At 33.1% G+C, this 58,004-nt stretch overlaps 5 protein-coding genes across 10 annotated transcripts; 3 read left to right on the top strand and 2 right to left on the bottom strand.

Moving 5' to 3' along the window:
* Positions 1-2,239: 2,239 nt before the first annotated feature.
* Positions 2,240-17,816, top strand: LOC105320750 (uncharacterized). 4 transcript variants are annotated; one of them, XM_011418813.4, is made up of 8 exons: positions 2,273-2,386; positions 10,887-10,980; positions 11,260-11,398; positions 13,638-13,802; positions 14,179-14,298; positions 14,761-14,893; positions 15,662-15,870; positions 16,898-17,816. In XM_011418813.4, exons 3-8 carry the CDS (start codon positions 11,285-11,287, stop codon positions 17,165-17,167), a joined length of 1,011 nt encoding a protein of 336 aa, XP_011417115.1. In that variant the 5' UTR covers positions 2,273-2,386; positions 10,887-10,980; positions 11,260-11,284; the 3' UTR covers positions 17,168-17,816. The 4 variants fall into 4 exon arrangements, with proteins under 4 accessions (XP_011417113.1, XP_011417115.1, XP_011417116.1 ...); XM_011418814.4 differs by lacking the exon at positions 2,273-2,386 and adding an exon at positions 4,250-4,433; XM_011418811.4 differs by lacking the exon at positions 10,887-10,980 and having other exon boundaries at positions 2,240-2,386.
* A 1,460-nt stretch (positions 17,817-19,276) lies between these two features.
* Positions 19,277-25,416, bottom strand: LOC105320749 (2',5'-phosphodiesterase 12). The gene is made up of 7 exons (XM_020064270.3): positions 24,492-25,416; positions 23,850-23,989; positions 23,125-23,287; positions 22,618-22,747; positions 22,158-22,313; positions 21,781-21,898; positions 19,277-20,634 (listed from the first exon to the last, which is right to left on the bottom strand). The coding sequence occupies exons 1-7, from the start codon at positions 25,292-25,294 to the stop codon at positions 20,378-20,380; spliced, it is 1,767 nt and encodes a 588-aa protein (XP_019919829.3). The 5' UTR covers positions 25,295-25,416; the 3' UTR covers positions 19,277-20,377.
* Positions 25,417-28,539: 3,123 nt separating this feature from the next.
* On the top strand, positions 28,540-34,531 carry LOC105320748 (cell division control protein 6 homolog). The gene is made up of 14 exons (XM_034447194.2): positions 28,540-28,660; positions 28,807-28,957; positions 29,142-29,279; positions 29,478-29,576; positions 29,679-29,762; positions 30,083-30,178; positions 31,696-31,895; positions 31,999-32,162; positions 32,313-32,419; positions 32,634-32,773; positions 33,100-33,271; positions 33,375-33,577; positions 33,950-34,090; positions 34,313-34,531. Exons 2-14 carry the CDS (start codon positions 28,834-28,836, stop codon positions 34,400-34,402), a joined length of 1,758 nt encoding a protein of 585 aa, XP_034303085.2. The 5' UTR covers positions 28,540-28,660; positions 28,807-28,833; the 3' UTR covers positions 34,403-34,531.
* Positions 34,532-36,327: 1,796 nt separating this feature from the next.
* On the top strand, positions 36,328-45,623 carry LOC105320746 (NEDD8-conjugating enzyme UBE2F). Of its 3 annotated transcripts, XM_011418804.4 has the most exons (8): positions 36,341-36,385; positions 38,864-38,939; positions 39,264-39,382; positions 40,064-40,227; positions 40,511-40,613; positions 41,540-41,598; positions 43,573-43,635; positions 44,189-45,623. In XM_011418804.4, exons 3-8 carry the CDS (start codon positions 39,271-39,273, stop codon positions 44,240-44,242), a joined length of 555 nt encoding a protein of 184 aa, XP_011417106.1. In that variant the 5' UTR covers positions 36,341-36,385; positions 38,864-38,939; positions 39,264-39,270; the 3' UTR covers positions 44,243-45,623. The 3 variants fall into 3 exon arrangements, with proteins under 3 accessions (XP_011417105.1, XP_011417106.1, XP_034303083.1); XM_011418803.4 differs by lacking the exon at positions 38,864-38,939 and having other exon boundaries at positions 36,328-36,385; XM_034447192.2 differs by lacking the exons at positions 36,341-36,385; positions 38,864-38,939 and adding an exon at positions 36,495-36,519.
* Positions 45,624-49,659: 4,036 nt separating this feature from the next.
* LOC105320745 (uncharacterized) lies at positions 49,660-54,651 on the bottom strand. The gene is made up of 6 exons (XM_011418802.4): positions 54,559-54,651; positions 54,282-54,335; positions 54,051-54,121; positions 51,907-52,185; positions 51,436-51,546; positions 49,660-49,967 (listed from the first exon to the last, which is right to left on the bottom strand). Exons 1-6 carry the CDS (start codon positions 54,571-54,573, stop codon positions 49,802-49,804), a joined length of 696 nt encoding a protein of 231 aa, XP_011417104.3. The 5' UTR covers positions 54,574-54,651; the 3' UTR covers positions 49,660-49,801.
* Between the last annotated feature and the right edge of the window lie 3,353 nt (positions 54,652-58,004).

Raw genomic sequence — 58,004 nt, 5'->3', positions numbered from 1 at the left:
ATCGGATTAGAAGTTGCAAGTAAATTGTCTTTTGCATGAAAGCCATTTAATTTGAAATGTGTTTATTTTATTGCATTCAAATAAAATAAACACTTAAGGTATCCCACTCCTCAATGTTGTTGTATCAAGATTTTCTTGAGAAGTATATCATTGAAATCTGTAGACAAAACATACTTAAAATATACAAAGATAGTGGGGGGTCAGTATCCATCCCTCTGAGTTATGGCCTATTTAATTTGACCTTTTCGCACCTAAAATGCAATTTCATCCTGATTAGGATTTGTTGTCAGTATTTTTGATTAAGCAAACTTATTTCTTCAAATATTGTTTTTAATTATGCACAATGGTCACACTGAATAGAGGGATTACGCAAAAAATTTGTACGAAGCTGCATAAATTTTTTTGTGACCTTTTTGCACTTAAAATAGACAATTTCTATAATAGTTACAATTTAATTTGAAATAAAAACTTTTTGAATATTAAGAATTTTATAAGATTAATCCAGTTTGCCTAGATATGTATTCAGTATCATTTTGACATAATATAACATGGGGGTCAGTGATGTCAAATTTTAGATATAGGGTTTCAAAGGTAAAATTCTCGCAAAATTTGGCTTAAAAAAATTCAGACATGTTCTATATATTTGCATGATTTTATGCTAAACGGCTATCATATTCTCAAGATTTGATTTTGTACATGCCACACAGAACCTATAAAATATGTTACAAACCTATCAAATGTTAAAAATGTGAATAATGAATAAAGTATAATAAAAAGAAAAGTATATTGAAAATTCATAAAATTGCTTGTTTCTGTCATTTTCGTCTAAAAAACCTTCCGCACGAAAAAATAGTTCCCCAAAAAACTTGTTTGTTTCTTGAATTCAAATGGATTTTCTTTATGAATGTTGTGTAATTATGAAATAATAATATATTTGTGATGATTAAATAAATAAAATCATATTCATTTCAAATATAATGATCATCTGCGCAATGAAATCTAAACATGAGGAGTGAGATACCTTAAGAAACTATAAAAATCACTTTAGAGCGATCGGCGCCAGTAGCAACACCTTCTTTAAGAATGCGAACATATGTTTATAATGTAGCTGTTCTTTTTTTTTATAGTTTCTTAAGTAGTTTAGTAGTAGCTTTAGATTTTGTTTTCTTTGTTTCGTACTCATGTAATTTATTTTTTGGTCCTGAAGAAGGGACTGGTTGTCCCGAAAATTTGGCAATTTCTATTTTTCGTGTCGTTAGCCATTTTTAGTGCTTTATATATATATATATATATATATATATATATATATATATATATATATATATATATATATATATATATATATATATATATATATATATATATATATATATATATATATATATATATATATATATATATATATATCTATATCTATTATATATATACACACACAAAATATTTACACCGGTGTGCACTGGTGTACACCAAGTTAAGTAGATTTATTTCCATTCATTTACCTTAAGAGATGCAAACATACATTAAACACAGTTCGACCTGTTAATTCAAGAATGCACATTTTGTCTCACGCGTAAGAATTTCGATCAAAAGATTAGTTTAGTAATGCAGTTGATCTCGATGAACTGACCTCGATCATAAAAAGATGCTCCATGAACTGACCTCGATCTATTGATGTTGCATAATAGTAGCTAGGAAGACGGCTTGATACGTCATAATGTGACCTCAATAGCAAGTTATGATGGCATTCAATGTTTTTCAGTCGCATTAAATTATTTTAATACAACTCTTTCTTTGTATACGTGTTAATGCTATTTGAAGAGCCCTACCTAGTATTCTGAAGAAGAAGAAGATACATTAACATTTAATAATTACGTTAAAAATATAAAACAAGACAAGGAGTTTACGAACGGCTTTCCCCTTTATTTCAAAATTAAATTTGTTGACGGTTTATAATGATGAAATTAAGGTGTACAGAGTCAGAATATTCTATATTTTGTAAAAATACAGTGAATTATTTTACATCAAACTGATCATGTTGATTGCTTCTAGCTATCTATATATTATTATTGCCGATCATTCCTTTAACATGTTTAAGGTAGTCCTATACTTGGCACTAAATGGGCTCAATCATTAAAAGCTTAGCTTTAAACGATAAATATACATTCTAGCAATACATATACAAAAGAAAATATGCATGTTTACATGCTAGTTTGTTTGTTATCACCTCTCAGACGGGTGTACCCCCTTGCGAAAATTATTGACAATTATGAAATTTGCCAGACGTCCGTTTTTGGATCGGGTTCGTTATTCAGCTTTAACGTGAAAGGAAGAAGGTCTGCAAAACACCAAAGCTAAAGGTGTACAGTAACGTTTCGCAATAGTTTAGGTAAGTGTTCGTTGAATATTGAATGCATTGCCTGCACATGCACTATTTATTTAAGATGGTCATACCTCATAACTTATGCAAAGACGAACATGTATAGACTGATGAAGGTTTAGGAACAGCACTGCATGCATTGTTGGGCGTGATATGGACACAGGCCAAATATCGCGAAAGGGTTGACCCATCTCATATAACTATATATTATTGCTTTTTTCTCATTTAAGATCCTCGTGTATAAAGACAATTTACAAAGTATTCATCTTTTTAAAAGCTATATGCCAGCAACTTGCATAAGAATCATTCATTTCAAACAATACAGTGACCATTTATCTTTTAAGAAGTGGTCAGCACTGACAGTATAAGGGCTAAAGTTGTTGAAGGAAGTACAACATGTATGTCTCTTGACCTCTATTTGAGACAATTTAAGCCATGTACTTATTTGTAATCTAGGACGGATTAGGTTTATATAAGATATTCTGTGTTAATCTGTATACTGCATGATGACAGGGATATTAAATGTACATGTATGTGTTTAATTGAGAAATAAAGTACGAGTTTTCGTGAATGTTGCAGAATAACCTCCGAGGTCGAAAAATGTTGTTTTGAAATATAAAAGCCGAGGCGTTAGCCGAGGCTTTTATTTTTCAAACAACATTTCGAGACCGAGGAGGTTATCCTGCAACATTCACAATATTTTATTTCTATTTTACTAACAGTCCAGTATTTCTACAGATCGTTTCTCCTATAGAGAGATGATCTAGGTCATTTTGGCGGCTGTTCAGTGTGACCCCAATGGTTTTGTTAGTAATGTTTACATGTGTATCCAAAACTATCGATCAAAGGAATCACATGCAGACAACATAATTTTTTTAAAGATTTTTAATACTCTTTACTTATTTATAAAATATCTTTGAATAATGTTCCTAATATTTTAAGGGCAATTTAATACGATTATTACTATTATACGTTATATATTTTAGGTAAAAACATGCAGTGAAAATGTGCTAGGGAGGTGCTAGGAACAGCCACATTGATCTCTTAAAAATAAACAATTGAGGCAATACACATCGTTTTGACATGAACTAACACATGAAATTGACATAGTTTTAAAACTTTTTACGGTTTGACGTTGTACCTTTATGGTCAGTGCGAGACAAATAGGTTTTTCTGATCTGATAATTTACTGATGACGTTTATGTTATATTGGAGAATAATGTCTGTGGCATCTCTTTGATCTTGGCAATAACTGTAGTAGAATGTATGACATATCAATGCACTGGGGAGACAAGGTACTTCGTGAGAATTGGTCGCAGGCCAGTAAGATTTTTCTTTAACTGATTACTGTCTGTAATGTGGCAAACTGTAGGCATATATCAATTTTTATATTTCAAAGTCTACTGTGATCTTTCATGAATGTCTTATTTGTACCAAATAACGGCACCCCAAAATAACGTATATAATATATGATTACAATCATAATCAGTAACTTTTTTGACAAATTTTAAAATATGTAACTTTTGTGTTGACTTTAATTTTATACTTGCACACTAACTAATTCATTAATAAACTTTATCTTGACTGGTTATAGATTTGTATCTATTTGAATTGTGTGTTAAATTAGCAGTAAGAAAAGAGCACTTTCGAATATGTCCTTTTTACGCGTGACAGGACGTATTGGTGTTAAACAAATATTGCTTCTTCTTTTTGTTGATCATTATTTTGTGACTTATTGTAAAACTGTTTGTGTAGCCTTGGCAAATTATTTATGACAGTCTTCAACCCTGTTAAGTGCTTATGATGACTTTAAAACAGAGAGCTGTTAAGTTATACTGGAAATTCCTCCTTGAAACAATAGAGCTGTATTGACACTTATCGGCGTGAGGCTGGGTCGTATCATAAAGAAGACAATTAAATGTCAAAGGACAACGTGCGGGATGAAGTGTTTTTATGCCCCGAAAATTAACGTTATAAGGACGTCCTACCAGGAACGTTTATACTAATGGGATTAGGCAACTTCTTCATTTGCCATGTCTACTCCCCAAACTATCAGGTGAGCCCTGACAAATTTTTAAAACTCTGTTCAATCCCAGTAAAATTATTTGTTATTTATAAGATTATTTGTTTCCTCTTGTTAAAAGGAGTAGGTTTTTCATACATTTTTAACCGGGTTTTCCAACGGAAAAATCCGGTTATTAAAATGGTGAAAATGGCGGGCGAGTGGGCGGCTGCCAAAAGGGTACCCTCATTGTACAGATAACTCCTCCTACAGTTTTCAAGATAGGAAGTTGTTCTTTTGCAGATCAATTGTACATATATCAGAGGTGTGCATATTGCTAGGATTTTGGTTTCTGATAATTTATCGAAAAAATACCAGCTTTTGAACTTTTTAAATGTTTTATAACGATATATCTGGTAACATCATAGAAATATGAAGTTAAAAATGACCTATGAAATCAAGTACCACGCGATTTCGGCGGTACTTGCGAGAATTGCCTATCCCATTAATAATATATTACGTCCCTGGTCCTACCAACCTAAGGACTTACTTTGCTATATTTTAATTCTTTATAACAGATTATATTTTCATTCTTTATATCTGTATAACAAATTCATGACAATAAGTATAGCAAAATTGCTTTTTTGATGTTTTTTTCTACAAGACTACCATTTGTGGCACAATGTGATTATTTGAGGCTTAAAAATAGTTTTAACACCTCCTTGGAAACCTTATATCAAATTACCGGTATTAGATTGTAAATTGAAGGATTGGTGTCAAGTTAATAAGTATGCATTCAAACAATTTTGTCAATTTGTATTGCTAACTTTTAAAACTGTGTAACTGTGTAACAGTTCTTTGTAAAAGAGATAAATTTCATAATTTTACCCCTCTTTGGGACTCAAAATTACCCGGTAGTTTCTATTTTATATCAACTGAGTGTGTTACAGCTATAAAACTTTACATGTATTTGTGAAATATTTTTCAGGGTACTTAATTCTTTTTGCTTTATCTGAGATTTGATATATTTTTAGCTCACCTGAGCTGAAAGCTCAAGTGAGCTATTCTGATCACATTTTGTCTGTCGTCCATCTGTCTGTCCTTCTGTCTGTCTGTGAACTTTTCACATTTTCAACATCTTCTCAAGAACCACTGGGCCAATTTCAACCAAACTTGGCACAAAGCATCCTTAGCCTAAGGGGATTCAAAGTTGTGAAAATTAAGGACCACGCTTTTTGCAAAGGGAGATAATTAGTAATTTATGAAAATTTTCGAGAAATTTTCAAAAATCTTCTTCTCACAAACCCAAAGACCAGGAAAGCTGAAACTTGTGTGGAAGTATCCTCAGGTAGTGTAGATTCAAAGTTGTGAAAATCGTGACCCCGGGGGTAGGGTGGGGCCACAATGGGGGGGGGGGGGGGGGTCAAAGTTTAACAAAGGAATATATAGAGTAAATCTTTAAAATCTTCTTCTCAGAAACTAATCAGCCAGGAAAGCTGAAACTAGTGTGGAAGTATCCTCAGGTGGTGTAGATTCAAAGTTGTGAAAATCATGATCCCCAGGGGTAGGGTGGGGCCACAATGGGGGGTCAAAGTTTAACATAGGAACATATAGAGTAAATCTTTAAAAATCTTCTTCTCAGAAACTAATCAGCCAGGAAAGCTGAAACTTGTGTGGAAGCATTCTCAGTTAGTGTAGATTCAAAGTTGTGAAAATCATGACCCCCGGGGGTAGGGTAGGGCCACAATGGGGGGTCAAAGTTTTACATCGGAATATATAGAGTAAATCTTTAAAAATCTTCTTCTCAAAAACTAATCAGCCAGGAAAGCTGAAACTTGTGTGGAAGCATCCTCAGGTAGTGTAGATTCAAAGTTGTGAAAATAATGACACCCCAGGGAGTAGGGTGGGGCCACAATGGATGGGGGGGTCAAAGTTTTACATAGGAATATGTAGAGTAAATCTTTAAAAATCTTCTTCTCAGAAACTAATAGTGATAGGCCGATTATCGCCGACAATCGAAAGTCAGTCGCTAAATAAATCTCCTGATGTCGATGATCGATTAAGATTTTCATAATCGATTGTTTAAAAAAAAATTAAAAAACCGTAATTTACGAAATTCTTCGTACGATTTGACTTTTTTTCAAACATCAAAACGAAAATAGGTTTAAACAAAATGGCGGCGCCATGTGCAAGCCTCACAAACGAGGCAGATGCCGCAAATCAAGATCCAATTAGTATAGCAGGGGAAATAGTTTATTAAAAAAGAAGACTACATTGTGCAAATGTTGATTTGCTCATTTTCTTGAATAAAAACCTTAAAAGGTACTGGTGAAACACTGAAGTTGTATGTCATGTGACTCGGTCAGTTGTGAACTTTCTAGTTATGATGTTTAAAAACAGTTAAAATTGATTTTGTTTAATGTTTTTGAAATGGGATTTGAACTCTAAATTTCAAATTAATTTGTAATATTTTAAATTGTTTATGTTTATTGTTTGAAGTTTGAACTTGTTCCTAACTTCCTAGTTACTATAAATGGTACAACATATTTTATTTCCTAGATGAAACAAGGACATGTATATTACTGTATATACAACGCAATTCGCAAGTTTTTGTTCAGAGAATTGTTTTATTCAATTAAACATAATTTTAAAACTTTCGATTATTTAATCGATTATACACTTTTGATTATTTCCGATAATCGATTATGAAAATTTTCCGATTTCCCATCACTAGAAACTAATCAGCCAGATGATTCTTTATAATTGTTAAGACTTTGGCCACAGGACAATTCTTCGGCCTCACAAGAAGGTTCAGAGTTTGATGTATGTTTATATCCCATATATAAAAAATTGTTAAGGATCTTTTTGAGAACTGTGATACTCAACTTGTGATATGACTACAAAATCATCCTGTTAGAAAAGGGACTAATGATTATAAACATAAGAATATCCAGGGGGGGAAATGGATTTTATTTATACAGGATCTACATGTATTATTGTACATTGTCCAGATAGTTTGTATTATGACTCCATTAAACTGAATTTATCATACCTATTGTTCCTCAGGTGAGCGATGTGGCCCATGGGCCTCTTGTTTGTTTTTCTACTAAACTTGATTTACTGCATGAGTTTGTTTTAAAAGGATTGAAACATCTAGTGCATACTTGTTACAACACCATTTTTAACAATGATGTGCAAAATACCAGTAATTATTATGAACGGTTTATTCCCACTTAGCCAACATTCTGAAATTCTCAATTCCACATGGCCAAAATTTCAATTTTCTCACCTGAGTGATCAGGGGGCTATAGTCTGTTTTCACATGTAAATGTATTTGTCATCAATTACCTGATAATACAAAAACAAAAAACAATGGCATTTTTAAAATTGATAAAATAGGATGCATAAACTTGTTTAGAGAAATACTTGTAATGCTATAAAGTATATATCATATAATATACTTCTAATAGTAGACTAATACCAATTGAAACATAAATTTACTTTAAATCTGTTTTGTTATTTATTTAAAAAAGCATTTATTTTTCCTATAATCTGGAAAAAAATGAATAAAAATAACAATAGAATATTTTGAAAAAAAAAAAAATACTAGATAAGCAATTTTCTGCAAGATGATTACATAAAACCTTTTATATGTGTTAACCAATACACTTATATTCATGAGAAAAACATTGAAGTAAATAATTATAAACTGTTTAGATTGGATATAAAATTACATAAATGAGATCAATCAGCAGTTTTTAAAAGGGCATGGTCACGATTTTGGCCAAAAATTATTTTTTCGATTTTAATGTTTTCAATGCTTCAGTAAGGCATTTTTAATAGGCAACCAAAATTTGAGTGTCATTTGATGAGTTATAAGCGAGTTACAGAGCTTGCAATTCTTCACTATGTAAACAAAGCGTTTGTTTACATTTTGAATGTTGAAGTGAAAATTCCAGTTTTAGACCTAAAATGAATGTGTTAATAGTTAGGAACTGTTTATTTATGCTTAAAATGAATAATAAGATAGACAAACCAGCTTTAAAAGATTTTTTAATGGTATATTGAACCTATGTAAACAAAAACAGGGCACGAGCCTTGTTTACATGATGAAGAATTGTAAGCCCTGTGTCTTGCTTAAACTCAACGACTGGCACCCAAATTTCATTTGATCATTAGAAATGCATTCCTAAAGCATTGCAAATAATAAAAACAGAAAAATAAAATTTGACCAAAATCGTGACCATGCCCCTTTAAAGAATGTAGACTAGATAAATGAACATAATTATGGGTATCATTTTACAAAATTAAAAGCCTGAAAATTACGAGATCTTAACTGTTTTATGGACTGTTAGTTGAAAGACATCCATGGTAACTAAAGAGAAATTTCAAAATATGATTTTATCTTTTAATTTGAATAATAATTGTAAATCTCTGTTTTTTGGTACACACTATCATGGTTTTTCAATTCAGATTTCAAAAATAAAAATTGAAAACCGTTGCTATGGTAACAAGTTGAAAAATAAAGTATTTTAAAAATAAGGTTACCCAGAGATGTTTTTATGATATTCCATTGAGTCATTCGGTATTAATTAGAAATATGTTTTACAGTAAAACCATTGGGGTGGTTATTAGATTCTATCATTAAAAGTGATTTGGGTACCTTGGGGTTCCTAACTTCCTACAGGTATCCTTGGGGTACCAATAGTTGACCCGTAGACGCCAATGAGTATCCTTGGGTATCAATAGTTATCAATTTTTATCATTGTGGTATCCTTGGGGTTCCTTGAGGTGATCCTTGATATCAATGAGACTCCTGGGGTATCACTTGTTACTAATTTCTATTATTGGGGTTCTTATGAGTATCCTTGGGGTTCCTAGGGGTATCCTTGGGATACTTGGAGGTGACCCTTGGATTCCAGTGAGATCCCTTAGGTATTAATAGTTATTAATTTCTATCATTGGGGTTCCTTAGGGTATCCTTGGGGTTCCTTGGGGTTTCCTTGGGGTTCCTTGGGGTTTCCTTGGGGTTCCTTGGGGTTAAAAGACGCACCCAAAAATTCAAATCAAATCAAAATGGCCTATCTTCAGGTTCAAGTCAACTTTTTACAGAACAGCAGAGGAAAATTTTTATCTTCTTAACTATATATGTATACATCATCATACTATCGATCTTATTAAATGTGAAGTATACAACATTAATAAAACATAAGCACTTTTTTCAAGCATTTTTGTGTTTTGTTAATTTTGAATTCATATATTGTGTAGATTGGAAATACCGGTACTCAATATAACTTTAGAAACCATAGAAAATTGTAGAAAAACTTAATTAACCCATATAGATTCGTAGCTATAATATTTAAACAGAATTTTTAATTACAATATTTTTCAAGGCTAAGTTTAAGTTAACTCAACTTACCGGTATATTAATTAACTCAAAATAATATGAAGATAGACAAACCAAGATAAATGTAGCTCAATTTAAAGCATACGTTGCGGGGGAATATGAAACAGTCAATTGCTTAAAAGTCATAATTATAAAATTACAATTTCATTGGAATTAAGAAGCTCAAATCATATTTATTCTTCTGAAGGCTAACATATTTTATTCCTCCCTAGCCCTATTTATGTGAAAACAAACTATACCTTACCTGTAATTACGGTAAATTCTTTTGTTCTCAACCTGTACCCCATTCCCACTTAGCCAACAAAGAACTACCTGTATTTTTTCAAAATGTTAGCTAAGTGGGAAGACACCATTATGAACATTGATATTTGTGAAAATGGTTTTTTAGAAACCTTGTGCTCTTAATGATTTTTTTTTCATGTTTTTAAGAAACGACAGGAAATTTAAATGGTCACTTTTAGTGAGGTCATAGAAGCATGAGGAATGATGGCTGCAGATCTGTAGCTCTCTGGTTGAAAAAATTTGGATAGACAAACCAGAGTTTGTCTATCCAAATTTTTCCAACCAGTGTACTACAGATATGCAGCTATAGGAATGAACAATGTAGCTACAGATTTGTAGCTCTCTGCTTTGTCTATCCAAATTTTTTCAAGCAGAGTACTAGATTTGCAGCTAGAGGAATGAACAATGTAGCTGCAGATTTGTTGCACTCAGCTCTGCTTTTTCTATCCAATTTTTTTTCAACCAGAAGGCTACATATCTACAGCTATGAAAGATGTTGTCAAATTATTATTTGTTACAGTATAATATTTCATGGAAATATCTATGTGATAATCATAAGATGGCTTTTATTAAATTTGTTTAAAATGGGGGCAGAAATTAAACCTTTTATGATACATCTATTAGTCCTATAAAAAATATTGTTTTGCCTCAGATTAGAATGTTTCGACGTCATTGGATGAAGATGAATCGCGTCAAGTGGTTGCCTTATAAATATCTTTACACGGCAAGCGTCAAAATTTATATGGCAACATGGCGAAGGTAACGTTATTTGAGCTGATTTTTTACACAAACTTTCAACCATACCTTTAATTTTTTAGCCCCAAAATATTTAGAGTGACCCCCCTTTGCCCGTGATGTAATATTATGATCCTACAATAGCATCCGTGTTTGCCCAAACGACTGACGAGGAAGGTAAATAATTAGAGAATTAAGCTATGAATTTAATTGTTGTATATTATTTTTTGTTTGTTAACATATCAAACTGTAGATCCTCAACAAAACAAAACACTTATTAAGTTTGTTACTGACTGTTTACAGAAATTTCTGGTGTCGTTAAGTCCACAAATTTCTGTAAACAGTCAGTAACAAACCTAATGAGTAATAGTATTTCACTTTTATCAACACTGTAACAATTGATAGAAACTCTTATCTGAGTACAGGTATGTTGATTTATACCCTTTTGTTCTGCAGACATTACGTATAGCTGCTTCCAGTGATGGGGTCAGACGAGAGCTGTGTGTGTTTTATCGTAGGGGGAGGTATCGTAGTGGTGGGAGGACTCCTGGTCATACTGTTACCAATGAGCTTCAGTGGACTAGAATATTATGAGGTAGATATTTACTGCTACTCTTTGACGTTTTGATTGTTTGGATTTTTTAGTCGGCTCGCGAAGCAGGCGAGTCCTTCTTATCATAGCTGCAAAAATTTTGCACTAAATTATTAATGCGCTAATAAAAGAAATTAGTGCATGCATTAACAGCTTTTGTTTTGCACAATTCTAATTCGAAAGGGTTTTATCTCATCTTTATTTGCACATATATTTTTAAAGTTTTTCTTAAATTTAAACAAATCAAAGCAATTTTTGTTAAATTGCTGCCCATGAATTCAACAACATACATGGGGCAAACCTTTTTCCGTACTTATGAACCTAACTATTTGAGAAGTTCTGAATGGAGATGTGCGTAAAATGTATTTTTAAAAAACCAAGCATTTGCACTTGATGAAAGTTTTGAGAAGAGGTAATACAATATTGTACCATATAATATGGTACAGTATTATATAATAGTATATAAATAGTGCCTGTTTGGGAAGGTAACTGTTGAAATTGACACCCCGAGAAAGCCATTGTCAACCGATGCATAGCGGAGGTTGACAATGGTTTTTGAGGGGTGTTAATTTCAACAGTTACCCTCCCAAACAGGCACTAATTATATCATTATACTGAATGTCATAATTTTAAAGAAAATTTTACTGCTTTTATTTAGAAATGAAGTGAATTCTATGGCGAACCGTATGCGCGTAATTTACGCGCATGTAACAATTCTTTGTGTAACCCGTTGTCAAGTGTGTTGCTAACGCTGAGGGTAATAGAACGGATTACCAACTGCGTCTAAACCAATCAGATTTCAGTATTTAACAGGAAAGTATAATAAAATAAAATATCTTATTATACCTCAATATGAATATTCTAAGTTTTGGGAGAAGGTCCTCCAATATTGTACCATATAATATGGTACAGTATTATAAAATAAAATAAAATATCTTATTATACCTCAATATTAATATTCTATATAACGCGACATCTGATTGGTTGTAGACAATCACGTGACCAGGCACAAAACGTCGTGTCTCCCGGGGAATGAATATCATGTCTCACCTCTTCGGAAATCTCGGGTTTTTTCATCCCAAAGGTATGAAAAGGCCAATATGAGCAAACGATGTTGACAAATATGATGAAATAATAAATATTTAATCATTTAAATTCTCTTTATGCTACAAAAATCAATTTTTACTATATTTGAATTAATGAAAACAAAGATAGACAATCAGAAAAAACCCCCAAAAATCATGACGTTATTGATTTTGACAAGTCGAAAAATTATTAAATTCGACGTATTTTGTATAATCATTTGTTGTTCGTTATAATCAAAATTTTGTTGCATGAATGTTCAGGATATATGAAGATTTATTCCCCAAGAAAAATCATATTTTCCGAGGGCTTTGCCTGAGGGAAATATAATTTTTCTTGGGGGAATAAATTTTCAAATTTCCCTCATCATCATGTAATAAATGTATAATATCATACATGTATAATACAATATTGTGTCATATAATATTAAATGATTATAGTACCAAATCAACCTACCATATACAATAATTTAATATTAAACATCATTAACTATGATTATCTTTTAATATGATAAAGGTGGTCTTATAAAGGTGGTCTTATAAAGGTGATGTTTGCCATAGTGAGCTCTGTAATCGTTGATTACCTATGTTTAATTTATTTACAAAAGACAAAAAAGAAATTTTACAAAGTACTAACAATGTAATAAAAATTTCCATCAAAATTTTGACAACATGTTGGGAGCAATCGACTCTCAGGCCCTTCAGGCCTTTGATTTATTATAATATTGTTGCTGTTCATTTACAACAAAATTTTTTTGGCTTATTTGATCTTCAAAATTAGCTGGTTCTGTTATTCAGGCATCATTATGATCATAAGCAATCAACTACTGTATAGTTTTGTTTATGAAATTCAAAAATTCAAGCACTATTACATAAAACATGAAACGTAACACAAATATTATAAACAAATGTCAGAGATGTTTTATTTAAACTGATTGACACCTGTCATCCATTACTTCTAGGTGCGATGCTGTTAAAATAAAATTTTACTGGTACTCCCAGTTTTTTTAACTTTGATGCATATTTTGAAAAGTTCAATATAATGCTTACACACTCTCCTTAAAATGAGCTCTTGTCATAATTAATATCTATAGTATACTAAAAACAGATTTTTTCTGATCATCAGTATTAAATTATATGTTATGGTTTCTTCATTGTAGTATGGATTTGTCAAACAGAAAAGCACAGGGAGTGTTAAACTGGATTCTGTCTACTCATTTGGGAAACATTTCATTGGTCCAGACTATGAGTTCAAAGTGTTCCAGGCGGATGCCCATCACTTAACTCTACAAAACATCAAAGCCTTCACTTCAGACCGACTGGAGGTGTGTTATAAGTCATATTCTTACACTGAAACTCTTGTATTGTCTAATTTGTACGAAATAACCAATGAAATGAAAAACAATCTCACAGTATGAATTGAAATGTATTCAACTTTTTTTTACTCTGAAATCATATAAAAATTGATGACAACCAATAAATAAATTAAAGCAAGTATTCTGTTATCAATAATTGAAAGTTGCGAGATAAAATATTAAAGACGGTAAAATTTCACTCTGTAGCATAATGATCGAGTGATTACTACTTCAGAGTTTCACATCACTAAAAGGCATAATTTCTTAAAATTTTAAAACATTTGGTCTTGTACAGTATTCAATCTGCAGATATTGTTTCCTAATAGTGATGTATATATTCTAAAAGGTAAAGGTGACAGTGCATCTACAGTATTACCTGAGGAAAGACGACCTGCCTGCTTTGCACAGAAGATTTGATCTTGACTATGAAAGTGTGATGATTAACAGTGCCATTGATGCTGTCAAAGTAAGCTGGAATGTAACACTAAGTCTATAATAACTTAATAATTCAATATCATTGCATGCTTGTAAGGATATTATGAAGGTAAATTGTCGCCTTTTGAAGAACGACGGCTTAGTTGTTTGGTTTTTTTTAAGGTGGCAATTTTCAAGTTAATCCTATTTCAGCTCTCAGGCTTTTAATTTACTTTCTCTCGGAATAATATGTATGCATATTTAGAAAGCCACTATGCAGAAAAGACTCCACAATGAGGCCTCAATGCAAATATGAGAATTCCAGACAGGTCTATATACTGGCTATGGGACCTTGATGACCAATTTTAGTCAATAACTTATTTATTTGTAATCATCAGAACACATTAAAGATTTATTATTGTTTTGCTATTTCTTCATAGAGGCTTTGTTTCAGAATCTGGAAGTTAATGGACCCTGCAACTAAGACATTAAAATTCTCATTCATTATTGGCAGGGAGCTATTACAATTTACACCACCAGGGAGCTGATTTCGGAGAGGGTTAAGGTGGAGGAGGATTTATTCAAGGCCGTCCGGGAACGTCTGGGGGGCACCTGCTGCCAGGCGGACTGTAAATCCTGGCTGTACGGTGAGAGCAACTCTGTACTCACATGATTGTTTGAAGAATACCTGGGTATTTTTTGTAACTTGGACGTTGAAGATTAGTATCTCTTTATTTTTAAATTCTCGCTGTATCATGAATATAGGAAATTGTGTATCCAAAAATACAGTTGGTTTTAACCAAGAATGTTTAAACTGTTACAATTATTGTGAGCTGAAAATACTACTGGATTAAGTAATCTAGGAAAATATCTACAGAGAGCAGAAACACTTAGAAATTTGTTTGTAATAGATAAATAGATAATACTTTGATGCATTTAGTATGTGTATTGCTACATGTTATGTTGTGTATATATAATGTACTCTTTGTATCTGGTGAGCCATTTTGCTTAAAGAATAAATAAACTGAATGAAACTGTAATAACACTTGTAATAAAAAGTAATTGGTGAATTATTAAACAAAAATTTCATTTTATAAATACCATTAAAAGCTACATTAATCTCTTTTCCAGGATAAAAATCCTTTAGTGAAGCAAGAAATGTCAATATTCTTGTAAAGTTTCATATATTTTACTAGATAAACATCTGAACTATATTATTAGATATTTTAATTATTTAAAGTTTTCAGAGGTGCTTAAATTGGGGTGGGAATTTTTATCCCTGAACTCCTACAAGTTCTTATCTGCGACATTTGTTAATATTCCCATATATTGAATATGCTAATTCAGAACTGTCTGGGATGTTTTCCCTGAAGTTTAATAGTAACCTGTAGTCTAAGTTTGTTGTTTGTCAACAGCCTGCCCCCCAGGGTGTAAGAGTGTGGATCGCTGTACAGAAAATGACAAAGGGGTGTTTGCAGATGTCAAATTCTTCCAGATGGGTCAGGTTTTTATACCAACTGATGTGGAGGAGAGATTCTTGAGACAGCTGACGCTGAAAGAGGACTCTGAGAAAGAGAAACTTCTACAGAAGGCTCAGGTGGAAAGGAAAATCACTTCCTCTCAGGTATGAATCTCAAAGTACAACTTTTATTCCAGACCACTTCACCATTTACCAGTAATAGAAAAGTTTCCTGCAAATTTCTAGCACATAAAGCTTGCAGTAGCTTGTATATAAGATCGCGGAACATTAACTGGCAAGATTGGAAATATACAGCTTACGTCAATTTCACCCGTTACAGTCAAAACATTTGAAATGGGCGGGGAAAAATTGAAGCGGATCGTCGTTTGAGAAAACATTGGATTGAAACTAGTTATAGGAAATGTATTTTTCAATCCACCTCAGTGTTTCTAACTTGCTTAGGTATATGACTCAAAGCGATTGGTAAAAATTAGTATCAGAAAGGTGATGAATAAACATTCTATGTCATCAATAAGAATGTAAGCTTAATAAGCAAATATGAGAAGATCCTAATTGGGGAGATATCATACGCAGGGCAAATTAAAGCTTTGTCCGGTGACTTTAGAAAATCAGTCGTCACAAGTTAGTATTTAGCTAGATAAACAATGGACGCGCATAACGTTATCTATTAGTATACATTAACTTAGCATGAAAATATAATTATCTGGATACAATTTGAAATTATTGAATCGAAGTTTGAATTATTCTCCTCGGGGAATAAACCCCAGTTCAACAATGGCCCCACTTGAATTCAGACATGTTATATATGTCGACTGATTCTCTAAAGCCATCGGACAATGCTTTGCCTTAAGTTTATTATAATCACTCCCGAATTGGGATCTTCCCATATTTGCTGATTATATACTTTTTGATTAAATAAAACGTTTATCAATCACTTTGTTGATACCACATAAGTTTTTTTTTCAATTGCTTTAGAAATACTGAGGTGGATTGAAAATACACTCCCAAAAACTACAGTTTCAATCCAATGTTTTCTCAGACGTCTACATTAATTTGTTCCCGCCCATTTCAAAATGTTTTGACTGTAACAGGTGAAATTGACGTAAGCTGTATAATTTAAATCTTGCAAGTTAATGTTCCACGGTCTTGACTCCCATTGTTGTGTTGGCAGGTTCAGAAAATCAAGAACCAGGCTCTAGAGACGAGGGAAGAGGCCCAGGCTCAGTCAAACCTCATCAAAATCACATCCAGTGCCAACTACACTGTCACTATTGAGCAGGCTCGTGGTCTGGGGCTGACCACTCTGTACCGTGAGCTCAACATCTCCACCCAAGGACACAAAAACAGCTTTGATTATCTCCGCACTCTTAGAGGCCTAGATAATGTCTGGTTAACTGTCGATTTTAACCAAAGGATTGTGGGAGGATTTGGAGGCAACTGATTAGTTTGTACTTTTTAGAAATTAGTTTGTAAATTGTTTACTGTCTAGTTATGAATGCAATTGTTTTTTCTGTTTTGACTTTTATGCTCTTAGAAATTGATTGTGGCTTGGCATTATAATAGGTCAGAAACAGTCATTACTTGTAACTTGTACCTACTTTGCAAAGTCAACCTGCATGATCATTCTTTTCCTCTGGAAAGTTAATACATTTAATTGAAGGACTATTTGCGGCATTATGCATTTTTGCCACAGGGGCCAAGCCGTTTTAACATTAATTTCAATGTAACCATAAATCTTTATTTATGGTTACATTGAAATTAATGTTAAAATGGGTTTGGCCCCTGTGATTTTTGCAAGTTTTATAAAAAGCTTTAAAAATAAAGTGGAAGATATTTGAAGTCATATTGAAAATAAGTATGTAAAAGGTTATCACCACAGTGATGTCATAATGTAGAAACGACTTCATGAAGATTGTCTTATTTTGATAAATTGATGTTTTGTAGCAAAATATTGGTGTTTTCCAATTTTTTTTCCACTGGGAAACATCGAGCGCAGGCTTGCTCAAGTACCCTTTTTTAGTATAATGTGTAAAATTTTATGGAGAATAACGTGTTAAAATCACACTTGTGTAGACCTGCGCTCTATACTATAAAGAAAAATGAGAATATTTTCAAAAATTTTGTTTGCATAATTGTTGGAATTTAGTTACTTAGGTAACATCATAGATAAACAGTGAATGAGCATTGATGACTAAAATCAAGATTAAAGTGATAGGCATCCTCTGTATAATGATTTATGAAGATTTGATATTTATACGATACTACTTAATTGATTAAATTTGGGGGCAGATATTTGACCATACCAAATATAGTCCTTTTTTCAGGTTATGTAAAATGGTCAGTGTTGACATAAGAGGAGTGCATTGAATTTTACAAACTAAGAGTGATCAACAGTGGTGCTGTATACATGTATATGATTAATTTACTTATCATTTCATCAGTAGATAGATGCAATAACCCTCTTTAAAGAAAGATAACTCTAATTGATCAATTATAAATTTCTGTAAACGTTTACCCAACATAGTTATGATGGGCATTTTAATCATAATTCCATCTCCTCTTTCAAAAGCATCAATGATATACAAAACTTAATAGAGGTATGTTACCAGGCACGTAGCATCGTTTTTGAAAGTGGGGGGGCCAGACCCATCCAAAAAATCTTGACAAGCAAAAAAAAAAAAAAAAAAAAAAAAAAAAAAAAAAAAAAAAAAAAAAAAAAAAAAGGAAATTTAAAGTTTTCAAAAATCTTCAAAATCCTAATCCGTGGGGGGGAGGGGGGGGGGACTTCAATTTGACTCCTCATTTCCTTATTTTCATATCAATTTTTTACTTGCTTCCAAAAAAGTGGGGGGGCCAACTCCATTATAAATCATTTTTTTTTATATAAATTTTAAAAAAATTTGTTGCTTCAAGAAAAAGTGGGGGGGCCAGGCCCCCCCTGGCCCCCCCTGATGCTACGTGCCTGGTTACGTATTTTTTACCAACAATGTAAATTTACACTTAAAATGTTGTAATGTTAGTTAATTTTGTACTATATCTTTTTCTATCTCAATATTTTTGTTGTAAATGAAGTCCCAGGGGTTGTTTATGAAAGAACAATATAAAATCTATTCAAAATATTCACATGCTTATTTTGTAACTTAGAAATTTACATATATGTCTACTGTATACAGGGAAATATTAGCCCTTTTATTTTCGCCCCTTTCGCCCTTGGTGTCAGCGGCTGAATTGAAGACTGAGCGAATACCAATGTTTCAATTTATCACCTATTAAACACAACTTTGTAAGGGCGAACTCAAGACGGGGCGAAACCGTTTGCAAGTGAAGAAGGGCGAAAATAACATGGGGCAAAAATTACCTTGTATACAATATTGAGTCCCAAGTCCGAAATTATTCAGGGATTTTTAAATGCATGTATATGTAAATTATTGATGGGCTTTTTCTGCTATGTTAATATTTTTTTTCAATTATTTCTTTTGTACAATTATTTTTTGTAATGATATCTTTTTCTTTATATAAAAAGTTGATGTGATGTAGTTTTTTGTTTACATTTACATCTACACCTACTATATTGTTGGGATTTTTTAGCATTTTTTTTAATAAAACCTTTTCATATTTCTTTTTTGTTTGTAAAAGTATGTATTTTGTGGATGATATAATCTTTTTTGATACAGGGTACATGTCTACTTTTTTACTAAAATTTCCGTGTTTTAAACAGTGCATTCATCAGCAAGTGAGACAAGCTTGGATAAAGTCGGCTAGACATTTATGACTTTATATTACACTTGGCCTTCAATGGTCACTTATGACCTCAACTCATTTGACTTTGATTGGTCACATGTCTATGTAACATGTTACAGTTGATCACTTAAGACTGTTACACTTAGTTTTGATTGGTAACTAATCAAGACCTGAAGAAGGAACTGGTTGTCAAGAGCAAAAAAAAACAGCAACCATATTGTCTTTGTGATAAATTAAAACATTTTATATTATGATTTAATACATGTAGCAATTAAGACTTCATTTTGATTGGTAACACAACATTTTGATTGTATTAACTTGCTACTGTAACAAAAGGTTTTGTTTAGTTACTTTTGGTTGGGTATGTTCTTTTGATCCTTAAACACTGTTTAAGAACGCTATTGTCAACAAATCATCCATCAGATCTGCCTATAAAATGACCACGACCATCAAGCATTCTTACACGATTACCTGTTCTAAAATTTAAATTTCTGTAATCACACTAACTTGTAATTTTGGAGATATTTTTACACTTTTCTATTGCAGTGGCACAGTTAAAATATACTTATAGACCACTATTTACCATTAGCTTTGATGAATTTCAATCCATGTACATGCATACTGCAATACTTGTCATGAGATGTTCTACGTGTATCTATTATTAGTACATGTATTTTGAAGTCATTTTTTCACAATTTTTAATAAAATTTTCTCGGTGTATAAATATTCTGCTTGTTTTTATTCCTTTACCCAGAGAAAAGGTTAGTTAAATAATTTTTGCAGTGTTGACTTAAGGCAAAAATAAACATCAAAGAGTTGGGAAATGTTTCAAAATATTTTTATATCGTAATTATAAAAGATCAGGCTTTAAGAAATAATTTATTCATGAAATAGACAATTTTGTCCTCGTTTACTTCCATTTCATTACACAAATCTGAGCTATATGGTCTGAGGGGAACACAACACTGGGCAGGGCTCTATGCTGGGTCACCAGTTCATGGTCCGGGGTGGGAACCACACTGACTACCTCCAGGGTCTGGTCCACAAACACGTAGTCCAGGTGTCCCTGGAATGCCCCCACATAGTTTGTGTACTCGGGATAACCACAGGCACTGGACAGATTAAAACTGTGAGTGAAATCAAAGCTGGTCACTTCCTCTCCAGTGTCTAGAACAAGAGTTTGTAACATTATTAAAATCTACTACACAAGACTACGTTTCTGAGGTTCAAGAGGAAGAACAATAATTTGTAAAGATGATTTAGCTAATTAAATCATCAAATTGATAGAAAAAAAACAGCAATATGATTTAGCAACAAATTGATACAGACATATCAAATTAAGTGTTGTCAAGCAAAGATTTTAGTTTGAAGCCATAGCCAAACAATTTTAGAAAAGAGATATTTCATTAAACAATCTATTTTTAGTCCAATATGTAGAGAAAATCAAATGTTATATTGACGTCCTAGGTCACTCTTGGGTGAATATAATGTCTGATTTTTCTCTAGATTTATGGATATCAGCTTATCAGAGAGGTAGGAATTAATCATTCATACTAATATACATTATTGGTGTTTTTAGGTCAATACTAGCTACCCGAGAAGTACAATATTGACGACTCGGAGCACAAGGTGAATATTATATTTCGAGGGTAGCTAAATCATCCTACTGATTGAAAAAAACAACTGCAATAATTGTTTTATTATATGGTTCAGTGACAAATTCACACATACATTTCAAATTGAGTGTCACCTCATTGCCTTTACTTAGTTTGTGAATGTCAGGTTAAAGGCGTTGCTGAACATATTGAGAAATGCGAAATTTTATTGTATGACACGACAGGAATGATGATAACCAATCATACGGTGCAATTTAAAAAATTCTCATGTTATATTCACCTCGTAGGTCATGTGCAGGTTAATATTACATACCGGTACCTATTGACTGGCTATGAGGACCACATCAAGTTTATTGTCCCCCGAGACAGCAGCTATTTCTTGGGCAAAGCCAAGGGAAATGGCTGCTTTTGGGGGGAGAATAAACTTGCTTTCCTGCAAATAGTCAGTAAATAGGAGTTTAAAAACGAGGAAAATCAAATGCCGCTGGTGAATATTTTCGATGACTACTCACTATGAGCAGATAGCACGGAAACTATTTCACGGTTAGATAAAATAGCATGTTTATTTGTCGTAATTTTACACAGAAAATAATACAGAGATATAATAACCCATTTTATTTTTTCTAGAATGTTGGATTTAAGTCATTTAGAAAGCTAGGAATCATTTTAAAATGATCAAGATTTGTGTAAAGTGTACCTTTAACTCTGAGTTTGTATTCCCCTGGAATAATTTGACTTTTGGTCAGGAATCCATGTAGAGCACTCTCAGGGCTTGCATTGAAATCCCCACAGAAGACCAAGGAAATGCTGTCTCCCTAATCCAAACAGAAAAAAAAAATAAGATGTTTGAATTCATTTTGAAAAACATGATATACAATGTAAAAGTTCCTTTTTTTTTCATCCAACAGAAAATACTGACTTACAAGAAAACAATTTTCATTAAATCATCACTTGAATGTTATTTATACATTTAAAGTTTAGGTCTGTGTTCAGAAGAGCAGGTGGTCGGAAATGAATGTTAGACAATAAAGCTTCCTGTACTGGTGTTTACTGATAACTAAGAAAAGAGCTGACCTTTTCCTTGTAACTGTTCATCACCATCTCTAGGTGTCTCATGCTGACCACCCCCTGTAGAACCCGGATGTAGCTGTAGTCCCTGTGGAAGAACAGGTGGGTGTTGGCCACACACAGCTTCTTCTGGGGGTCAGCCAGGGATTCCAGCACACATACCTACAGCACAGAACAACAGCTAATCACTGTATTTATATCATATACCGGTAAACACATTGTTGAATGATCACATACTTGGCAATAACAGCTACTAACAGTATTAGTGCAATATGCATTCACTGTAATACATACAGGTATTCAGAATTGGCTAAACAATTGCTCATTTATTTTTTAAAAGAATTGAGATTGCACGGTTTAGTACAAGTACGAGTAAAGATCAATTTCTTCAATACACAAATATAATTATATGAAACTGATGGCTATGGATCATGTTGTTCCATGCATGCACTGTTAGCTATCTTACTTGTAGGATATTCTTTCTTTTTTTGTAAAACTCGTAGACGTCCTGATATTTGACCACTTTCTCCTTGATATCCCTACAGCCATCCTCCTCCAGAGTGTCTGTTAAGTCAATGTTGTGTTCACTGATCATCCTGGAAGGGTTAATCCATGTTTACAAATAAATCATCAACATTTATATCAGATGAATTTTGATGACAGAATCCTTTTCATACAGGAATTTTTTAGTTAAATATAGTTTTTCTTCCAATATAATTTCACACCAAATTTCAATTTATAATCATATAATCAGATCCCTGGTACATGTATCTACTAGTATATTCAATCACAGATGCCACATTTTACAGCCTCTAAAGTTACTTTATTCTTAACACTGAATCCCCTTCATTTCTTATGCTGTCATAAAACAAGAAATTTATGTGTTCAACAATACAGTAATCAAACCAAACTTTGTGGATTTATTTTTATCAGATTTCAGCTGCACTAGAGAGTTCAAGAAAGAACCACTGACTTAAACTTGGATGTCCTGTAAAACAGAGCCTCTCCTTCCTTTACTTTTCCTGACTTCATCTTGTACACTCCAGAGAAACCATTCAATTCAAGGGCTGGCAGCAAGAATTTCGTAAACACCTTCTCATCAACTTCTTGTAGGCAAATGATATCAGCATTGTACCCTATATAAAACAATGAATTCATTCACTGAGATGTACTGTACTGCCATGTTGAAGTTAACAGATACCTGGTAGTTCAATTTTTTTGAATAAGTGACAGTTTTATATCCTTTAAGACTTCCTGCTCTCTGTAGTACTGGTTATTTATTTTCTATGTGTACTCTCAGCAATTTTAACATGTTTAATATTAAAGAGTGAAATTGTTTTCCATTGTCATTTATAAGCAAAGGTATACACTATCATCCTAATGTTGCATTGCAATGCGCAATTAATAATGACAATACAAACACTAATTATTCAATTTATATGCTCATCCTTTAGCTACCACAAGACTGTTAAGCTTATCAAATAGTGATAGTCAGACCAGCTTCATTTCCGATACCAGATACCGGTAGTTGAATGAGCACCTGAATGATCACATTCAGATGGACTTGATTTGTATCTCCGTCATGTCCATCCTTCTGTCTTCCATCCCATTACAAAGTTAACCATTAAATGCTAAACATATATATTACGTTTTATCAATACAAGATTTATTAAATAGTTGAAAGTGAGTTGATTTTACCAAGAATTTCCTTCATCAGCAGCTGTTTTCTGTAATCTATGGACAATGCATATGGAGCACAGTAAGGGTACAGTTCTGTTCTGGTGAATTCAGAGTCAGCAAATACATCTGCTAAAATATTGTAGGTCATCACTCTGAAACTATGTAAACAGAAATAAACATACATTTTAGATATTATATAGAGCGTAGGTTGAGCATGAAGAATGGGCATGCACATTTCATTACACAATACCTATACATTAGATGTTTAAGTTTACACATGTTACAATTAAGAAAAAAAACAGAGTTTATTATTCAATGATAATAAAATAATGGTTTCTTGAAGTTAATTAACACTAATGAAATATATTTAAAAATTAGCAGTGTGTTGCATGTACAGGTCACTAATGTAAGATAGGGTAAAGTTAAATTCTGAAAGAAATGCTCTCCGTATTTCTGAGGTCCTTATGCCCCCATTAGTGCATTACTTTTTTTTAAATGTAAAAGAAATTAGGACTGTGATTTTAGGTAATACTTTTGTATTTATGGTACATCTTTTATCATTTTTAAAGGAGAATGGGGTTACAAAAAAAGGATACAGTACAAAATCATTGGAAAATAAAAGTAGAAAATTACCTAAGATACCTCATATATTATCTATACCTTGAACTATCTGTCAGATCTGCAGTGTAAATGTGTCTTGTTTCAAATGGACATATCCCTGGTCCAGCTTCCACCTCAACTTTACTGATCACTGACACTGGTACTCCAGACCTGTCCCCACATTTAGGAACACAGGTGAACTCTAACTTGGAGTCAATGTCATCATTGGTTGGTGCATACATTAGTTTGTTTGATAAAAGTTTGGTAGCCTCTTTTTGCTCAGAGAGGCTAATATTATGGTGATTTTTGTGAACCCTATTCCAGCGGTATTCACAGTCAGAGGAGTTTGCAAACAACAGTTGGACCTTTGGGAACACGGGAAATCCTGACATGATACTTTTAGGAAGGTCAATTTTGACCGCTGTGGGGGGATTGACAGATACCTGATACTTCTGTTCATTGATACATACTTCTGACCCATGTTTCAAAACATCAGATACACACATTTTGCTCTCTGTGTCAACCTCTACACCATTAACTCTGAACTTTAACTGAACCTCTTCTTCTTCTTGTTCTGCTTCGTTTTTCTTTCTCTTTCTTTTCAAAAATTTAGACGCTATCGAGTTTTTCAATCGTGATAAAGTCTGACCAATTTCTTCCTCCTTCAATCTCTCCATACGGAATTGTTTGGAATTTGCACCTTTGTGGGAATAGTTAAACTCCACTGTCATCTTATTGGTTTCTGGGGCAGACTGCACAGTAATAACAGACGATGCCATGTTCCGCCGAATGGCTAATACTGTCAATCTGTTGATAAATAAACCTGTACTTAAGTACAATTGCCTTCCTATAGAAAGAGACATGCCATTGCATATACACGTTGCAATATTTACTTTTCTATTGTTGTTTAAAATTGTTAACTGAAAGCTTTCACGTGGTTTTGCAATGCTGACTAGAATTTCCTCTGCAAGTTCAAGTATCCCGAACCCGATTACCACTGCACATAGGTAAGATGACCCCCCCCCCCCCAAATTTATGATTGAGATATCTCATATATCAACAGTAACGTTCTTTAAAAAATATATAAAAGTAGGCCTACAGTTGTAAGTGGATCTAAAGTTGTTTTCCTTTAAGTATTTTTAAAATTTAAGAGAAACGTACGTGGAGGCAGATCGAGACATAAATAACATTTATTTATGTCTCTGGTGGAGGTAAACAGACTGCATGGTAAATATATAGGCCTATAATAAATAAATAAGTAATAGAAATCATTTAATACTTTTCACATCATGAATACATATGCATATAATCATTCTATGTGAACATGGTGAACATATTTATATATCTTATGTGGGTTTTTTAATGCATAGATATATTGATCGTCTTACTAGGCATCACAATTTTTTTATTTATTAGGATTAATACAATATACCATTAATTCAAACAATCTCAGATTTATTTAAACAATATTTTTTTTTCAATTTTCCATAACTTATTACAATTTTCAACAGCAATACAATATTAAATGTAGTTTAAACTACAGATTTAGAGAAGATTTACAGAAGATGTAACGTTTCGAACTACAACAATAAAATTTTATTTTTTAGTTATATTTATATTTTTTAATTCTTTCTTTCTTTTAACAAAATAATAAATTGATTGTAAAAAGTAAAGTTAAATTGACTAAATTACTGTTAATGTACATCAGTACGCTAGCTAAAGGCAAATCCCCCCCCGGCTGGGGGTCTAGGGTTTAGGGCAAATTATGCCCCGGTGGAGGGGGGGGGGGGGTTCAGGGGGCGAAGACCCGAGTAGCACATGGGTTTTACCAAAATTTTAAGTCAATTTCCTGCGAAAGAAATCATATGCTACATCCCTTTTCTCTAGCAAATACGCAGCAATGAAAAAAGTTTCCCAGTTTGAAATGACACAACAAAGATCGAGTCTTCAATTTATACTAGTATCGACATCATCAAAGAATATTTCCAAAATATATGATACTAGTATCTTACTTCTTCAGTGCATTTGGTATTGTAGATGTTGCAAAGAAACCCGTTAGCTTAAAGCCGTAAACAAGATGGGATTTTTTTTAATTCTCCAAATTGGTAATATCAATAAGATATATTTGTTCAGTCACCTATGTTATTTATTTTATAAAAACGTAATTTTAAGTTTTACCTCAGCGGAAATGTTGAAAAATTCTTGTAAAGTCGTCCACGATCCTTTTAGCAACCTTTTTTTTTTTTTTTGTTATGGTCTGGATAAACAGGATAAAACGAATTAACTGATGCACTGTATTTCTACTATACTTACTGTTAAATTTTTGATGATTTTTTGGCAATGATTTAATAAAAGACTTTATAAATTCGATCAGTGCACATACTGAATATATAGATTTGAAATTAACGGAATGATGTTAAATTAAGACACAAAATAAATTGAAACAAGTAGTGCTGGATGGTAAATTATTCTCTCTCTCTCTCTCTCTCTCTCTCTCTCTCTCTCTCTCTCTCTCTCTCTCTCTCTCTCTCTCTCTCTCTCTCTCTCATTTGCACATATTTTAATGCATATTTACACAATGGGATTGGGCATAAGTTCCATAACTTATTAAGCCCTCTCTCCCTACAAAATTATTGACAAACATAATATAAAGCATAGTAAAAGGTCACATATTTAAAACAGATGCAATATATATCACATGCATTACTAAAGTTGCTAATAAATGGCACTATAAAATAGATATAAATATATAAAGTGTAGTACATTACGAAAAACGTTCAGATTTTTTTATGAAAAGGTGAACCATAGAGAACAAAGTTTCATTAACACTATCACTAATTGTAACATCGCCCCAGAGCAACATATGTGTGTTGACTATATTCAAATTTCGAATCTTAAAAACATTAAAAAGCTCGTCTCTGGCGCGTGCATACTAAGTACAGGAGAAAAAATTATGATGAGTGTCTTAAACTTTTCCACATGTACATAAAGGGCTATCAATGATATTATAACGAAATAAGTCACAATTTAGTATGCAATTATGACGTAGTTTAGTATGGATTATATTGTAGGTTCTATCTCCAAAAGAGAAGTATGATGGCGGAGATTTATTTATATTAAAAATATCTTTATCTGAAGTGATTAAATTGATGAAGGTTGATAGTGAATTAACCTCCCTGATATGCAGAGGTAGGGAGTTCCATTCCCCAATGACTGTTGGAATTAAAGAAGATGTGTACACTTGCAATCGACATTTTGGTAAGGAATAGTTTTGAGAATTTCTCATCGTATAATTAGACAAATTACACCGCTTGTCTGGAAAACATTCCTTAATGTAAGAAGGAATAATATTTTTATCTACCTTGAACATTGTTTTTAGTCTAGCTATTTTACGTCTTGTACTTAAAGAATTCCAACCTGTTTCTAAGTAGAGCGAGTCCCTGGAAGCAAAAATTGATAGACCAGTAACAATTCTAGTAGCTGTTAGTTAATTGTATTTGTTCAAGCTTTTCTGTGTCTGCAAGAGAACACCCTCCCCAAACTTCTGAAGCATATTCCAAATGTGGCCTAATAAAGGATGTGCACTAGTGTGTACATAAGCGATAAAGATTTAGTTTTTTCATTAGACTTAATTTTTTGTGTGCCTTTGCTATTATGTTATCAATATATGCTGTCCATCTGAGATTTTTGGAAAAAGTTAATCCTAAGTGTTTATGGTAGACACAAACTCTACGTTACAATTTTGAAAATTTTAGAGATGGATATTTAAAAACGTTTTTTGTGTTAAAATACACATAGCTTTTGCTGTTTTCTCTCTCTCTCTCTCTCTCTCTCTCTCTCTCTCTCTCATATTTTTTAAAAGGTAGTTTAAAGTTTTGCTTTGATAACGTTCTTGTAATTAATTGTTTTGTTTTGTTTTTTAAATTTCGACATATATTAAAAGAATTGATATTCAATTTTTAAGCAGTTTTCTTTACCAGGATACTCTTGAAGGCAATTTTTGTCTTCTTTGAATGAAGATGTTACAAAAAAAATTATTATCTTGGTGATATAAACATTAGTGCTATGAACATCCCGGAATTCTGAATCTCATCCGTCTCTGGCAATAGTTTTACTCTTAATTCCTCGTTCTGATTGGTTAATATTTCGTGACGTCGAATGTGTTCGCGCCAACTTCACCCCTTGTCAGCTTGGGTCCACTACACGGACGGAAAACTTGTAAATATAAGGTAATTAATTGTCACGATTTCTTCACTCTGCTCTTTAACATAAAATATTAACGCTCATCTTTCAGAATAATGTAACTGTTTAAAAAGATTCACTGATCCTAACAAAAAAGTAAGTGTTGCAACTTTTGTTTACATTCCACTTTCAGAGCGGTTCAATCCCTCATCTGATTGAGATGGAAACCCGAGTACAAAGAAAGTTAGAATTTCAAGTCAAGAAGTCAACTCGATCCACAAGGGCCAAACAAAGAGCTCAGAACCGATATAACGATGAATCGCCAAGAAAAAGATGCAGTGATGGTAATTGTTTCAATGCAACATTTTCTGTATCATTTTTTTAGGGGGCTTTTTTTTAAGTGTGAGAAAAACGTTGTATTCGGCAAATTGGGGCCTATGTTTAGCAAATCTTTAAACATTATCTAATCTTAAGAAGATAAATGAAAAGAATTTTGTATGAACTGATTAATCGTTTGTTGTGTTTCAGATGAAAATGATATTGGGTTAGCACTAAAATGTTCTCCAACCAAGAAATCAAAGGAAAACTTAGATTCCCCAAGGAGATGTGGAGAAACACCTACACGCTCTGGTTTACGAACAAAACTGTACTCTATGCAGCTAACAGGTAATTTGATTTGGTGAATTTTATATATACATGTATGTTTATTCAACAATCTGAGGGGGGGGGGGGGGGGCATACACATTAAAAACAATAGTAATCATTATTATAATACGTATGAATGAGCTAAAAATATTAAAATCATACATAGAATAAGAGGTCAATCTGTCAGAACTTAAAGATGAAATAAAAATTTTTTTTTAGATTGTGAAAATATTCCTTCATCTAAGACTAAGCCCAAGGTTGCAGATCAGGTTGTTTCCTCTCCAATCAGAGTAAAACCCATTAAAACGGCACCAATAGGTAATTATTAACTGGATTTCAGACACATACTAAAATACTTGCAAATGTAAGATAGAAGTAACCATTCAGAAAACTTTTTAAAATTCTCTTTCCAAATTGCAGAAAAGGAGAATGTGAAATCTCCATTGAAGGAAAAGGCGAGTAAAAAGGCAGACAAGGAAAACACACCTGTAAAAAAACTACCAGGTTGGTTTCAAAAGCAGGTTCGGGGGAATTATGATGTGTAATGTTATAAATTAATAGGTGTAATTTTTAACAAATTATCATGTTCTATTAAGTAATGTTTAATAGGCCAAATTTCTACCATGTGTAATCGTAATTTGATTAATATTTTTTTAAAACCTAACAGATGAGTTATAAGTGGTAAATAGCTGTATCCCACCTCAAAATAGTTAAGAAAAGAAAAGTTTCATAAGTTTGGAAGGGATTCCTTTTTTTCATAGTTTTATCCAAGAAAAACAAAAGGTAATGTAAGACTGTAACATATAATTCTGTATTTAATTAAGGGATTGGTAAAGTTCAACCTTCACCAGCTAGAAAACAAATCTTGGCAGACAATGAAAAACCAGTTTCTCCTGTACTCAAACTTCAGCGACCAAGTGGTAAAACATTGTCTATTTATACCAATAACATGAATACATTACAGTGCACTAGATTAACAAATCTTTTATACTTACATATCAATCTTGAAAAATTTAATACCGTATTTTTCCGACGATTAGTCGGTATTTTTTTCCTCTGAAGCAGAGCACCCGACTTATCGTCTTGTTCGACTTGTCGTAGGCTCGATGTCAGAAATTTTTTTAAAATAGCATTAAAAATCTTGGATTTAATCATCTTGAGTTGGCTGTGTGATTGAAAATTACGTTGTTGAATTCACTGTTCATCTTTTATAATTATCATTTTCACTCATCTGTCAACGCTTAAATACATAATAATAACAACAGTTATTAAAAAATGTTACATTGTCTTTAATCAATTAAAAGTTTTACCGTTCCGTTTTTATAAACACATCGTCACATGGTTCTATGTATCACTAGTAGGAAGATAACATTGCGCAGTAAAATTGAAACCAAGTTTGAATGGAAGAAAATATTGCAGTAGGTCCGGGGGATGTTTTTTTAAATTTAATTATTTATTTGTAAAGAGTTGTTAGTGGAAAGTATAAATCAGAAATATTTAATGGTCAAATTCAATCTTAAAATACATAATCGGCAATTATCAATACTACTGTTTATACAATAGGCTGACACCGGTTGTGTTAATAATCTTGCCCTAAGGCTGAGGTCTTTAAGGCAATTTCACTCCCTGTGTATATAAAGAGTACCGTTATACGAGTGATTATAGTTCATTGATTAATTATTGTCCAATTCTTTGATTATTGTTAGATAATTTTTTTAGGAAACGTATGTATGTCGTATATAGTCATTATCAAGTCGTACAAATGATCGATCTATTTCTAACAGTGTCTATGTAAAACAATAGCGTGTAACTGCATTACTGGATACAAAGTAAACAAGTTTCATCAAATCATAGTAATTGCTAAGCTTTCTGCACTTGAGATCCCCCTTTGAAGTCCGACACGAGACAGGTGCATGCTTATGACACCGGAAATTGTTAAACAAACATTGACCACGCGCCGAGTCAACAGGTGGCTGGTTACGTAATGGCGAATACACTGGCGATAGTCAGAGTGGATACTTATTTTAATGCTTGGGAATAAAATATTTCTGACAAAGTAAGTTTAGTTTTGCATAACACGCGATATCGGGAATTGTTTAAAATGCAAGCGACTTTGTAGAAGTTGCCGGTATTTGAAAATTTGATGCATAAGTATAAAGCGTAATTGTTTAAATGTTAAGCATTAATAATAATTGGTAGCAATATCGGTGACATCGTGGCATCATACACTGATAATGTTACTGCAGTTTTATAGGCCATTTTGAAGTGATAAGAACGACGTATGGTCTGAGATCGACGTATCATAGGATTTTGTTAAAATTTTGGGTAAAAATGGGCAATTCGACGAGTCGTCCGCATCGACGAGTCGTCGGGAAAATACGGTAATTGAAAATCAGTTCAACCTTAGAAACAATGCACATTTATGTGTTCATTTAAGGGCAAGCCTATCATAGAGCCAAGCAGACCTTTCACACAGCTAAACCAGATCGTTTGATTGGACGGGAAAAAGAGGTGGAAGAGATCAGTCAGTTTGTCAGAGATCGTGTGTCACAAAAGACCTCAGGCAGTCTGTATATATCCGGGGCCCCTGGAACAGGCAAAACTGCATCACTATCCCACATTTTGGACAATGTAAAAGTGAGTCAGAAAAGTTGAAAACAATGTGTGAATTATAAGTTTTACTTTTCTAAAGAGCAACAGTAGAATTTCTTTGATTTAATATTCATGATTTCTGTTTTAGGCATCACACAGCTGTAAGAGTTTGTACTTAAACTGCATGACACTTAAAGACTCAGCAACAGTATATGGCAAGCTGTACACAGACTTAACAGGAAAGTCTCCACCATCAGCAAAGGACCGACTCAGGGCTGTAGAAAAATGTCTGACTGCAAGTGGACCAAGCATGTAAATAAAATACAACACTTTTCATTTGAAGAATAATATCAATTTATAGAATTAAAATGGCCACAGTTTTGAATTGTTTTGAAGTTTTATTAATATGTGGAGGTTTTGAATGCATTTACTGATCAGAAAAAAATATTTTTTCTATTACAGCATCATGGTATTAGATGAGATTGATCAGTTAGAAAGCAAAAATCAAGAAATTTTGTACACAATATTTGAGTGGCCATCTTTGTTAAAATCCCGTCTTGTTTTGATTGGTAAGTAAGCGTTATAGTCTGAAATATGTACATAATATATATTAGGTACATAAGATAACCTTCGTTAATTGTTTTAATGAAACATGTTATATTTACTGTTTAAAAATTATCATAAAAGAGGCAGTAAAGAAGATCAAAGACAAAACTTTTAATTTAAGCTGGAAAAAAAAAATTCCCAAATTGTGATTGTATATAAGATTTGCATATTCCATAGGCATTGCCAATGCCCTTGACCTGACAGACAGGATTCTACCCCGATTACAAGCCAGGCCAAACTGTAAGCCCCAGCTGTTGAACTTTGCACCGTACAGCAGAGATCAGATTGCAGCTATATTGCACGACAGATTAAAAATGGTAAATATCAGACACTTTGCTTTAACATAAGAAAAGGGCAGGTTTTGTCAGAGAAGTTTTTTGCTCACGGTAACTGAAAGCTCAAGTGAGCTTTTCCAATCACTTTTTGTCTATCATCCATCCGTCCATCTGTCTGTCTAAGCGTCTGTAAACTTTTCACTTTTTGACTTCTTCTCCAGAACCACTAGGCCAATTTCAACCAAACTGGCACAAAGCATTATTGGGTGAAGGGATTCAAGTGTGTTTAAATAAACATGAATAAACTTCACTTTATTTGTACTGTATCAATGTGATAAGTTTAAAGCAGTTGTCCTTTTTTAAATCAGCTGGAAAAGGATGGAGTGTTGGTAATGGAGCCCAGTGCTGTTCAGTTTTGTGCCAGGAAGATATCTGCAGTTGCTGGAGACATGAGAAAAGCATTGGATGTTTGTAGAAGAGCTGTAGAGATGGTAGAGCATGAAGTGAAAGCACAGCAGGTGCTCAAGATTTCCAGTGCAGGTGAGATATGACAGATCCAAAAATCAATATTCAACAGTGATCTATTTATTTGAAAATCTTTTCAGGCACAATTATAATTACAATTTTGACAATTCATCTTTAGGTTGCCCAAACAGTCCAAACAAAAATGATCCTCCCTTGAAGAAAATAGGAGTAATGCAAATTTCTAAGGTTATATCAGAAGTTTATGGGTCAAGTTCAGCCGCCAACAGTCAGGAAAGCATTCCATTACAACAGAAACTGATTGTGTGCACACTGCTCCTGGTGGTAAAACAAGGAAAGTTAAAGGAAGTCACCATGGGCAAGGTTAGTGTGTTTTTTTAAGTATTTGTTTCTGTTCAAATTATTTAAGTGCTCCCTAAATCATCAAGTTAAAATTTAAGTTTTAAGTTCCCATGAGTTGAACTGCATAATATAGCTTTAGATCAGAGAACATTTTTCAAAGAATTTCAAGCAACGATGATATGGTAGTAATGCCTGGCACTTTTAGACCTCCCCCCAAAAAAAGAATGATATGCAGAACTTGTTTATATATCCCTGAAAATACTGACCTATTCGGGATGATGAGAAAAAATATAATTGATATACAGATAAAACCATCCATATCTATTATTTGTTCATCATTTATGGGACCTTTTACTAAATGTCATTGTATGTATATAATTCACCTATTTACAGCTACATGATACATATACCAAGGTGTGTAGAAAGAGGCAGATGGCTGCCGTGGATTACTCTGAGTACCAGGGAATTATCAGCCTGCTAGAGACTCGGGGCATCACGGCCACCAAAAAAATCAAGGAAGGCAGAATGGCCAAGGTAAAAATGTTCATTTACCTCTCTTGTCCTAATTGATGTATGTTGAAGTCTTTTGTGAGAGAGTGTTTCTAAAAAAAAATCTACATTATTAATTACATCCCAGTCCCTTTTAGTAACTGTGTCCATTTGTTCTACATTGTTATGCCATTACTGACAAAATCAAACCAGTTTCTTTATTCTTGGTATTTGATAAGATTTTAATTTAGTTGTTTTTAACTTCAGGTGACACTTAAGCTGGATGAGAAGGAATTGGAGCACACCCTACAGGACAAAGTTTTAATGTCTACAATTCTACAAGATGGACTGCCATAGGCATCTTTCCAGAACTTCATGTGCAGGCAATTTATCATGAAATCAGAAATCTATTGTGTAAATAAATATCTGTGTCAGAAGTGATTTATTTTTTTATTCTTTACATAATTCACGTTTTAAAACTCATTTTTATAATTTAAACGAAGAGCAAATTTTATGTGTGTGATTTTATTGTATCAAGATGAAGTAGATTTGGAATGGTACATAGAATTTTATACATGACACTGCAGAAAGTGTTGTCTGGTCAGTTTTTTTGCAAGCAAACTAAGTCACAATTTTTGTTATTTTACCAAATATTTTTGAATAAATGGAAGCATGTTATAGACCATAGCGAATTGCATGTATTTATTTTTAGTGTGTTGAGAAAGTTAAGATTGGAAAGGTATGTTATTAAAGTATTGAATGTGTATAAAATGTATTTATTTTTGTGTAAAAAAAAGAAGTGGATATAAACAATAACTGGTATGTTTTGACATTATTACAAGCTGTATGGTCTAATTTTACAATATGTTTTTGAAAGATATTTTAGAACACATATTTACAAAGTTTTACACAGATACAAATTTTGTCGCAGTAGAAGGAACCCCAAAAAGCCAATTTAAATTTCTTGGTTGATCCACAATAAAAATGTAGAAGTTCCATGCATTAATACTCTGCTTGAGCAATTCTTGAAAAATTCAAAAGTTACTGGAATTATTTTTCTAATATGGATATGTGGGTTGACTTATTTGTATGGCTAAACATAATCAAAACCTACCATACAGCTGTAGCATTTTTGCAATTTGATTGCAATTTGTTGAATGTAGATTTCAAACATATATTTTTGTTATTTTGCTTTTCATTTTTTTTGAAAACATGTATTGTCTTTTATTTGAATTGAGTTTGTATGTTGCCCTTATTGTGATTGTACATGACATTTGTCTTCAGTATACCGTATATCATTTTATACAAACTACTACAATGTTAATTTGGTCTTTGACTTCCTAGTACACTCTGGTTTCTATAAAAGCTATCACCATAACTAAAGGTTTCTGCATAAAATATTTTTAACATGCCATCTGTTTTGTCACTGATTAAGATATATGATGATTGAATAAAATGTTGATTTGAATGTCTTTTGTTCTGTATAGGTCATTTCAGACTTTATTATTTCACTAAGAGAGGTTATGCCTAAGTGCAACAGTAATGGCATTATGAAAGTAGTACTGGTTTTGTAAAGGGATTGATGCATGTGAAGTGGCTTGATTAATATAAAAAAAAATTATACTAGTACGGGTACATACAGGTATTATATTCATTACAATTGCCTTCTACTTCCCACCCTGGCTGAATGGAGTGTGCGCCTTGTAGTTTTCACATTGTAAGGCTCTTGTCAGTCAAAAAAAAAAAAAAGCAGTTGACCTATGGAGGAAGAAACCTAAAGTTCCAGGATAATATTGCATGCACAAATGCTCATCAACTCTGGTGTTTTAACTTATCAGTTTTCATTATAAATTGCATTATCTTTAATTGAGAGGGTCCATGGTTGTATGAAAGTACTGGTAAATGTTTATAAATGAACACCTGGTTAAGAGCCCTAATTTTGTATCAAGTCAAATATGTGTATACTAAACAATACGTAGGACCAAACTTAAAAACATGTATCCTCCCATTTTAGTAAGCAAATGTAATTTTTGTTCATCAGAAGTTAGTTTCTTGAGTAATTTCTGCCCATGATGAAAAAAAATTGGCACATACACCTACAAGCTCGACTGTTTGAAATGAAGTAGTTAAACTTTAAACGTGTACTTTTGTGGTATTTTCTCAAAGCCCAAACAATATTTTATTAGAACAGTAACAATTTGTCTAAGGCATTGAATATTGTTTAATTATTTCCTCGAATTTGGCTTTTTATATAGTAGGGACATTGTTTTGATAATTTGATCGGGATCGAGCTACAATAAATATAGAAATTAGCAGAGAATTGAATTCGCTTCGTTTCTGGTAAGTATATTAGTTATTAGATTAATAGACGCTTTTGTCGACTATGTAATGGATATATCAGGTAGAAGACGTCGTCTGACTATCGGACCCTGAAAAGGAATCGACATATTTGTCATATGATGAAGAGTTTTGATGTAAACAGTTCTCTAAACTATACAACTTTTGTACTCGATAACAACATTATGGATAGATTGTAGAAAAAGAAAGAAAGAAAGTAAACGAAAACATTATTCATATTATCCAAAAGAGCTACATTATTTATATCAGTGGGCTGATATGGTACAGGTAGAGGTGGTTGAACTCATCTTCCCTAGCCAAGCGTTTTCGGCCCACTCTGTTCCCCACAGTTGAGGTGCGGATCAGAAACCCCTGACTTGGGAAGATGGGTTGAACTAGTCATAACGTGATTATGAAGTGAATTAATAACCATAAAAGACCTTTTGGGGCATAATCCTGTTATTTACTTTGCGAAGTAAATTAGTTTGACATTGTTGACGTTAACGTCAAATCTATCTGCATACCTGTGTACTCTGTTTCCTATTTCACTCTTTCTCTGTCTAATATCCACTCGACCCAACATGACTTTAATTCCACACATTTCGACTCCTGTTATTTTCGGCCTGTACAACTAGTATCCATTTATTCCGTAATAACAATTAAACTTGTAGCCATTTATTCCATAAACAGGAGTACATAGGCTTAGATAGTTTCATAAATGTAGCTTTTCATTTGAAAGCTAAGTGAATAACAGGAGTAAATACCGACGCAAACCCTTGGAACTTATTCGCTTCGCGAAGCTAAATAACAGGAGTATACCGGTATATATATACAGAGGCGAAGTATTAAATAACAGGAGTATATATATATACCGAGACATTTCATTCTAAATAGCTCCCCAAGAGGAAGATTTCTCCGGGAAAAGGGTTTCTTTGGGGGAGAGATATATTAAAAATGGGGCTTGGTATTTTGGGGGGAAGTGAACATTATAAAACAGTTTCATAAATATAGCTTTTCATTTAAAAGCGAAGCGAATAACAGGAGTAAATACCGACACAATCCCTTGGAACTTATTCGCTTTGCGAAGCTAATAACAGGAGTATATATATACAGAGGCGAAGTAAATAACAGGAGTATATATATACCGAGACATTTCATTCTAAATAGCTCCCCAAGAGGAAGATTATCCGGGAAAAGGGTTTCTTTGGGGGAGAGATATATTAAAAATGGGGCTTGGTAATTTTGGGGGGGGGGTGCACATTATAAAACAGTTTCATAAATATAACTTTTCATTTAAAAGCGAAGCGAATAACAGGAGTAAATACCGACGAAAACCTTGAAATTTACTCATAACTAGCACAATCAATAGGCCATGAGGCGCACATGAAATGTTGTCAGTCAAGGTAGAAATTTTATTGGTCCTTAATTGCATTTGTTCCTGAGAAGAATGCAATGTTTTACAATACAAGAGAAGGCAAACGGGATATTTACCGATAGAAGTAGGGATATATATAATTAATGCTCGACAATTTCCGTAACCGGATATTATTAAAACTATAATAATTATAGGTTACGGAGAAATTAAGGGAATATCATCTTTTAAAATCATTTATTTCATATTTAGTGAAGGATTACGAACATACTTTGATACTATAATAATAACGTGTTAGCCTAAAAGTCGATTATAGAAATTCTTAATCCAAGCGGAAATTTTATAAGAGAGGATAACTCTTTCAATACCGATAACTCTAGTTTATGAAAAGCGGAGGCGGATTGAGTTTTATACCATGAGTATAATAATGAAATGAAAAGGTAACATAACCAATTGCCTACACTAAAATCACAATAAGAATGAAAATCTTATGGATGTTTTTACGTAATAAATGAATATATGCTTGTTGACACCGAAAATGACTGGAATGGAAATGTGTGCTGAATGTATATAATTGAAGTAAGAATGTACATTCAATATCATTGTGAAAACTTCTGACACATTTGACGTTAACGTCAACAACGTCAAACTTATTTACTTCGCGAAGTAAATAACAGGATAATGCCCCATTTGGTCACATGTAGTTCAACTGAGCAGAAGGATCAAATGGTTTATTTTTTTCCAAATATTGTCAAACCCATTTTGCTCTAATAAATAATAACTGCAATTGTTGTTGACCAATGTATTTTTATATTTTCGTATTCTTTTTGCCAATTTCAACCAAACTTGTCACAAAGCACCCTCAGGGTTAAAGCACTCACTGTTGAATTTGATCAAATGAGGGGATACACCATCTTTAAATGTGAATTTTTTAAAGTAAAAATTGATAATTGTTTATTGTCTAAAAAAAATCTTCTTTAAAACCATTCCCCCAGAAATGCTGATCTTTTTAGGATAACTTTATACAGTTTAGTGTCAAGTTTGTTCAAACCCTAACCCCTGGGTTGTATCTTGTAACTCTGCAAACTTTCCTTTATCATATTATGTAGATTCAAGTTGTCCAAACAGTTAGTCTGGACCATACATGGGACCCAAAAGGGGCACAACTGTTTACAAAGAAATACAGTGAGAAGCATTCTTAGAAACTCCCACATAACAGATTACAATAATACAGAGTAATCTTCTTACTAATCATGCTAATAATAACATTTAAAGTCATGATCGTCCATACTTGACCCCCAGATAATAAACAGTTTGCTGGTTATTAGATTATAATAAAATTCAGTGAAATCTGTCAGACAGATTAGAAATGTAATGAAATTAGATTTAAGCATTTGTTTTGCCATGAATCTAATTTAATGTTAGTGTGAACATAAACAGATAAAAAACTTCCATTGTATGATCCTTTTTATTATTATGCATATTGCAATGATGTTGTTTAATTTTTAGGTGAGCCATGATAACTCTCTCAAAGAAGCTGAAGCAGCCCCCAGAGTCGCCAAAAAACAAAAAAGTTGCTGAAGACATTACAAAGAGAATATCCATTCGAGATAAACTTTTAGTCAAAGGTAAATTTTTTAGTGTGAATCTAAATTTCATTCTGAACATTTACCTATGATTCTTAAACTTTGTATGCTTTTTTGTCCACAACAAAACATCAGGCACAAAAAAAGCTGCAGATGGTCACAGATGGATGACCTGGGAGATTCAGTTCCTTAAGTGTTAAAAAGTTACAATATACGGCACACAACCTGCACTAGTTTTGAGCTGATTAAGCTTATTTCCACACAAATTATGTAAAAAGAAAATATAGTCCCATTAAATTCATCAGACAATTTACTACTGATGTTGTTGCTTTACTTGCCTTAGACGTTTTCTAAATGAAGCTAACCATTTATGCATGTAAACAAACTACACTACTTCACTAAATGGGCTTGTGATGGTGTTTAAAAGAATATCAAAGGTAAGTGATGTGTGCGATATCTTTAGTAAGATGTCTGAGGAATTCTCGAAATCAAATATTTATACAGAATTTGTTTGGAAATAAGACTTATCAGTCCAAAACTAGCACAAGTTTGTGTAGGCTGTAAATTGCAACTTTTTAATACATAAGAAACTGGTCGTTGATCCAAATTTTTTTAAGACCAGGAGCTACAGACCTGCAGCTAGCACAAGTGCAATTTTTCATATATAACAATTTATATGGTTTTGTGATAATGTTAATGAATGATTTTTAATTTTTTTTACAGAGGTTCAGGAGATGGAAGAAAACTTACCTAAAACCTGCACTGTGAACTTTGAAGATCCTAATAAATTACATGTGTTTGATCTGACCATTGTCCCAGATGAAGGATTTTGGAAGAGTGGAAAATTTAAATTTCGTCTTGATATACCAGAGGAATATAACATAGTAGTCAGTATACACGCAGTTGTTTTCCTTTTTCTGTACAAAAATTTTGAAATTCCATAACCTCATGGATAAATACAAACAATTTCTATGCTTGAATAGATATTGATTTATAATGTTTATAATGATATTTTAATTGCTTGGTCAATTATTCAATAAGATGAAAGAAAATACATGTAAGACATATTTTATACAAGTTATTGGAAATGTTAAGAAAAGATCTTATTATGCATCTTAATGTAAAGTTGAATACTGTTATTGATTTCCTGAACAAAATTTGTCATTGTAGCCTCCAAATGTTGTGTGTAATACAAGGATATGGCACCCTAATATTAATGAAGATGGAGAAGTTTGCCTAAGTCTGCTACGCCAGAACTCATACGACAGCTTAGGTAAGACGGGTTTAATGCAATTTTACAAAGTAAGATTAAAGGTAACCTCGATGAGAACAGAGGATATATTGGAGTACAATATTAATTTCAAAATTTTTGCTCATTGACTAGCTATTTATACTCAGTTATTAATGTTCCAGTACATACATTTATTGAAAATCACAATTTAAAGGTTATAACACAAACATACATATTGTAATTTTGCCCCCCTTAGAAGGAGGGAGGGCATATTGTTTTGCTGCTGTCTGACGGTCGGTCCACCAACAGTTTCCATTCATTTTCTTCGCAAAGGATGCACTTATTAAAATGAAATTTAGTATACAGGTTTATCATAATAATATCTAGGTCTAGTTCGATTTTGGGTACGATCGAGCTATTTTCGACAGAGTTGTGCCCCTTGGACGTAGAAAAAATCCAATTATTTGCAGTTTCCCCTCATTTTCTTTGAAGAGGATGCACATAATTGAAATGAAATTTGATGTACAGATTAATCATAATAATATTTAGGTCAAGTTTGATTTTGGGTGCGATCGTGCAATTTTTGACAGAGCTATGCCCCTTGTACTTAGAAAAATTCCAATTATTTGCAGTTTCCGTTCATTTTCTTCGCCAAGGATGCACATATTGAAATAAAATTTGATGTACAGCTTCATTATAATAATATCTAGGTCAAGTTTGATTTTGGGTACGATCGAGCATTTTTTGACAGAGTTATGTGCCTTGAATTTAGAAAAATTTCAATTATTTGTAGTTTCTGTTCCTTTTCTTCGCAGATGTTTCCAAGGGAGGGGGGCATAAGTGTTTTAAAGAAACGTTAGTAGAAATTGATTTAAATCTTTAAGATGAGTTTGATATGATTACCGGTATATATGTTCCATTTTAAGAGAAATTTTAATAATGAAAAGAAAATTTTCTATTTTTCATAGGTTGGGCACCCACTAGACGACTGAAGGATGTTGTGTGGGGCTTAAACTCTTTATTTTCAGTGAGTTGATTTACTGTTATCATTGATACGCTACATTCAAACCAAACAGTTTCACCAGGTAATGGCCGTTATGAGCCAGTTTGTCTATCACAATATTTCAATCTTTTCATCAATAATAAATTCTACTCAGTGATAAATTTTTTACCCTCAGGTAATGGCCGGTATGGGCCAGTTTGTCTATCACAATATTTCAATCTTTTCATCAATTATAAATTCTACTCAGTGATAAATTTTTTACCCTCATTGTATCAAAACAGAGTGGCTATGATAACCAATTAAATAAAATGTTATGAAATGAAATTCACATCAAGTTTATCTTTTTCTTATATAATTTTTTATTTTAAGTAAAACACAAATAATTGTACCAGGTAATTGTTCACCTGAAGCAGTAAAACAGCAATTGTTGTTTGACAAAAACGTAAATTTTGAGTTTAGCTTATAAGTTGCACTTGGAAAGGGTTCAATGTTTGTTAAATCTTAATTTCAACCTTTTCACCTCATCTGTGTTATGGTAAATTTAAATAGGTGAACAAGTTAAATAGAAACAATTTAAGAGTACATTTTATTATTTTCACTAAATTGTTCTACATGTATGTTGCCATATTAAGTCCCATTCATGTAACATTGTAGGAAGCTCACAACCTATTAACTGAAATAATCTCTTCTTCAGCCTTTTATACCATTTACAAGTGTCACAAGTAAACTTGATTTGGCCACAGTTAAAGAATGTGATTACTATAGTTAGGGCCCCGCAAGGATTTGCGGGTGCCCTATAGTAATCACTCTGTCTGTCTGTCACGTTTCCGTCCACAAATTTTCTGTTTTTTTTTTCTAATAACTTTTTTTATGGTTGCCCAATCAAGTTCAAATTTGGTATGGTAGTTCAGTAGGCAGAAATACATATTTTGATGCTATGTTTGGTTCTCTATGTCTTCTGGTTTGGAGCTGGGGTGGTGGGGTAGATTCCTTAACTATGCATAAATATGAATGGGCAAAGAGAGATAACTGCTGAGAATGTTACCATTCTATACTTGGAAGGCTGTGCAATATTTGTCCTTTGGGATTAATTAACCTTCCACAGGAAGAAAATCCTAAGCTATATCTTTATCTGTCACATTGAGATTAATTACTGCACTGCCCGTATCTGCAAATGAACTTTGTTTTGAAGTTAAGGTCAATTTTGAATGATGTGTAGTATTGTGTACATTCTTAAAATATAATATTCATACTTTATTTTGGTTAAAATACCATACACAATGATTTATGATAATTTTATTGAATTCTAAAATCAAGATATATATTAAGATATCCTTTTTCACTATTTTATTTTTTAATTATTTTATTTTTTTCTGCCTTAATGCTGTTAATTTTAACAGGTAATCAGATAATAACCCCATTCTGTCATTTCTGAAAAAAAAATCTTATTGTAAATTTAGAAGAAAAGGATGAGAGAGCAGAACAATTAATCCCCTGGGATTAATTATCTTGCCTGCTGCAGAAAATTTAGAGGCTTATCTCTATCTGTCATATGAAAATTAATGAACACCTTTGTCTGCAACTGATGTTTGTTTTGAAGTTGAGGTCAACCCTGGGTGATGCAATGTATTTGCATTCACTGAAGGCTTGCATTTTATAAAACACCTGTTTAAATCTTTTTTAAATACACATTTTATTTAGTTTTTTTTATAAGACATGAGGTTATCCCTGTTTTATGCAGATACAAGGTTACTATTTAGAGTTCTTAGACATTCAGGAATTATCTTGAAATTTTAAAGAAGATTCAATGTTAATATAAAGAGGATGGAATTCAAAGTTTTTTTCACTTCTCTATATTAATTGCCACAGCGGGGCCCTTCCTGACTGGTCAGTTTTCTAGTTTAGTTACAATTCTGCAACTAATACATTATAATTCAAGTTCATATTTTTAAAGCTATTTTCATGATATCTTGAAATGATTTTTTCATTTATTTCCAGGATTTATTGAATTTTGATGACCCATTAAATGTGGAGGCTGCAGACCATTACTCAAGGAACAAGGTTTGTTTGACTTGTATTTATTTGAAATTTCTTGAAATGTAAAATAAATCTTTGATTCTATAAGCAGGAAAAGCAGTAAGAAAAAGATCTCCAAAATGTGATATACATTCACATATTTATCTGATACTAGCATATGTATATATATATTATTATTTATTAGGTCTGTTACTGACTGTCTGCAGAAATATTTGTCGAGTTGTAAAAGTTCAAAGAAGTCAAAGCGAAGCCAAGCCTACTATGTACTTAAAAAACCAGGCATATTTTTTTAGACAGTCATTGACAAACCTAATAAGTGGGGGTTTTTTGTCAAGGACCCAAACTTTTTGTATATATTGTATTTTAAATTTTAAAAAAATAACAAAAAAAGATGATATAACTGAAAGGTTGCCATCTTGCGGACTATAGAAATATGGATGGCAATCACATGAATTGTTTTATCTAATATGACATTGCAACATTTAAGTTTGAGGCAAAACAAATTATGAAATTTGTATTATCTGCTTTTATATCTATGAAGTGCAAGGATATTAAAAATCTTATGTTTATCTTTTAGGAATCATTCAAAGCCAAAGTGAGAGACTATATACAAATGTATGCAACCAGGTGATGAACATTACAGTCTATAACAACTGAAGTGTTCCACCAGTGTGAATCCATTATAGAGATTTCAGCAGTTACCATGGTTACAGTATTGCAGAGAAACAGTGCATCAGAGTTTGAACACTGATCTCCCATTTTGCGGACTGACAAAGTCTTTGCTGCTCGGCCATGTAAACTCTCACTAGAACTCTGCTTTAAATAGTGACCTGTTATTTTTTATGAATCATTTGCTTTTTCTATATTGTTCTTTCCGTTTAATACTTAATGGTTTTGGCAGTGGTATGATAAAGGTGTAGATGTGAGAAGATTGCCCGTTATAGAAGAGTGAGGATATTTAATTGTTGAAGAAGTATAGATATACAAGCATGGTCAGCTATTAATTGAACACAATATTTTGCTTGTATTGCTACATTTAAGAATGTTTGGAACTAATAAGGCATTATCCTGATGTAATTGTGGGTGATGTCACCCCGCCATGTCAGAGTATAGTAATGTTTGTGGGATGTTTGAACTGGTTGGAGTATGGTGCTATCTCTGCTTTAGAAGATTATTTGCTATGTCAGAATAGATTTCCATTCTTTTCTGCAATGATTGCAACCAAATGCTATAAACATGTACCATGTGAATCAACAAAGAAAACATAAATTATTTGTACCTGGTATTCAATCCCAATTTTAGCATGTATATGTATAACTAAATGTATTCTTCAATTTGATGGTGTTGAACACTACTTATATATTACACAATGGATAATAAGCATAGAATGAAGTAAAAAAAGTGTGTGCTGTGAGCTTGACATGAAGCTCAAATAATGGATTTATTATTTCAACTCTGTTCCTTGATAAATGTATGATATTTACAAAATATTTTAAGCATTAATTGCATGGAATTTTCCTGTCTTATTTTCCTAAAGTCTAAAGGATTACAAATTTATTTTTTCTTATGACTACATTGTACAAGATGTAATGTTTTAGGGTTGTTTTTTTTTTTTATTATAAACTTATACATTAATACATGTATATGTATATATGCCATGTGCCTATGTCAGTATTTAATAATGCTGTATGTATGATGTATAGATAACAGATTAGTAAAATCAATAACATATATGACCCAGTCACTCCTCCAATGGACTGGGAATCTACTTAATTAATACACCAGGCCAGTGGTGTAATGGAGTTGTGCATTGCTGGACCATTCTGTAGCTGATTCAGGCAAGGAATGCTCCCAGGACCACTGTTTGGTAGACTATTTGTTCCCTGACCCTTCCATGCTCCTATCCCACAAACATTTGGGTTTAAAGCTACATTGAATACAAACAGAATTGCTGTGATTTTTAATGTTATGATGAATGAAAAAATAAAAATATAATTCAATATCAAAGTTTATTGCATGTAAGAGCTATTTTTATGTTGAAAGCAAGGATTATGATCTCGTGTGGTGATAATTAAAACGAAAGTATAGGGGTGTACATTGTCAACTATGTTAACTCTTATATTAATTTTCCAACTACACTCCTGCGAATGTGTTCGGAATGTTTTCTTTATCGTTGCTAAGTAACTATGTAATAAATCCAGAGGTGCTCGAATGAAAGTTCACGAGACTTCACCGAGATTTGTTCAGTTCCTGTAAAATTTTGAGCGGAAGTATAAGTGTTTGGATAATATTCTCAAAATACGTATGTACTGGTCGTTTTTCATATCATATCCTACTTTGATTTATGTTAAAAAATGACAATCTTTTAAGATGTATGCCATATTTCACCATATAGCGGTTATTTATAGTAAACGATACTGTTCAGAACAGAGTTATCGTTCGTGTTCAACCACGTGTAGAGTGGTTGAAAATATAAACATTGGGTTACTTAATAAAATCATAGCCATTTTGTGGTGTGCAATACTATGTTTTTAAAAAAAATAATGGGTGTCTGTTTTGCATAAAAACTTAGTATGTCGAGCCATTTGCAAGGAACATTCTGCATAAAATAGTATAGTCTGTTTCACTATTGATGCTATTACTAGGTCAGGCGCAGATCGAAAATCAATCCTCAGGGGGAATCTCTACTAAGCATGTTAATTGTTGCAACAACAGACAAAAACTATTTTTAGCTCACCTGAACCGAAGGTTCAAGTGAGCTTTTCTGATCACCCGTTGTCCGTCGTCCGTCCGTCCGTCCGTCCGTCCGTCTGTCTGTCTGTCCGTCCGTCTGTAAACTTTTCACATTTTCAACTTCTTCTCAAAAACCACTGGGCCAAATTTAACCAAATTTGGTACAAAGCATCCTTATGGAAAGGGGATTATAAATTGTTAAAATAAAGGGCACAGCCCTTTTCAAAAGGGAGATAATTGCGAAACAGTGAGTATAGGGTGCATGTCTTTAAAAATCTTCTTCTCAAGAACCACTGCACCAGAAATGCCAATATTTACACAAAAGCTTGTATATATAGTGAAGATTCTAAATTGTAAAAATCGTGACCCTCGGACCAAAACTGGGGCCCCAGGCGGGGTTCAAAGTTTAACATAGAAATACATAGGAAAATGTTTAAAAAATCTTCTTCTCAAGAACCACTGCACCAGAAATGCCAATATTTACACAAAAGCTTGTATACAAAGTGAAGATTCTAAATTGTAAAAATCGTGACCCTCGGACCAAAACTGGGGCCCCAGGCGGGGTTCAAAGTTTAACATAGAAATACATAGGAAAATGTTTAAAAAATCTTCTTCTCAAGAACCACTGCACCAGAAATGCCAATATTTACACAAAAGCTTGTATATATAGTGAAGATTCTAAATTGTAAAAAGCGTGACCCTCGGACCAAAACTGGGGCCCCAGGCGGGGTTCAAAGTTTAACATAGAAATACATAGGAAAATGTTTTAAAAATCTTCTTCTCAAGAACCACTGCACCAGAAATGCCAATATTTACACAAAAGCTTGTATATATAGTAAAGATTCTAAATTGTAAAAATCGTGACCCTCGGACCAAAACTGGGGCCCCAGGCGGGGATCAAAATTTAACATAGAACTACATATGAAAAATGTTTAAAAATTTTCTTCTCAAGAACCACTTCACCAAAAATGCCAATACATACACAAAAGGTTGTATATATAGTGAAGATTGTAAAAATCGTGACCCCCGAACAAAAGTGGGGCCCCAGGAGGGGTTTAGATTTTAACATATATAGGAAAATGTTTTAAAATCTTCTCAAGAACCATCGTGCAACTGTTTGGGATATTACTATGCATACATGTACATCCTTAAATAATGTAGATTCAAAAAATTGTAACTCCCGGACAATTGATGGGCACCAAGAGGGGTTCAAAATTTAAACATTTTAAAAAAGAAAGGAAAAGTTTAAAATTTTCTTCTCAAGAACTACAATGTTTTAGTTAGTGGAATATCTATGCATGCATCCTTCGCTTATGTAGATTCCTAATTCGTAAAATCGTGACCCCCGGACCAATAATGGGGCCCCAAGATGGGGTCAAAGTTTATTATAGAAATATAAAGGTAACAGGTTAAAAAATCTTCTTCTCGAGAACTACAATGCTTCAATTTGTGAGATTACTATCATGCATACAACCTTGGATAATGAAGGTTCGACAGTTTTAAAATATACTAGGGACCCAAGATGGGTTTAAAGTTAAATGTAGAAGTACCGGTATATATGGAAAATGTTTAAAAATCTTCTTTTCGAGAACTACAATGCATCAATTTGTCAGATAACTACGTAAGCACCCTCAAATAGTGTAGATTCGAAATTATAAAAGCCGTGACCTCAATCTAATACTGGGGCCCCAAGAGGTGTTCAAAGTTAAGCATAGAAATATAGAGGGAATATGTTGAAAAATCTTTTTCTAGGGAACTATAATGCTTCAGCTTGTGAGATAACTATGCAAGCATCCTTAAATAATGTAGATTCCAAATAATTAAAACTTTAGCACTGGACTAATACTGTGGCCCCAAAAGGGGTTCAAAGTTTAACATAGAAAGATATATTGAAAATGTTTTTAAAAAGTTCTTCTCGAGAACTATAATGCTACAGTTTGTGAGATTACTATGCAAGGATCCTCAAATTGTGTAAACTCTAATGTAGTGGAACCAAGAGTTATCTTTCTTAATGTTCTGTACAGTCTGAGAGTTATTCCTCTTGAAGTGGAACTCTTCTACGTTCAGTTTTTCAGGTTGTGTACGTGCGGTCCCACGCAGTGCTACACATTTTCATTCCTTTTTTACTATTTATGTTGTTCAAGCCAACCATAAACCTCGGACCATTACTGGGTCCCCAGAAAGGGGTTCAATGTTTAAAATAGAAAAAGCATATGCTACGAAATGTAATGTTACAAGGAACTGCTGTTCAGGTGAGCGATGTGGCCCATGGGCCTCTTGTTTGTATTGTCACATTTATTTCTAGAACACATTTTATCCACCAATTAATGAAGATAAAGTTTAAAATCAATAAACCTCTACATTTTATATTTGATTGCAAGTACCTAGATTCTATGAAATAGACTATAAATACGAGGCACGATTTTTACTGCGAAACTGAACGGGTCAAATAAAATCACATGTTCTAAAATGTAAATGACAATAATATTCGCAGGGGTGAAGTAGATATGAATACAACTTTGTTCTATGAGTGAGTTTTAATTCTTTTTCTTTGTTTGCCCATGAAAACGAGAGGCCAAAATGAAGATTTAAATGCATTTATAAATTTTAAATGAATTGAAATGACCAATATATATAACATATTTCATAAACTGTTCACTGGAGTATGAACTGGTGGTGAATGTAAATAGATGCATAATTACCATAAATAGGCACACAAAGTTGATACGTGTTTTACATATCAACAGATTTATTACTGGTTTTCCTTTATATATAAAGTAACAAAGAACATATCCTATCTATAGGCAAAGATAATTCAAACGACAGGGTAAAGTAAAAAAACAAAGTGTGTGTCGGTTTACCACGGCTGGATGGGTGTGGCTGGATGGTTTAAGGAGAAGGCTTACATAGGTATTGCCTGCTGCTTAATCCATTTATGTAAATCTTTATTTGCATAATATGTTCAAATCGGATGGTTGTGGCCTAATTTAAACTGTTGATCTCCTTGAGAATCTTCTTGTTGAAAGATGTCGCCAAATATTCATATTTTAAAGCTAAAATATACAGATGTTACCAGTTCTAAATGATAATGTACACAAAGCATATTGAAATTTTAAGGAGGAACTGATGGGTTTTTGTTGACCACCCAGACTCCTTAAACCCATTTTTAGAATAGTTCACACCTACCGTAGGTAAATGTAGTACATTGTATATCAATGTGGTAGTTGTATATCGGACAATACCAACCCCTCAACTTGTTTTAATGCGTCCATCAAATAATCAATTCCTACAGTCAACTCAATGAAAAGCAATTCCTCATTTTATAAAATATTTATTTTTTTTTGTATGGAATTTTACGTTTCACGGACCTTCACATAAATAAATTTTTGACAAAAAGAACAAATCTATATGATTGATAAATTCACATAAAATCTGAATGATATTGAGACTTTTCGGTTTAAGATCCATCATTGACACACTTGCAGCATCCATTGAAGACGAGGACGTCGATCTCTAGATCCTCCAGACCCGCGTCAGCCACCGCGATCCCTGGCTTCACCACCACCGCGGAGTACATCTCCTGCTCATACATACAGTGACAGCCCGTACACTCCAAGTGTTTTCTACAGACAGACAGACCAACAAGTACAATACAGACATACCACCAAATATACACACTGATAGACAGACAGAAAGACAAATACAATACAGACAGACCAACAAATATAACACACTGACAGACAGACAGACGGACCAACAAATATAACACAGACAGACAAATATAATAAAAACACGAACGGACTAACAAATATAATACATATTGATCGACCAACAAATGTGACACAGACAAACCTACACATAAAATGATATACGGACAGGAACGCAAGATGAATCAATCCGACTTACTAGTCCCGCCATTCGTGTTCATCTGCCTGTCTCCGCATCTCATTCTGAGTATCAGAAGTCACATTAAAATTACCATTTGTTAACATAACAAGAGGCCCGCAGGCCTAGACAGTTACCATAGCCGGTAGATGGACCTGTCTGGGAGTCTCATGTTTGCATTTTAAGCTTCATTTTGGACTCTTACTCCTAATTCGAGACTCCGGATCCTCTGACCGCTTCTACCGCTTTTATAATTTATTGTTTGCAAACATCAATTCATAAAAGAGGGACAATAGTCGGAGGAATACCTGCATGATTTAAGTGACCTAAAAAAAGCTTGTTCACTTTATGGCCATAAACTCTCCCCAAAATAAAAGGCCTGATAACTTGCCCCATAGGCAGAGAATTTCACAATTTAAAAAGAGGACATATTAGACATGTATAATACAGGTAACACTGCGTTTAGTATATCTTCCACGACTGTGAAAGTATTTAAAAGAAAATGTACACTTTCACTATATGTGTAGTGGGTTTTAGGAAAATAATAACCAAGAGTTCACTTTATCTCCCCCTGCTGTGAAAGTAAAGAAGATTTTTAAAATATCACTTAATGGCCATATTGGCACAACCTTTGGGCTTCTACCCCTGACCCAGGAACAATGAATTTCACAATTTTAGTAGAAGGCATTTTTTAACATGTGTGGAAGCAAAAAAAAAATAGATTTTATAAAATGTTTTGCATATTATGTCCCGGGGGTGGTAAGGTCATACATTTCCCAATTTAGATTCCTCTTTTCCAAAAGAGATGCTTCAAACAAATAATGGTAGTAATTAATTGGCCTTGTAGTCTTGAGAAAGAAGTTAAAAATTTAAATTGTTGACGGACGACGCCCGCTTGACGAACGAAGACAAATGGCAATAAGACACCCGAGTCGCTCAAGTGACCTAAAAGCCAACTGTTTACGCGTACTTTCGAATGTCATTTTAAGGGGATGTGCTGCCATCTTGGCATGTAGGACTTCATATTTATTTCTTTTATATCTTTTAGCAACATTTTTGGCTAGTTTCGGACAGAAACAAGCCAGTTCAAGAAGTTTTACATGTACAAGATGGCCGCACATCCCCCTAAGGCCTTTATATATTAAAGAAAATGATGTATACTTAAGCTACTTTAGTGTAGAGGGATTGACACATGGGAGTCCTTACACGCACGAGGAGACTTTGAAGAACTGCTGAGCGTCCGGTAAGAGATGAAACAGGGTCCTTAGAATCCCTTCTTCGTTCACTTGCTGAAGGGGGGCCATGTAGAACAGCTGTCTGCAGGTGAACATTGATATTATCAAGAAGACAATGACCGTGATGAGCATATGTACCACGTACGTTGTATGTGGGTGAAGCATATACATCTTCATACATACAAATTGTCAAATGAATATTTACATGTATATATTTATCCTTCTGTAACAAATGAGTATAAATCAACGTAGAAAATAGAAATTTTTTTAGCCTCGTCGAATCTCACTGAGATTAATTATGATAGTAAAAAGGGTTACTATAACATCAATTATGAATATTAATATATTGAATTCGAAATACCCTGAGTCCGAGGCGTCGTACAATTTCTTCTAATTGTATAATTACCATTTGTTATTGTATTTTTATTACAAAGTTACTCACGACATACAGCATCCATGATAAATTTGGCTGCTTGCGATCACGCCCACCTCCCGCCGTTTCCTACCAGCGACCACACCCACCTCCCGTCGTCTCCTACTAGCTCTGTACCAGGGCTGGCTGGGGCAGTCAGAGTTACACGGCTTCTCGAAGTACTTGGACACGGTGCTGTCCTTCAGACTGCTGTTCAGTAGTCGTGAGTACCAGTAGTACTCCTCCAGTGTCCAAAAGTAGCCGGGGTAACGCCTGATGAGGCTCTCCCTGGTCAGGCTTTCTTTATATCTGTTTTAAAAATTACAAAACTGCAAACTAAAAATCCGGCCACAAGCATTGTCTCCTCTTGAGTGATTTTGAAAGATGCCGCAAAATCTACCGCAAGTTGTGTGAATAATTAATGTTATTGTTTGAAAAATCAAAACATATTTATCAATAAAACATAACTTTCATCTCATTATGCAGATCAAGACCTGGTTCAGAGCGAAATAAAGAGTAGACACTACTACTATTTTCGAAAATGTATCAATATTTCAGACTTACATTACATACACAACAAAACATACGACCTTGACATCATGTCTTACACATTTAACGTGACATTTAAAATTGAAAGTAGTTTGAAAGTATTAGTATTATCTTTAACGACATCCTGATTTATAAACAAATCAATCTTACAAAACTTTGTTTGCTGATTGGTCAATGCAATATATCATAACGTTATTAAAAGGCAAAACATGCATGCTTGATTGTAAGCGACAGCAACAATTTTTAATAAAAAATCAACATAATCCAATTCAAATATTCTTGTGGCCACTGAAATTGTTTTTGTAAAAAAAAATGCTAGTAACAAATCATTATGAAGTCATTCATAACAGTAACACAGTGTTACATCAAGACTTGCAAACTTAATTTCATTGTAGATAACTAAGTGACATCATAGTTTATTACATTTGATTAGTTGTTGATTATAATGTGACATATTAGTTAATTACACATGATTGGTTGTAGATTACAATGTGACATCATAATTAATTACACTTGATAAGGTGTAGGTTACAATGTAACATTATAGTTAATTACAATTGATTAGTTGAATATTACAATGTGACATCATAGTTAATTACACTTCCTTAGTTGTAGATTACACTGTGACATCGATGCTTCCATACATGATAATATTTAGATTATTTTGACATCAATTACAATTGATGAGTTATAGATTACAATGTGACATCACAGTTAATTCAGTTGATTAGTTGTAGATTACAATGTGACATCACAGTTAATTCAGTTTATTAGTTGTAGATTACAATGTGACATCATAGTTAATTAGACTTGATAGGTCATAGATTACAATGGACATCACAGTTAATTCAGTTGATTAGTTGTAGATTACAATGTGACATCACAGTTAATTCAGTTGATTAGTTGTAGATTACAATGTGACATCACATTTAATTCAGTTGATTAGTTGTAGATTACAATATGACATCATAGCTAATTACACTTGATTGGTTGTAGATTACAAAGTGACATTATAGTTAATTACACTTGATTAGTTGACGATTACAATGTGACATCATAGTTAATTACACTTCCTTAGTTGTAGATTACAATGTGTTATCGATGCTTCCTTTCATGATTAGATGTAGATTAGTTTGACATCAAGTTTACATTGCTTGTTATTTTGTATATGACAATGGATTTTTTAGATACTAGTATTCGTACATTATGACAATGTGACGTCTAGTCTTTTATAACTTGATCATTTTTAGATCTAACTGTGTCTTTCGGTCTTTATGCACATAGCTTGATTACGTGTTTGCGGCATTGTTTAGATGGAAACAGAGATCGTGTTGGCTGACTATTTAATACTAATCAGTGTGTATGTAATGACTAATATTTAAATGACACTTTGACAACAAGAACGTCTTAACTTAACCATTAATATTACACACTGAAATATGAAGACTTTTTGTCGGTGACTTTTGAGCATCAAGAGTTAAATAACTTCAGAATTGTGACAAAAAAATCTAATATCCATATATAATTTGTAGATCACTTTGTGACATTGAGACAAACATTAGTGTATCTAGTCGGCGACAATGTGAGTGAAGAATTGTACCAATACAACATCAAAACGTACGTACATGACTTGTTTGTAGATGATGTAAGCAGCCAAACCCACGGTAGCAGCGCCAAACAAAATCGTAAGGGCCGTCTGTAAAGATACCGAGGCTTTGTTGAGTACGAAAGGGCCGTTCAAATATATTTTATTATGTTGTTTTTTTATCGATTTCACAAAAGTATAGTCTGTAAAAAAACATACTGAACAATAATAAGAAATTTGTCGCTCATTGGAATAGTATTTTTGTACGTACAAGCACTTTCGTAAGAGTCCCTTTACAAACTGAGCTTCGGGCCGCTCCTGTTGGCTTCATAAAAAAGTTTATAATACAAATGTTTCAATGCACAAATAAAAAAATTTTAAAGTTAAGAACAAAATGAACCAGCCGTGAAGCAATTATGGTAATATGATTTTATCAAAATTCACTTTCAAAAATTCACAATTGATAAAAGTATTATTAAATGATACCCTTAGTCGATTTTTTCTAACTTTTTAACGAATTAAAGGCATTTATATTTGTATGTACTTACATTGATGGCAGCCATTTGACTCGGAGGGTATGTTCTGTACCACGAGTATACACAATTTATAGGCACTCTTTTACGCCTCACCAGTCAATGACGACACATTTAACGTAAAATTTTACTCTCTCTCTCTCTCTCTCTCTCCCTCTCTCTCTCTCTCTCTCTCTCTCTCTCTCTCTCTCTCTCTCTCTCTCTCTCTCTCTCTCTCTCTCTCTCTCTCTCTCTCTCGTAAAATGTTATCGACGTAAATACATGCTTACTCTCGAACATTCAAAAGTCTTTCCATCATTTTAATTTCGATATTTTACCTAGACATCGCATATCATGATTTCAAGGAATTTAAAGTAAATCTTTGTTTCAACCTGAAACTTTAAAAAAATTAAAACTAATAAACACATTGCATGGTTCATGGATGGAATGTCGTTAACTCCCTATAAATTGAAAGTATTTTTTTTATAGAATAAATTCATGTATTTAAAAAAAGGGTCAGAAACAGGCAATCGGTTTTTGGAACGCAGTTCGCAGTTCGCAATTGAATAGTGAACTGCGTTCTAGAACGCAGTTCGCAATTCAAAATTTAGAATTTTTATTTGGGGCCCAAAATTTTCAGGGGCATCTACTAGTGGTATTTTACTACCACTGTGAAAAAATGGTGATGCAATTATCTATATTTTTTGAGATTCGGGCTTATATGCAATTGAATAGTGAACTGCGTTCCTGAACGCAGTTCGCAATTCAAAATTTGAAATTCATATTTCGGGCTCGAAATTCCAGGGGCATTTACTGGTGGTATACCACTGCCATCGTGAAAATTTGGTGAAGTGGTCTTCTCTAGTTTTTGAGATTTTGCTTTTTCCGCAATTAAATAGTGAACTGCGTTCTAGAACGCAGTTCGCAATTCAAACTTTAGATTCATGTTTGGGGCCTGAAATTTTTAGGGTCATCTACTGGTGGTATACCATTACCACCTTGAAAATATGATGATGTTATCATTTCAACGTTTTGAGATTCTGCCTTATTTGCAATGGAAAAGCGAACTGCGTTCTGGAACGCAGTTTGCAATTCAAAATTTAGAATTCATGTTTGGGGCCTGAAATATTTAGGGTCATCTACTAATGGTTTACCATTACCACTATAAAAATATGGTGAAAGTGGTCATCTCTAGTTTGAGATTCGGGTCTCCATTTATAAAACAGTATTCATTATAATGGGGTTTAAAACATTGGGCTTGGAAGTTTTTTTTCGGGGGGTTCACGTCAAAACATGACTGAGGGAATATAATTCCCAATTTTTGTTGGTTTTTTTTTATTTATTTTTTTATTTTTCATACATGCCTGGTTGATTTTCTTCCCAATTTCTCTCCCTCTCTTCTGTTTATTTTTTGAGGGAGGGTTTTTCTCTCTCAAAAGAACGGGGATGGGGTGGAGGTGTAGCATCCCCTTCAAAATCTGCAACTCTAAAAACCATTTAAATATGAAAATGATACAATACGATAAACCAAGATTGTTAATCACACCGTGGACTAATCACATCTGATGATAACACGAACCCCCCCCCCCCCCCAAACAACTGACTTTCAAATTCAAATGATATCTTCAGTTTTATAATATGAAAAAGTCTTACACCCAACTAAATTTAATGTTTTTCATCTCATTTTATATATCAGTCCCTATAACGAGCCGATACCCGTAAAAATACAAAAAAAATTTGGGATTTATATTCCCTCAGTCATGTTTTGACGTGAACCCCCCGAAAAAAAACTTCGATGATTCCAAGCCCAATGTTTCAAACCCCATTATAATGAATAGTGTTTTATAAATGGAGACCCGAATCTCAATAACTAGAAATGACCACTTTCACCATATTTTCATAGTGGTAATGGTATACCAATAGTAGATACCCCAAAATATTTCAGGCCAAAATCTCAAAAACTAGAGAAGACCAAATCACCAAATGTTCACGATGGCAGTGGTATACCACCAGTAAATGCCCCTGGAAATTTCGAGCCCCAAATATGAATTCTAAATTTTGAATTGCAAACTGCATTCTAGAATGCAGTTCACTATTCAATTGCATATGAGCCCCATTCTCAAAAACTATATAGGCCTCAGAAACAAGTTTGTAGGGTTCTTCTCCTTTAAATGTATACTAATTTAATATTACACAACTGCTATTAAAAATTCACTTCATATCAAAGAATGCAATTATTGTAAGAAATATTTAACGAATGACATAAATTAGAAATTCCTATGTGTACCATAATTGCTTTTTAAAAACTTGTCTTTTTAGGTATATGGCAAGCAATAGCATGGGTAACAATTTTGTGGACAAGCGAGGTTTTTAAAAATATTTTTTTAATTTATCAAAGTTCCATAAATACGTTAGTGCCAGAAAATTGAATGAATTGAATATTACCCGGTGTAATGCATACAAACTCATTCCACTAAAACAAAGCCAACCTTTCAAAAGTTTAAGTCTTCCTTTTTTTCTCATTTGAATAATGAAACAACTAGTTCCGAAGGTAAATAAAAAGCCAATTTTAATCATATCCTTGCGTGCGTTTTTTTGTACAACGAATTTCAGATCACATATGGAACAGAAAAAATCAACAATTAAAGTGTAACGTAAAGAAATATATTTCAAGTTATTTTATAAAGATGTTCTCTCAATAAAGAGTTTTAAAGATTCTCAACAGGAGACAAAAACCTGAATTTTCAGTCTGCTGATGACCTTCAAACATAAACATGCAGTTGCCTCTTCTCGAAATCTTGATAGTTAAAATTATTTAGCAAGTGCTTGTATTTAGAATGGTGTCTAATGTAAACGAAATAGATGTACATATTTTATCAAAGTCCCACATTTGAATTTTGCATGAAGTTAGAATATATTCCTATATTGGTGATATCCACTTTTAAACTTATTTATATTAAGCTATAAAACATGTTAAATGTATCAAAAAGATAAATAATACAATCATATTAAAGGATAAGTAATTCATTTAGAAGATTTTTCTAACAGACATGTAAACGTGGGGAGTGGGGTCTTGCCTACATTAACCCCCCCCCCCCCATTTTGTGCTTGGTTCTTGTTGTCCTTTGGATGTTAGTGAACAAACTTAGGTCACTGAAACTCGATATGTACATGCGTCCCGAAATTTTGTTGTCGTTGTATAAATTCAAAACTGGATGCGTGGAACCATGGTCCTACATTAATCCTATTCAGAGGCGTCGGAAGCAAATTGAAAGGGGGGGGGGGCTAGACTAATCCTCAGAAATCTTGACAAAACCCAATTCCCAAAATCATGAAAATCCTAATCCAGGGGGGGGGGGTACCTATACTTCAAAAAAAATTTCTTCCCTACCCAAATTTTTTCCCCCTAATCATGAAATTCCTAATCCGTGGAGGGGGGCTGTAACTACTCAATATTTCAATCTTTTCAGGGTTAATTTCAG

Source organism: Magallana gigas, chromosome 2 (genome assembly GCF_963853765.1).
Source record: "Magallana gigas chromosome 2, xbMagGiga1.1, whole genome shotgun sequence".
NCBI lineage: Eukaryota > Metazoa > Mollusca > Bivalvia > Ostreida > Ostreidae > Magallana > Magallana gigas.
The sequence above is the reverse complement of the archived record's forward strand: the minus strand, read 5'-3'. Positions and strand labels throughout refer to the sequence as shown.

What these genes read in the sequence shown, in the direction of transcription:
- LOC105320748 (XM_034447194.2), top strand. Translation starts at nt 28,834, where the DNA reads ATGGAAACCCGAGTACAAAGAAAGTTAGAATTTCAAGTCAAGAAGTCA. An exon ending in ACCTGTAAAAAAACTACCAG is followed by an intron (nt 29,763 to 30,082) that starts GTTGGTTTCAAA and finishes TATTTAATTAAG; the next exon opens with GGATTGGTAAAGTTCAACCT. An exon ending in AGGAAGTCACCATGGGCAAG is followed by an intron (nt 33,578 to 33,949) that starts GTTAGTGTGTTT and finishes ACCTATTTACAG; the next exon opens with CTACATGATACATATACCAA.
- LOC105320750 (XM_011418811.4), top strand. Translation starts at nt 11,285, where the DNA reads ATGGGGTCAGACGAGAGCTGTGTGTGTTTTATCGTAGGGGGAGGTATC. An exon ending in GTGGACTAGAATATTATGAG is followed by an intron (nt 11,399 to 13,637) that starts GTAGATATTTAC and finishes TCTTCATTGTAG; the next exon opens with TATGGATTTGTCAAACAGAA. An exon ending in TCACTTCAGACCGACTGGAG is followed by an intron (nt 13,803 to 14,178) that starts GTGTGTTATAAG and finishes ATATTCTAAAAG; the next exon opens with GTAAAGGTGACAGTGCATCT.
- LOC105320745 (XM_011418802.4), bottom strand. An exon ending in TATCATGGATGCTGTATGTC is followed by an intron (nt 51,547 to 51,906) that starts GTGAGTAACTTT and finishes GTTCACCTGCAG; the next exon opens with ACAGCTGTTCTACATGGCCC. An exon ending in TTCAAAGTCTCCTCGTGCGT is followed by an intron (nt 49,968 to 51,435) that starts GTAAGGACTCCC and finishes GTCTGTCTGTAG; the next exon opens with AAAACACTTGGAGTGTACGG.
- LOC105320746 (XM_011418803.4), top strand. Translation starts at nt 39,271, where the DNA reads ATGATAACTCTCTCAAAGAAGCTGAAGCAGCCCCCAGAGTCGCCAAAA. An exon ending in GAACTCATACGACAGCTTAG is followed by an intron (nt 40,614 to 41,539) that starts GTAAGACGGGTT and finishes TATTTTTCATAG; the next exon opens with GTTGGGCACCCACTAGACGA. An exon ending in GCTTAAACTCTTTATTTTCA is followed by an intron (nt 41,599 to 43,572) that starts GTGAGTTGATTT and finishes ATTTATTTCCAG; the next exon opens with GATTTATTGAATTTTGATGA.
- LOC105320749 (XM_020064270.3), bottom strand. Translation starts at nt 25,294, where the DNA reads ATGTCTCTTTCTATAGGAAGGCAATTGTACTTAAGTACAGGTTTATTT. An exon ending in GATCTGACAGATAGTTCAAG is followed by an intron (nt 23,990 to 24,491) that starts GTATAGATAATA and finishes CTGTTTACATAG; the next exon opens with TTTCAGAGTGATGACCTACA. An exon ending in ATACAAACTCAGAGTTAAAG is followed by an intron (nt 20,635 to 21,780) that starts GTACACTTTACA and finishes CTCTTGTTCTAG; the next exon opens with ACACTGGAGAGGAAGTGACC.